Genomic DNA, 71,315 nt, shown 5'->3' with positions numbered 1-71,315 from the left:
GGATTCGTATTTTCGCCGTGATCACGATAGAGTTACGAAGTCTTTTGAAAAAAGCAAGCTCAAACAACACACCAAATAGTTAGACAATGAGTGGCTAAGGGGTATTACACATCAAGTTTCACACCGCGCTATTGATAAGATAATGTATGAAGTCCAACATTATGAATTGGGTGATTATGAAGAAGAGTGTGTTTGTCCAAACATGACAAGTTTGGGACTACCATGTCGGCATTTTATACCACATACCAAGACAAGATGTTGATCCATTTTGGAAACAATTATCCTTTCGTGAAACAATTATTGATGATCAATTTGGAGCAACGTTTGCCGATACCGAGATTGGAAGAGCTCTAGAAGAGAAATATGCTTCACTAAGCCAAGGACAAAGGCAAATATGGTTGAGTAGCTTGAGAGATTTCGTATATCCACAATTTAGGTATGATATCAAGGAACCACCAAAGGGGAAGAGTAAGGGGAGGTCTCCTACCAAAAAAAAGAGGTACGTAAGAAATAAAAAAGCAAGAGAATTGGCGGAAGAATCGAAGAAGAGAGATCCTTGTGGTTATGAATGGTTGAGAAAGGAATACGAAGCGTAGGATGAGATGGAAGAGGATAATGTTCAAGGTAAAAACAAACGAAAAAGAGGTCAAGTGGATAAAGGAGAACCAATCCGTCGAAATGTACAACAAAAATGTACCGAGCTTCCTACTCAAGAAAGTGCAACAAGCAAAAATGATTTAAAAGGAAAAGGTCTGGTATTTCGCGCTAAAAAAGAGCAAAGAAGCAAAGTTGTTGTTAAAGGAAATGGTGGCAAAGAAAGTGGGAAAATAAATGATGGAGTTAAAGGTAAAGGTTCGTATGTCGGTGCCGAGGTTTCGAAGGAAGTTGTTGGTAAAGGAAATGGTTTCAAAGAAAGTGGGAAAACAAATGATGAAGTTAAAGGTAAAGGTTCCTATATCGGTCCTGAGGTTTCCTCCCAAGATAGTTCAATAAAAAAAATTGTTGGTAAAGTTGGCGTTAAACAACTAGCAAGGAACAATGGAAAGACTCTGATGGTTGGAAAAATTCCTTCAAGTGGTGATAAGGAGAAGGAGACGTTATATATAAAAGGAGTGTCCAAACCACCACCTAGAGATGAGAATGGCCGATATAGCCGGAACTATCACATTCGCTATGAATATTACCTTCGTTTTTCCCCCAACTTTATTCGTAATTATATCAAGGCCACAGAGGATGTTCATGGTGATGGGAATTATGGTTACCACGTCTTCGTGGAGCAACTTGGACCGTTTGAAGACGCATTAGTGTGGGATTGTGACCAAGTTACTTACGTAAGGCAAAAATGCCTATTGGAACTACGTGGTTACCGTGACTTCTATAAGCCGATGATGAGAGTTGAAAGAGACGAAAGTGATGAGGTGTTAAACGAGAGCTTCGCAAAAATGGAAAAGCGGTTAATCGGCAATATATGTTTGACAAGCGAATATTGGATGTACATGCCTATATGTGGCCAAATACTCGCCAACGCATTCAATTGCGTCATTCTTTTAATCTCCAACACCATGAGCCATACATTTTCACCGACAATAAACCTTTTATCGAAGATATGTCAATAACAAAAACTGTTGTGATGGGGCATGTGGAAGGAAATCATTACACCGGCCTATGATTGCATGAAGGAAGCCCATTACCTCCATTGTGGGGGCAATTTGGTTGTGACGGTTAACTCCCAAGACTTGGTGCAATCGATTTGAGGAAAGGATTGAAACATGGAAGGCCATAATATTGTCTATGCCGAAGCAATCCGTAGTAGTTATGACCGATGATGAAGATGATGCTTAAATGTTTACAAGTCTTGGTGTAATACATTTTATATTTTGTGTTTTGGTATTTTGACTAAATGTGATATGATTAAGAGTGAAAATATCATATCTATTTTATTAGATAGTAATATATGAAGTATTTTGTTCACCTACGGTATCTATTTTCATTAGCTAATTTGAATGGGAATGTTTGTCAGTGTCAATTACAATTTGTAACTAAACAGATGTTACCAACCGTATTCAACCTACGGTTCATTATGTATATCGTGTCCAACCGTAGGTATGAGATAACCAATTTTACAGTGTAATATACGGTGTGTAACGAATTGGAATTACAAACTGTATTCAACCTAGGGTTTGTTTGTAGTAAAGGTTACCAACCGTATAAAGACATAAAAACACATTCCACTAGCCATTGTTAGATACGGTTGGTAATTATAATCTCGTTACCAACCGTATTTAGATCTGACAACAAAAAACAAGCAAATTTAAGTCATTTAAAACTATCGAACTATCTTCATTACTGAACCAACATTACAACCATTAGACCATTACAAATATAAATGACATTACAACTAATTTTCTTTCATGCGAATTAAAAGTTTGGAGCCATAATCTAGTTTAAGGTAAAAGATGATTCATGTGGAAGTGTAACTTTTAGCAAGGAGGATGAGCATATATATATAAAAATTTGGTTTTTTTTTACTATGTAACGGATCTATTCTTTGAAAAAAAAGTAGTTGAAGGTTTCAACGGCTATATTTTCAAATCAACCAATGACAAAGCCGTGGATAAGATGATGAATATCCAAGAAATAAATGGGTTACGGTTGGTAATTGTTGGTACATTACAAACCGTAACTCTGGTACTCTGGTATATGAAATACAGAGTTACGGTTGGTACTGGTTGGAATATTATCAACCGTAACTCTGTACAAATTTCATATACCAGAGTTACGGTTCATTATGTATGTTTACAGTTACCAACCATAGGTACGAGTTAACCAATTCTTGAACTTACAGTGTAAGTTACGGTTTGTAAGTAATATAGATTACCAACCGTAAGCGGCCTACAGTGCATTATTCTTTACAGTTACCAACCGTAGGTATGAAATATACATAAAGACAAACTAAAAAAAAAAACGAAATAACTTATAACAATATGTTAAGAGAAACATACCCTAGTCTCACAGACTTTTGCGGCCCAGGAATTGGAAAAACCAAATAAGATTGAGGACTTATCTGGTGTCTCGCCCCAATGTCTTTTATTCTTCTTCTTTGGCAACAACAAGTCTGTTCCTTTAGGAATATGCGCTCCTTTTTCTGCGGATTCCTTTCTCGGCTTCTTTTCTTTCCTTGGTTTAGGCCGAGCTAGATATGTAGCTGGAACAATTTATTTCCCCTTGTTTTGTACTCCTTCTTCATCATTTTCTTCCTCTTCCTCATCTTCATTATCATTTACTTCATCTTCCTCATCTTCATCATCATTTGTTTTCTCTTCCTCATCTTCATCCTTTTCTTCTTCATTATCAGCTTCTTCATTATGAGGAATTTCTTCATTATCAGCTCCCACCTCTTCAATTTCTTGATTATTAGGTTCAGCTCCTTCTAATTCAACCCCAGAGTTACCTACAGATGGTTCTCTAAGACTAATCTCAAATTGATTCTTCTTCTTCTTCTTGGCATTCTTGGGGTCACCTCTATGATCTACCCCTAAATGCTTGTCACGGAGAGGGGTGGGTATATGATCAATCGGAGTTAAGTTATTCCCTCTCTTTTTCTTCACCCTATCAGGATTCCTACACAAGTAACACATTTGAATGAATTCCTAAGGGTTGAACAAACAAAATGTAAACAAACAAACCAAAAAACTGTGAGCAAAACAATATACGGTTTGTAATGTTATGTTCAATACAAACCGTATCAAAGTTACGGTATGTAACTTGAAACCTCTAAGACACCGTAAGAGAATACGATTCGTAACTTGGCATTAGTTACAAACCGTATGTAGATGCGGTTGGTAAATTTGGTATCGTATTCAACCGTATGTTAAATTGAAAATCCACTTTTGAGACACAAAATGAGTTACGGTTGCATACGCAATAAACCATACATGCCGTAACTTTCATACGGTTCATAATTTTATGTACCGTATGATGATATACTAAATGCCGATTAACTCTAACTTACGGTTGCTAATCCAAAAACCATTACATACCGTACATAGTTACGGTTGCTAACAAACTCAAACTTACGAACCGACTGGAAAAAAAACTAACATGCAGGACAAAATACGGTTCGTAATAGAGTTTCAATTACCAACCGTACCTGAGCAATATTAGCATACCCAAGAACATACAGTTGGTATTTGAGATAAATTCAATAGTTACGAACCGTATAGGCATTAAATTCATCAGATACGGTTCGTAACAAAACCAATTCCAATCGTATCTCTATCAAATCCAGAATTTGAAATTCTATTTTTAACCTAAAACCCTAATTTTTGATGGAGAATACACTTCAATTGAACACAACAAACAAAACTAATAAATGGGTTTTCAAATAAATACCTCATATAAGTCATTACGTTTGATTTGTCCACTTGAGGGGTTTGGAATTGATGTTCTTCACCGATTGAGGGGTTTGGAATTGAACCCGTTGAATCTTCGTCAACTTTCTTCTTAGTCATCTTTATAGACTTCAATCAACGATTATTAATGTTGTGAATCGTCGATTAATCACCATGAAATTTTCGATCGATTTTAATGGAGTTTACGGTTAGAATGGAAATGGAGGAGTAGAAAAGAAGATGAATGAAAAAATAAAACTGATTTTGATTCTCATAATTAAGTTTAAATATGATGGAGGATAATTTAGTCTTTTCAACCAAAAAAGCAAGGGTAAATTAGTCCATTTGAGGTGAAAAGGGTAATGTAGTCAATTTACTACCCCTAAAGGTCACCCCCTAACCAATAATAGGGACATTACTATCACCCTTACCGTCCCTCTACCATTTCCTGCCGCCCCTTTACCAGGAATGTTTTTTTTACCAAACACCAATTTCAAAAATTATTAACATATACTACCTCCGTCCCAATTAGATGACCTACTTGGTTTTAAGTTTTGTCCAATAAATAAATGACTTATTTTTGTTACTATAAGAAATATGTATAAGTTGATAGTTATGTTTATAGTCGTTACGTAGGTGTTTTAAAATGCTTTTCAATGGTATAAAGTTTACGAAAAACCGTGGTATAGTTTAAGAAATAAATCATTTCTAGATTTTACTAACATCCTTGTCTTAAAAATTGTATAAACTACAACTAGGTCATCTAATTAGGGACGGAGGGAGTATAAGTTTTGAAAGTACTTTTCAAAAAATAAAAGCATTACCAAACTAAGCCTTAGAGAATGTTTAATTCCGCAGATTAAAACAGTGCGAAATATATACATCAGAAAAGAGGAGAAAACCCTATTTTCTTCGTCTCCACCTCAGGCCAAAGCCGTTCGTCTCGGAGTCCCAGGCGACTGTTTCCGCACGTGGATCTTCATCGCTCCGCCATCAACCCTCTCTTTTGCTTTTTGTCGCCGGGTACAGAACATTTATTTCTTCTTATTTTTTTCTTGGTTAATGGTTTAGTATTCCAGAAAAAAAACCGAAGATAGTGAATGGATTAATTAACTTTTGTTAAATTTAATTCCTTCGTACATAGGTGAATGAATCTGTATTTTGACTGGTGTATAAGGTTCTTATTTGCTATGAAATGGCATGAAGTTGGAGTATTGGCTTACTGATAATAAAAATTGTAACTGTTTGTTAAAATGCCTCTACAAATACTTATTTTTAATAAGTTTTATCTCCTTTCTGCTTATCTAAATTCAGTCAGATGTACACTGTGTTGGTGCTAATTAGTTTCGATGAGTTACAACTGATAAGTTTATGATGGCTGAAAGTTGTTGTTCATTACGATTTTCTTTGAGTCCATTTAAATGGGTTTGATTTCTCAACCTCTGTTTTGTTCTTATATTATGTTAGGGTAGATTTAATTAATATGTGAATCCGGGATTTGTTGTTTAGTTGTTCATCTAAATTCTGTCCAGAAAAATATGTAACTAATCAATCGTTTCCTTTTCCTATTTACTCACTAAAAAATTCTAGCTGGTTAACTTTTTTTTTTTAATTCTGGAATTTCTCAAACATTCTGTAACATAGGACCAGGAGGAATTGTGTGTTTAAACTGATAATAGTTTTGGGCAACATCTCTTAATGTGGTTATTTGTATAGCTCAAAAGATGAGTGTATGCGGGTCGTGAAAGATTTAGCGTGTATGTAGCTCTTTTGGGTTTTATAGTTTGTAGGGATCTTGCAGATGGCGTATAGGGGGCGTGGCCAAGGACGGGGTCGGGGCCGTGGAGGTTTTGGTTTTGGAATCCCAGAGCCATTTATTCTCTTCCCAGTGAGTAAACTGAAGTTACCCTGTATTAGTTTCTAAACGTTAAAAGGTTGAGTTGTCTTGTGAAATTTTAGGTTTCATTCTTCTACACTGTGCTTTCTGAGAAATTGGATGTGTTTAACTGTTAATTGGATAAGTAATAATCACATTAATGTTTGTTGCTGTTGATGACAAATTAAACGTTTTTGAATTCCCGTTAGTTTCTTTTTGTCCACCTTCACAAATGAAATGTAACGCGACATATATGTCTATCAACTTCTTACATGTTTGCCTCCGTTCTATTGAAAAATATTTTTGAGAAAGTCATTTTTAACATAACATATTATTCTTTAGTAGTATTAAACATGCATCCAGTGATCCCTTTTACAGAACATTATTAACATAGTACCATGTTATTCTGTTCATGAAAATATGAAACTATCAGGATTCTTGTGGCTTTATTGATCAATAATATGTTAAGGGTATAGAACACAACTAGCAAGGATCTTGTTTTTATTAATGACAAAGGGTAAAAAAAAACAATTACTTTTTTCTTCATTATCTAATTGTAATTCTTGTGATTGCCAAAGATGTAGTGTTACCTAACATCAAGGATATCAACAAGGAAATTTTCCTACTCGTCTCAAACCATAAACTGCAAAAATATTGGAAATCATCTCCTTATTATTTAGAGAAGCCAAGAAAGAGTAAGCTAGTTAGCGTTTCTTCCGCATTTTTATCACTTCGAAACTGACAACCTGAAATTTGTGATCCATTTTGAACTTAAGTTGTAGAAGCAGATTAAATTGTACTAACATCTTATGATTGATTATCAGCTACCTCTGAAAATTGGAAATACAACAGGAATAAGTTTAGGTTATGAAACATTAATTCAGTCTTGTGAAAATAACATCAATAAGATTGTATTCAGGAGTAGTTGCTGATGCACATACTCTGTAGTTCAATTTCATCACATACCTTCTGCACCGTTTTCTCCTTATGATTCTGTTATCCTTCTATCTGAAAGATTTAAGTAGCGATGCACTAAAAGTCTAAAACTGTTCTGTTGAATGAGAAAATGAACTTTGATTAAAACATGAACTTTGATTTCAGTAATCGAGATTATGATTCCTATAACTTAGTTTCTAATATTCTTTTTAGCTCATGCTTACAAAAGTATCATTTTTTTTAAACCATTTGATTGAGGATACATGAACTGAAAGCACTGAATGTAATCTGTAATCCTCTCTTTTACTTACTTCACCTTTTTCAGACGTTAATTTTTTATGTTGAAGATGTTATAGTCCTCTTATTCATTTTATGGGTTTTTCTCAGATATCAAAGCGAATGATACTGACATAAACAAGCCAAGCAGTCAAGCTAAATTTGAATCTCTTGGAACTTACCTAAATATTAGAGATAAATATTTCCCTGCAGAACTAATTGAAGGTAAATAATCTAAACAACATTAGAAATTACCAAAGTTATTCTTGATAGTTCATATTTGATAGAGTATCTCATTTCTTCTTTACTTGAGCTGTGTGTTACTTCTCGAGCCCTTGCACGCTCTCCATTGATATAGTGATTTGTTTTTGTTAGGTAAAAAAAAAGTGGAATACAACCCAAGCAAGGCGTTTTCATATCACAAAAAAGGTGATGGTGGATGAGATTTTGTTGGAAAACAATTTCGTAGCACCCATATAATACTTACTTTTCAGTTCAAGGTGAACCTTTTCGCTTATCTGATGTAGCATATCTTGTCAATTAATTGTTTATTGCGTTCGCAGATGTAGACATATCGAAATTTGATGTTTTTATGAATCTTGAACAGATGCATGAGGTAATCAAATCTTATATTTCCTTTACTAAAATCAAGCATGTGCCTCTTATCCGCTGACTTGCATTATTCCTTTGTAACCTTCTCATAATGGTGTAGTTCTGTCTCCTTTTTGTTCTTGATATGGTTTCCTTTGCTACCCATTATCTGTTCTCTAGTTTGATCTTCTACAAGATGCCTCTGCACTTTTTAATTCTCAGGATCGAGAAAGTAAAGCTACGAATGAAAAGAAAAAAGACAATGAGAGTGATAATGAAGATCAAGATGAAATAGAGGAAAGTAGCGAAGAAAGCCGGGATGACTACGATAAGGTCAGTACTTTTAACATCAACTGTGTGAAGTCTATACATATAAAAAGAAGACACGATACCCTAAAACAACTAATCTCAAAAGGCGTTATTTCCATTGATTGGGTTAAGTCCAAGGAGAATATCGCGGACCCTTTGACGAAAGGTTTGTCCAAGGAGATAGTTAGTAATGCGTCTAAGGGGATGGGGCTTAGGCTCATTAAATAAACTTGCCATGAAGGATACTCAACCTTGCTGACTGGAGATCCCAAGATCAAGGTTTCGAATGAGAAACTAATTTGTGGCGGGTCAAGGTAAACACTATCAGAGAATTCATTCTCTGCCCCTTCCCTATGGTGTAGACGTGATAGTGTGACTGCATGTGAGGATGACTTTCTATTAAGTCTCGATGAGTTCTATAGTTTCAATTTTAGATTGAAGTGGGTTGTAGCAGTAAACACTCTTGATAGAACTCACCTATCTGAATGTGGAAGTGGGTCGCTTCCTATGAGAAGAGAGCCGACTCTCTAGAGCATTCGGAGAAACGGGATTTGTCCAGGGCCAAAAAGGACACAACGGGACGAACTCGACAGCACCTAGAGAGATATCACGCGTGGTTATTATCGCAGATTACACCAAACGATGGTAGTTCAAGACATCGCGTTCACTGTCCATCAAGTAGTTCCGGCAATTTCTCACTAAGCAAAGGTTCAAGACCTCATGGACACCTCTTGCCTAAGTGGTATTTCTCGCTTTCCGTTTTCTGATTTTTTATCGGTATTTCATTCATGTGGGGGATTGTTAGAGAAAATGAGTTTATAAAATAGTTTGGTTTTTGGTCTTGGTGGTATTGGAACTTAGGATCTATTGGTCACTAAGGACACTAGCTCATTTTCACTATTTGTGAATGAACCTTTATTCCCACATAGGGAAAACTAAAGATGATACTTCTTCATAAGTATTGAAAATTTTGATATTAGAGTGGCCCTTGGGTCATTAGAACTTTTGTGCGAGGGAGAGGACTTAGGCAATGGGCTAGTTGGTGCAATCACACATTTTCACACACGCGCGGTGCTTCGCACCGAAGCACGCCGCCGTGCGTGCGGGCCGGGTTCGGGTGTGGGTGTGGGTCAAGACTTATCCTTTTTGGCAAAATTTCTGTTGAATTTTTGAATTAATACTTAAAATATTTCAAACAAAATAAATCTTTGGGCGACTTTACGTCTATGCATGAACGTTATATCAACATTAATTTGCATGAACGTTTTATATCAAACTTAAATTTGCATGAACGTTTTTATTTCAAATTTAAATTTGCATGAACTTTTTATATCAAACATAATGACGCATGAACGTTTCAAACCGTTGGAAAGAATCTGAATTAATTGAAATTGTTTTAATGCGCGTTTATGAGACCTCTCTCTATTATCCCCTATATAAAGCGATCACTTTCTCTCATTTCGTTTTGTGTCCAGAAGAGCTACTGTCCTCTTCTTTTCATCTTCTCCCCATGTGTGGTCCTTTATTTTTCATTCCGTGCGCAATTGCTGTTGAGGTCGTAAGAGTGGGCAAGTACTGTAGTGCTAACAGTGCTTGCAACGGGCAGTTTTATCCTGGATACGAACTTGACCACAGGGTATAGGCATCACTCATTCTTGAGGCGTACCGGTCAAATATCGTGTTAAGGACAGCGTGTTGAACACGTGACTCTGTCCTCTGTTTGCAGTCCAATTGAGTGTCTATTTACTTTCCAGAAATTAATCCTTTTATTTTTACATCTTTCTAACATCTTTCTTGAGTGTTTTATTGTTACAAACGCAACACTCATGAATATATTTGTCATCACAAGCATCTTTGAAAATCAACACATTACTAACAAACAAGTAAGAAGTAATATATACTTTGGAAGTATTTGATGGAAGTATTTGAATCATAAGGAGAACGCCTCTTAATATGCTTTATTTCTTTACCACAATCAAATATGAGTGGACAATATTTAGCAGTTGGTAAACTAACACATATAGAAGTAGTCGATCTTATGGGTAGAGAAATCGAATGTACAGTTAGGACATTGTCTTAGAAGCATAATGAAATAATCATCTTTGAAATTCTGACTTCTTGTGTTGCAATGCTTTCCCACATAATATGCAGCTCCTTCACTAATCAAAATTCTCTCATAGACCTCGGATGTAAGCACACTGAACACGATATAATCATCAGTCCAAACAAGCAGGTTCATTCCCATTGCAAGATACTCTGTCCAGCTAGATCTCCTTGTTGGTGAGAACCATAAATCTAACAGTTGCGTCAAGAGAATTCTCACACTTCAGAAAACTGCCGGAACCCATTCACAACTTAATGAAATCACCACTAGCAGCACATGTAGAGTATAATTCACAGTGAACCATCTTTGAGTTCCCACTACTCTGACATAGAACCGAAACTTGATATAGCCTCCCATGGTTTGGTAAAATAGACAATCAAGTCTAGCATGATATGTAGAGTGGACATCAGCTGAATATCGATATACTTGCATACCTTCACCTAAAGTAGTAACACTTCCATAGATCACGGATGTATACTATTCACCTTTCAATGGAATTTCAATAATCCTACGTACTAGTCACAATTTTGAGCTACGGCATATTAGATGATTAAAAAGTCCAAGAGATGAGGGTGATCTGGTAATTTTGTCCAGTTTTGGTTTTACCTAACACGAAGAGAGACTAGAAATAATTCTTAAAACAATGAATATTTTTAGTGTTTGAGCGTGCAAGTTTTAACGCTTTGGATTCCAACTCGAGGGTTTGCGCGTAACTATCTTTGTTTTTTCAGTGAACAATCCCATTCCTCAATAATTTAGGAGGATTATCTTTTTTTCGTCAGAGGACGATTTCTCTCTCATCCCTATGATGATTTTTTCTTTCGTCAGAGGACGATTTTCCTTTTTCCTTAACTCCTAAATACCTTTTAATCCATTTGTTCTTTTCTTGGTGTGTTCGTTTGTTTTTGCAGGTTAATCAGATCTTTTGTTTCTCTTTTTCCGTACAACTTGGTGTGTTTCTTAAAAGTTTTTCCACATAGAAGGTTTTGAATCCCACCCCCAGAACTTTCTACGTAATCATGGAGGCTTCTCCATCTCAATCTTCAAATCCAAAATATGAAGATCTAGCAAATAAGATGGATGCATTGTCACATAATGAAGAAGAAGAAGAGTTTGAAGTGCCAGAAGATCTACTCGAGAACCCATCTTCACACAAATACTCTTTAGTCATCACCGCTGTCACAAGAAGGGAGTATGAGATTAACATCCTTTATAATATGCTGATCAGATCTTGGAGACCATCTGGTAATATAGAAATATCAAACTTTGGGAAGACAATTTACCTAGTTCATTTCGAACTAGGATGTGATTACAACACAGTCATTACTAGATCAGCAGGGACTCAATGAAGATCTCCTTCTCATGGAGATTTGCGACCCTGACAAGCTGCCAGAAGAGTATGAATTCAGATTTGCAGATTTCACAGTGCAAATTCATGGATTACCGATTAGCTCTCAAACAATCAAAATGGTCGAGTTCATCGCAAGCAAGATAGGGACTCCTTACCCTATAAGCTCAACTGAACGTGCAAAATGGGGAAGTTTTGCTAGAGTCAGAGTCAAATTGGATGTCATAGAAAAACTCAGACAAGAGCTAAATTTCACTCTACCATCCAAGAAAAAAAATGCAAGGTCATGTTAAGGTATGAAAGACTATCCAAAGTGTGTTTTTTCTGCGGAAGATTTGGCCATATCATGAAGCAATGCCCTGAGCTGTCTAGGGAATGCGAGAAAATGGGTTTCTTTTCCCCAGAAACCTTCATGGAGAAGATGCAGGATATGAAAGTTGCAAGGCTCATAGAGGAGATCAATGCAAACTACAAACCAAAGCCCAACCAGAATATGTCAGCTTCAAGAACCTTCAAAGAAACTCAAAGTCACATCAATGGAGAAGACTACAGGCAGGAAAACCCTACTTTCCTTTCCAGTCAAACCACCAACATTAATTCTCCCTGTATTCTCGCCCCAGAAAAAGCCATGCAGCCAGAAAATCCCAAAAATACCAGTCCAGTTGTGAATCCTCATTCAATTACGGAAACTACCCAAAATTCTCTCAATCCTAAGAATAGGGAGAATCAGTCCCCGAATAACCCAGCTATTACTGCGATATCTCATGCAGTGGAAAACCCTATTCCTACCCGGAAAAAGTCGGAAAATTTCCAAAACAAAAAAACACCCACTCCTCCAACTAAAGAACCCACCCATCCACCCAAAAAGCCACCCACAAACCCAATTACCATCACACCTGTTCACGTTACTACTGAAGTGAGCAACCCAAACCCTCTAGAGAAAAACAACCCACCACTCCAGCACCAAACCAATCTGCCAACTTCAATGAACCCAAACCCGCAATCAATTATTCCCTCCCTGGAATCCACTCCACATGAGCAGAACAACCTCAAAAATATGAAACAATGGAAAAGATTTGCAAGAAAATCCAAAGGATCAGATTCTACTGAAGACATCATCCATTGCGGCAGCAAAAGACAAATAGAACCTATGGATTGTGATCCTCCACTCAAGCAACAGTGTTATACTACTTCAGAGGCTGTGGCGACTTGCCCCAAACAGTCGCAGGATAAATGTTAATACAATCCTGGAACTGTCGTGGTCTAGGGAACGAGACGACAGTTCTGACATTAAACTCGTTCATGCGCAGCTGCAATCCTTCCATCTTATTCATGACTCAAAAATCAAAAGGATTTGCAGCTCTCTGAACTTTAAGCACTTTGAATACGTTGCTGCTATTGGCAGAAGCAGCGGGCTTGCTTTACTTTGGAATGACACAATGGACATTTCTATAGTTTCAAAATCCATAAATTGCATCCATTGTGTTATAGAACCTCATTTATCCTCTCCAAGATGGGAGCTTTTCTGTGTTTATGGGCCTTCTGCTCAACATCATAGGAATGGTTTTTGGAGACACATGAACAACACTCTAGAAACTGTTGAAGGGGCATGGTGCATGATAGGCGACTTAAACACCCTCATGCATCAATACGAAAAGCAAGGTGGCTCATCAACTACAGATATCAACTGCGAGGAATTCATAACTATGATAAGGGAAAGAGATATTCTTGATCTTGGGTATGCTGGACCTGCCTTCACTTGGTCTAACAATTCCACCCTAAACAATCCAACATTTGAGAGACTTGACAGAGCAGTCTGTAACTCAGAATGGAGAATCCTTTTCTCAGATGCTGCAGTCTTACACCTGCCGAGAATCGAAAGTGATCACTCACCCATAATCCTCAATACTATGAGGAAACCACCCAAGAGAAAACAAAACTATAAGTTTGAGTTTTATTGGGCTGATCACCCACAGTTCAAAGAGGTAATGCAAAATAGCTGGTACAATTCTGCAGGAAGCACAATATCAAGATTAACAACGTTGGGTGAAGGTCTTTGGAAGTGGAGCATGAAAACTTTTGGAGACACAAGAAGGGAGATAGAAATGGAGAAACAAAAGCTGATTGATCTGCAATCATCTTCACACCAGAGAGGAGGAGAAAGCCATCTGTGATAATATCATTACTCTTGAGAAAAGAGATAGAATATTTGGCGACAATGAAACAAATCCAAATAGGTTCCTTACATCGATAAAAACACTCAGGTATTCCACGTTTCTACTATTCAAAGAAGAAGTAAAAACAAGATATTTGTTTTAAAAAATCTCAATGGTGACTGGATTTCTGACCCTGAGCAGATTAGAGATAATCTTATATCCCATTTTCAGGATATGTTCTCAAAAGATACATATGTATCAGCCGCTGCCATGACACTGGACAACGCTAATAAGTTGAGTCGAGATGATTGTAGGTACCTAAATTCAATACCTAGTGCTGAGGAAGTCTTCAACGTAATAAAGAAAATGGGCTCTTTGAAATCGCCAGGCCCTGACGGATATCCAGCTCTCTTCTACAAGAAATGTTGGGAAGTTGTGGGTCAAGAGGTTGTGCATCTAATTCAAGACTGCTTCAGATATTCTGCCATCCCCCCGGGCTTAAATCACACTTATCTGATGCTGCTCCCAAAAAAGAAACATGCTGAAATCGCGGCTGATTATAGAGCTATTGCTCTTTGCAATGTGCTTTACAAGGTGGTCACGAAGATTATCACAAACAGGCTCAGCCCTTTCCTTGACAACCTCATTGAAGAGAACCAATCAGCATTTGTACTGGGAAGACAGATCATTGACAATATTGTGGTGGCTAAAGAATTATTTCACTCCATGAACCATTCAAATACGTCACAAGGGTCCTTTGCGCTGAAACTCGACATGAGCAAAGCATATGACAGAGTCGACTGGCATTTCCTAAGTCAAGCACTCATGAATATGGGTATTATAAACGGAGCACATGACCTGATTATGAACTGTGTGAAATCTGCTTCATACTCCATACTCCTTAATGGTCAGCCTGGGGTTTTTTTTGTTGGAGAAAGAGGTATAAGGCAAGGTTGCCCTTTATCCCCATACTTATTCATCATCTGTGCTCACTCTTTGTCAGGTATCATCAATAGAATGGAAGATGAGGGAGTTTACAGTGGTTATAAAATCAACAGATGGGCGCCAAGCATATCATGTTTGCAGACGATGTGATGTTATTTGGTAATACTGATACTAGAACAATAAACTCAATCACTGCAGTCCTACAACAGTACTACAACCTCTCAGGCCAATTGGTGAACTACTCTAAATCTTCCATAGATTTCAGCAAAAGTGTCCCTGAAACTTATGCAGAAGAAATCATCCAACAGTTAGGAGTCAAGAAAATGCAAAAACAAATATCTTGGTGTAAAAATTCTGCAACAAGGGAATAGGGTGTCGGATTTCAACTTCCTCATAGACAAGTTTGATGTAGCTCTTGCAGGTATAAGGAAAATCGACTTGTCACATGCTGAAAGAACAGTGCCCATTCAATCCGTCCTTGCTCTCATTCCAGTTTTTTACATGGCAACTACAATCATACCAAAAACTGTTTTAAACAAGTTAACTCAGATAATCAGAAATTTCTGGTGGGGTCATGATAGAAAGAAGAGGAAAATGCATTTCCTAAACTGGGAGTGGTTTAATCTGCAAAAAGAAAAAGGAGGTCTGGGTTTACGTTCCCTAGATGAACTAAACTTTGCCCTAGTCGCCAAACTAGCATAGAGATTCCTTCAAGAACAAGATACTTTATGGGCACAAATTTTGCGTGCTAAATATCTTAGAGATAATTCTTTCTGGGAGGTAAAGAAGATCAATATTTGTCCAACAACATGGGCTGCAATGCTCGACATTAGAGAAGAACTGAAAAAAGGTTGTATCTGGCTTGTAGGAAATGGCCAGTCCATTGATATCTTCTCAGATCCTTGGATTCCTTCACTACCAGATTTTGTGCCTGAGAAATTAGATAATGGAAATATGGAGCTCAAAAAAGTTAGCGATCTAGTTGACAGCACTACAGGTCAGTAGAACGTAATTGCACTTTAGGGCACTACTGATCAGTATACCTGCAACCAAATCCAAAGCATCTATCCGAACCTTCATTCTGTTGACAAGTTGATATGAAGGTACACTTCTCATGGCGATTTTACACCACAGTCTTTCCTGAAAATGATGCAAGAACACCGTGGAGAAACCTCTGCTTCAGGTGAGAGCAACTTCCCTTGGAAGAAATTTTGGGCAGTTAATACAGTCGCTCCGAAGATCAAGACATTCATGTCGAGAGCTATTCATAAAGGCCTAGCTGTTTCACAGAGAATTGGCAAATTCGTTGAAGGAGTCTCATCTACATGCAGCCTATGCAATAACGCTGGAGAGTTTGTAGACCACGTTCTCCTTCATTGCAACTTCTCCCAAGCCGTCTGGTTTGCGCCTCCTCTTGGTTTTCGCCTACAAGGAAACAGTCAGATAACCATTATTAATCTTGTGGAATCTCTATTCAGAGCTGATGATAATCAATCCTCTCTTTCTATAGGAATGGCAATCTGCTGGGCCATTTGGAAATGCCACAATGAGAAGGTTTTCAAACACAAGAACATGAACGTTCATGATGCACTGACAATTGCTCTTTACTGGTACAACCTCTACTACAACTACAATGGGGAAGAAGAACTAAACGGATTGGAGAGTGTTACCCAGACTGATGCTGTCTCAACCAATGCAATATGGACTCCACCAGATCAACTAAATATCAAAATTAATGTAGACACTACGTGGAAAGATGGTGTTTTCGCGTGTGCAGTCGTTGCAAGAGACCATAATGGAAACTGTCATGGTGTTGGTACTACTCTGGGTAGAACAGACTCAGTAGTTTTTGCAGAAGCATCTGGTTTCCAGCTAGCTGCAGATTTAGCGTCTTGGTTGAATCTTAATAAAATTATCATAGAAGGAGATAATCAGATTGTCGTAAAGAGCTTAATAGGAGATCTAAGGAAAGCCCCATGGAGAATATGGAGACTGAAAGACCACATCATCCACAAGATGGCCATTCTCAACAGCAGCGGTACTTACAGTTTCGTCCCAAAACCTGCTAACAAGGCCGCTCATTCTTTGGCAGCCTTCGCTCTCACCCACAACAAAAGTGAACCAGCTCCAATATTCCGGCTAGCATTGTTACTCTTATTGTAAACAACAGATAGTCCTGTTTTTCTTTCTTTTTGTTTTCGTGCCTCTTACCAAAAAAAAAAAAAAACTCTAAAACAACAGAATATGAGGGTAATTTTGTCATTTACCGAGTGTCAAAATTTCAAGTATTGCTCCCACTTGAAGAAAAGGTAATATGTAGTCTCAGGGTGGTGAGGCGGTGGGAGACAAAACAGGCGATTCTCAGGCGAGAAAACCCTAGCTCCAAATTCTACCAAATTCGCAGTGCCTTTAAATGAATTGGCCTCTAATTCTTCCTCCGACTAATCTTTTGTTCTCCAATTTCAACTCAGGCTTACTAATCTCTAAGATAAGTGACTGGTTTCTTATTTCTTCGCGTTTCAATTCCCTTATTTCATTTCCTTGGTTTCGTTTCATCTGTTTCGATTCTATACTGTTTCATGCGTTCTTTGAATTTGTCCAGGACTTACAATTTCGTAGTAGCTATTTGTGACTTCATATGATTTAAGTTCTTTACTTTGTGTTGTTGTGCTTAATTTTTTCATCTTCCTGTTTGGTCTGAAATTTTGTGGGTTGGGTAAAATTGTTCATTAAGTCGTGTTTGTTTGGGTGCTCTATCTTATTCAATCCAGCATCAGTTTTTGATTCCGGTTCATCACGAAAATCCTGTCATGGAATACACAAGGTTGCGGCACTCCCAACACTTTAGTTCATTTGAAATTACTAGTGTCTAAAAACCATCCTGAAGTGATTTTTCTGTCTGAAACTAAAATGAATTTTCAAAACATGGAATCCAATTTGAGAAGAAGCTGTTTTAGGGATTGGATAATTATACCTTCAATTGGAAAATCTGGTGGCATGGCTATAGTTTGGATGGACAGTGTTTCAGTCAAATTGGTAGAGTTCAGATATAATATTATCCATGTAATTCTAGAGATGAATGGTTGTAGCTGGTAAATTTCTTGCATTTGTGGGGCATTGCATGCACCAGGAACGCACACTCAATGGGAATTTATCGAAATGTTGAGTACAAGAATCAGGTTTCCCTGGTATTTATGGGTGAAAATTGTTTCTGCTGATTTTGGTAATTTCGGTAGGTGGGTGAGAAACAAATCTAAACCCTAAACAAATGTACTGCACGGGAGTACTTTAGATTCGAGAGAACAATCTTTACAAATCTGGCCTAAACCAAGAAATGGCCGTTCCAGACTTGCTTCGGTCACAAAGTGGAGGAGAAGGGTTGGTTTAGGGAGGGAAGCGAAGAGAGTGTCGAGACCAGAACAGTTCTGGAAGAGTAGTGTTCGAGTTGTATCAGAAGCTGAAAGCTAGAGAAGCTTGCAAGAGTTGAAAGCTTTGAGAAAGCTAGCAAAGTTGCCTTTCTGAGTATTGTATTTCTCCGTGACCAAACTTGTCGTCTGGTGGAAATAGGTAAGACCTATTTATACAAGTCGAAGTGAAACGTACCCTGGCCTCATTATGGAGGAGAGTAAAGGGTGAGTAAATGGGAGGAGGTGGTAACACATGGAATTGATGTTTCGTAAGAGAAGAGTGTTTCACCATTATTTCCCAAATTACTTAACCGTTTCATCCTTATTACACTTTCTTATTGCGAGCGTAGTGTACGCTGCACACTGTAAACCGCCAAACCAAAACCCCAAAGAGCATCCCCTAGTTTGTGACATGTGTTGATGTCTCGAGTGTTTTCATGGAAAACATGTAACATGTAGCTGGTTACACAATGGGTGCAAATGGCAATGCCAGGATGCAAGTGGTACATGGATGTGCCAATGGCATGTGTGGCATGCCTTGGTTGCAGGTTGCACATCGGGTGCAAATGGCAATGCTAGACTACAAGTGGCGCATGGCATGTGCCAATGCCTTGGTTGAAGGTTGCACATCGGGTGCAAGTGGAAATGCTAGGCCGCAAGTGGCGCATGACATGTGTGGCATGCCTTGGTTGCAGGTTGCACATTGGGTGCAAGTGGAAATGCTAGGTCGCAAGTGGCGCACGGCATGTGCCAATGGCATGTGTGGCATGCCTTGGTTGCAGGTTGCACATTGGGTGCAAGTGGCAATGTTAGGCCGCAAGTGGCGCACGGCATGTGCCAATTGCATGTGTGGCAGGCCTTGGTTGCAGGTTGCACATTGGCCTAGCATTGCCACTTGCATGTGTGGCATGCCTTGGTTGCAGGTTGCACATCGGGTGCAAGTGGCAATGCTAGGCCGCAAGTGGCGCATGGCATGTGCCAATGGCATGTGTGGCATGCCTTGGTTGCAGGTTGCACATCGGGTGCAAGTGGCAATGCTAGACCGCAAGTGGCGCGTGGCATGTGCCGCAATGCTAGGCCGCAAGTGGCGCGTGGCATGTATGGCATGCCTTGGTTGCAGGTTGCACATTGGGTGCAAGTGAGGTTTGCAAGCGCCACTTTTGGCATGTGCCAATGGCATGTGGCTGCTGGTTGCGCGGTTGGCAAGCTAGGCTGCAAGCGCCACTTTTGGCATGTGCCAATGGCATGTGGCGGCTTGGGCCCTTGGTTGCACCGCTTGGCAAGCTAGGCTGCAAGCGCCACTTTTGGCATGTGCCAATAGCATGTGGCTGCTTGGGCCCTTGGTTGCGCGGTTGGCAAGCTAGGCTGCAAGCGCCACTTTTGGCATGTGCCAATGGCATGTGGCTGCTTGGGCCCTTGGTTGCGCGGTTGGCAAGTTAGGCTTGCAAGCGCCACTTTTGGCATGTGCCAATGGCATGTGGCTGCTTGGGCCCTTGGTTGCACGGTCAGCAAGTTAGGCTTGCAAGCGCCACTTTTGGCATGTGCCAATGGCATGTGGCGGTTTTGGCCTTTGTTGCACGGTTGGCAAGTAAGGTTTGCACGGTTTGCAAGTTAGGTTTGCAAGCGCCACTTTTGGCATGTGGCGGCTTGGGCCCTTGGTTGCACGGTTGGAAAGTTAGGCTTGCAAGTGCCACTTTTGGCATGTGCCAATGGCATGTGGCGGCTTGGGCCCTTGGTTGCACGCTTTGCAAGTTAGGCTCGCAAGCGCCACTTTTGGCATGTGCCAATGACATGTGGTGGCTAGGGCCCTTGGTTGCATGGTTTGCACGTTAGGCTGGCAAGCACCACTTTTGGCATGTGCCAATGGCATGTGGCGGCTTGGGCCCTTGGTTGCACAGTTGGCAGGTTAGGCTTGCAAGCGCCACTTTTGGCATGTGCCAATGGCATGTGGCAGCTTGGCCCTTGGTTGTGCGGTTTGGCAAGTTAGGCTGCAAGCGCGACTTTTTGGCAGGGTTGCCATGGTGCACAGTGTACGGCTTAGTTTTGGCATGGTTGCCATGGTGCGCAGTGTGAGGCTTGCATGGACTTAAGGTTTTGCGCGTCGAAACCCTAATTTTCAGCATTTGAAAAAAGACACCCCGGTAATTATTACTTAGGTTCCTTGAATGTTTTAATAAATGTTTTCGGTGTCACCCGTGACGTCATGCTATATATAAGGTTTTACGATTTTACCCTTTGCCTAAAAACCACCATCAACATTAAGTCCCTTGCTTAGCTTGAAACACGAGCCTTGTTGCGAGGTAAGCATAAGATGGTGACAGACGAATGACAGTAAGTCGTAAGAGAAAGTTGAGGAGGCTTGTCTGACCTTTTTCGAGATGTAAATAGAATTTGCAATCCTTGCCTCTGGTAGTTTTGCACAAATCCCAGTGTAATTAGGCGTCTTTGGATTAAGCCTTGGGACATGAAACGAAGTTGCTTGCCGGCATCAAGGAATTTGGAATAGGCGTGGACCATCCGGCTGGCACGGTGTTGGCAAGGAAAGCTTGGTGTAGCACGGAATGGGAAAAATTGGAAGCTGGCGCAAGTTGGGAAGCTGGCGCAATTGGGAAGCTAGCCGTGTATTGGGAGACTGACACGTATTGGGAAGCCGGTCGTGCATTGGGAAGATAGCACGATTGGGAAGCATGCGCAATTGGGAGACTGGTACGTGTTGGGAAGCTGGCGCAATTGGGAAGCTGGTGTGCATTGGGAAGCTGGCGCGACCCAGCCAACTCGGTGGGGCCGGTGTTAACAAGGGGAGAGTGTGCATTTTTGGGAGGTAACAAAGTTTCCTTGTGGGCCTGATTGTCTTCCTGTAGATGGTGGATTTTCGACTAAGGCTAAAATCGTAAAACCATAATTATACGAACCTCTGATCCAGCAATCAGACTGAGTATTGAGACACATATCTCTCATCGAATCCTCTGACCGAGAATACTTTCTCTCAGAGTACATGTAGATGTGTAGTCTCACGGCTAAACAACATCATATCTCATGAATACGGAACACTTCAGTAATTATTTCTATATAGTATCGCAAGATGGACGGCTCCTAGACAGCTTGCTCTGCTAGTATAGAGCGACAACGTCTTCAGGATACAAACAACGAGTTTAACCTGACTATATAAAGGATATGAAGCTCCAGCAAGCTCATATCGGGATAATTAATGCTCCTAGACAGCTTTCTCTGCTAGTATAGAGCCACAAGTTAATTATTCCTAAATTCTTGGATTCATCCATTGAATTTTCGAAAGTATTCAAATATTTTCGCAGATATTTCATTACTGCAAACCATGGTTCTTCCTAGCAGAAATCCATGGGTCAATAATAAATATTCATCGCACGGGCATCGGAGCTACCTCTGAGTAAGCCCTGTTTCAAAGGGTGCAAGTGTATTCAATGCACTAACAATCACCGCACGAACGAGTATTTCAAAATACAACGAAACGATGAACCTATGAAAAATAGGGAAGAAAATAATAAAATAATCAAAATATTGACCAAGGCGCCAAGGGATTGGGCTCACTGACTGGCCGACCGTGCCATGACCAATCCCACGCCAGTTTTATATTTTTTATTATTTTTCCTTCGTCTGATGAAAATCCTTCGTTTGAAAGGATATCCTTCATTTTGAGGAAACTTCTCAATTTCATGGTGCTCCTTCGCACGAAGGAAATAATATAAAATTAGGGAAAACATTGTGGGGCCGTGATCATTGGCCAACCGGCCATGCCTTGATCCCAGCCGGCTCCACGCCATGTGGTTCCTCATTATTTTATTATTATTTCCCTGGTTTCATGAAAACTCCTTCGTCCCATGATATTATCAAAATACATAAAAATAATAATATAAAATTAGGGAATCACGTGGGACTGGGCCCCAGCCGGACGGCCATGCCTCAGCCGGTCCTACACGCCCACGTATTTTATTATTATTATTTTTAGGATTTCCTTCATCCCATGAAACTCCTTGATTTTATGGTATTTCTCTCAAATTAGGAAAATCCCTTCAAATCATGGAAAAATACATTAAAATATATATATAAATTAGGGAAACACGTGGGATCGGGCCCAAACCGGCCGGCCATGTAAAAATATATATACATTAATAAATGTGTTCGGTGTCACCGGTGACGTCATGCTATACATAAGGTTTTACGATTTTACCCTTTGCCTAAAAACCACCATCAACACCTGGGTCATTCTAGGAGATATGAATTTCATTTTAACTGCTAGAGAGAAAGAAGGAGGTAATGACGCGATGTGCAGTGCAACTAGTTTTATACAAAGTGCTATCCAGAGATTAGGACTCATTGATTTAAATTACATAGGAACTCCTTATACATTGACGAATAACAGAGAGGGTGATAAGAATATAAGAGAACGAATTGATAGGGTTTTAGTAAATCATAAATGGTATGAATGTTACTCGGATGTTGTTGTTCTACACTTGACTAGAGTAGGATCAAATTATACTCGGATTCTCCTAGATAGTATTCCGTTTATACCAAGAATTGAGAGACCATACAGGTTCTTTAGGGGTTGGTTAGAACACAAGGAGTTTGGTACTTTTGTAGCAAATGCCTTGCATGTGATTAAGATTCGAAATAATAAAGATGTAATGGCATCTCTTCCCGAGCTTGCTAGTGACTTGAAACTCTGGAACAAACATATCTTTAAAAACATTTTTAGGAATAAGAATGAAATACTAAAAAAGATAGATGTAGAAAACAGTAAGCCAGGTAATTTGGTTTCCAGAAAAACTCTACGGAATTTAGAAAAAGAACTAGACACTTGGAATAAGATAGAGAATATTTATTGGCACGAAAATAGCCGAGACAAGTTTCTTAAATATCATGATAGGAATACTAAGTACTTTCATATGAAAGCTTCTCAAAGGAGACGGCATAACACTATTCACACACTAAGAGATCCGTCTGGGTTGTGGTTGGTTGAAAATGAGCAAATTCATACTTTACTAAGGCGTCACTTTCTTAACATGAGTACGTCTTCACCTGTAGAGATTGATGATATATTTGATAATGTTTTCTCCAGTGTAATCTCTGAAGCTTAAAACTTCGAGCTCGTCAGAGTGCCAGAACAAGATGAGATTTGGGGAGTTCTAAAATCTATGAACTCATGGGGTGCACCAGGACCGGATGGTTACCCGGCGAGATTTTTTCAAACCCATTGGCATCTTATGGGGGATGAAATAACTGAACTTATTAGAAAATTTTTTATTTCAGGAAAACTTACGGAAGGTCTGAATAGTATTTTTGTTACTCTGGTTCCTAAAGTGCCCAATCCTGTAATTCCTAGTGAGTTCCGACCTATTAGTTTGAGTAATTCTCTATATAAGATAATATCTAAGTTATTAGCAAATAGACTTGAATCTGTCCTAGAGAAATGCATTTCTCCGCAACAGTCAGCCTTCATACCTAAGAGACAGATCACGGATAATATAGTGATTGCACACGAAGTACTTCATAGCATGAAAACGGATAGAAAAAAGAAATCAGGTCACATGGCGATCAAACTTGATTTATCTAAAGTCTTTGATAGGTTAGAATGGGAAATCATTATGTTCATTTTCAAAAAAATTGGTTTCAGCGATAAATGGTGCCATCTCATTTTTGAATGTGTTTCCACGGTATCTTGTCAAGTTCTGTTGAATGGTGCTCCGGGACCGGTTTATCATCCTACTAGAGGTCTCCGGCAAGGAGACCCGCGCTCTTCATACATTTTTATTACTGCTTTAGAAGGTCTCTCCGGGATTCTTGTTTGGGCCGAACAAAATGGAAAAATCTCAGGGGTAAAATAAATAAATATTGTCCTACTATATCTCATTTGTTGTTCGCAGATGATTGTTTTATCTTCTGTAAAGCTACTATCCCTGAGGTCAGAAACATTGCTTGGCTTTTAAAAATGTTTTGTGTTGCATCCGGGCAATCAATAAACTTTGAAAAATCTGGGGTCTATTTTAGCAAAAAAATCCAGAATAAACATCGTAAGATTTTAGCTAGGATCTTGAAAGTTCAAAGAATCTCAAAGAACGGAAAATACTTAGGTACTCCTCTATTTTTCAATAGGTCCAGGGTATTAGGAAAAGCTTATAGTTCTTTGAGAGGATGGAAGTCTAAAGTGCTAGATCAAGCGGGTAGAACTGTTCTCATTAACTCTACACTTTGTCACTTTCGGCTTACCGTACACATCAAATGATGTGTTTTGCTCTACCAAATAAGGTTCTTGATAAACTAGATAAAACCCAACGAGATTTTTGGTGGAATAAAAAGGACCCAAAAAGAGCAATTTACCCAAAGGCATGGAAGGGTATATGCCTTCCAAAATCCCAAGGTGGTTTAGGAATAAAAAAATCCACATAAGTTTAATACTGCTTTGCTTTCTAGGATGGCTTGGAGATAAATTAAAAACCCGGATCAGTTGTGGATGCAATTGCTGAAAGGAAAATATTTTCCTAGAACTCATGTCTTGCACAAATTCAGATCTTATAATTGTTCTTGGGCCTGGCATAGCATAGGAAAAGGTATCGAAATCATTAAGAAATATGCTATTTGGTCTATACATTGCAATTCTGAAGTCAGAATATTTGAGGACAGATGGTTACCGGATGGGAATAGGGTCATCAGTAATCACGTCAATCCCCCAAAACTAGTGAAAGATCTTATTAAAGATGATTCCACTTGGGATTTTCAGAAATTACGTACTTACTTTGATCAGCAAACTGTTCGCAGGAGTAGTTCAGTTTATATTAAAAAGGATGGCAATGATACTCTTCACTGTTTGGGTACTAAAAAGGGTCTATTTACCACCAAGTCTGCCCATTCTCTTATATCAGGAGCAGCAAGGTTTTGGAAAAAAATCTGGAAAATTCAAGTAATACCTAGAGTATCTCATTTTGTTTGGAAAATGTTCGCAGATGTTTTATTCTTAAATCCCAAGATAGCATGTTACTCCAAAAGGGCCAATATGCAGTGTATGTTATGTGATTTAGGGGCAGCAGAATCTAGCAACCACTTATTTATAAATTGTCCTTTCACTAGAGCTGTTTGGTTTACTCTAAATATGCCATGTCCACCTTACAGTGGCAGTTTTCTTGCGTGGGGTTATGAATGGTTCAAGAATGATTTGGAAGATTGGGTCCAGGTCTTTAGTATTTTAACCTGGTGTATATGGAACTACAGAAATTCTGTCATGTTTGATAATGTAACACCAAATCCATTAGATCTTGTGAATCAGGTTAAAAGACAATTCCGCCAATGGAATATCTCAGTTCCACAAAATGATACAAACCGCAAAGTTAGTTCTACTGTTTCAAGCAATGTGAATTCAGACTTACAAACTGGAGCTGTTTACTATCAAGTTGACGCATCATTTCAAAAAGAAACAGGAGAATATGGGATTGGAGTTGGAGTTGTACAATTTCACAATGGTCTAATAAACGATATCGGCTTTGATTCGGGTTGCACTACAGGACCAGACTCGGCAGAAGCACTAGCGGTTCAGTTGGCGGTGAGTTGGGCAAAAGCAACCCAGGAAAAAAAGATGGAGATTCTTTGCGACTGTAGCAATGTGGTGTTATTCATCAATAACAAGCCTAATTCATGTTCTTGGGAAGCTGCTAATATCTTAAATGACACGAAGAAAAATTTTGTGTATTTTGAGTCAGTTAAAGTGTCAATTGTAAATGGAAATTTAAATAAGTGTGCAGATTTAGTTGCAAAATATGCTAGAAAATTTAAAGTTAGATGTACGGACAGGCTGTCCCGCTCAGGTTGTAATAAACAGCAGATTATAGCCTGCTTAAAAACAGGAGATGTAAGTTTTTTGGGTTGATGATGATATAATGTTCTGTTTATTAAAAAAAAAAAAAAGGAATAAAAAAGAAATAAAATCAGAACAATTACCTCAAATATATGTTACGCAGGAAATTGCAGTCAATTCCTTCTTCACTTAATTCAGATCACCAACAACCCACCAATCCTCATCATCATCTTTAACTCACAGAAGCCCTAGAACAGAACCCTAACTCTGCAAATCTCTTAATCGATCTTCTTTGTAACCAAAACCCCAAATTAAATCTATAACAACCTTCTTCACATCATATTCTTCAATACCCATCCTTTAATTCTTCTTAATAACCACTTAAATCGAACTCCAAAAGACTTCACAGAAACCCTAGCTCTTTGACTATTCAATTCGTCTTCAGTACATCTTCATATCATCAATACATCAACAACCCGTTCGATATTCATCCGTTATCAACTCGAAATCATCATCAGTTTCACACATACCCAAATTCAAATCCAGAACCCTAAATTGATTCTCTCTGTTTCATCAACTCGAGCAGAAACTCTATCAACCTCAAACCCTTCTCCTTTCTGATTCACCACAACATCACCTTCACCGAGTACCTACTCTCATCAACCGTGTCTCTCAAATCACTACTCACTCTCACTTCTCAGATCGACAAAGAAAGAACAGAGAAAAAGATAGAATGAAGAAGAAACGGGAAGAAGAAAGAAGGTGAACTTAGCTTCTCGGTTTGGTGAAGATATGACCAAGAGAATCTTAGTGGGACACTCGGAAATAGCTAAGGCAGACACACAAAACCCCTGGAAAAAGACGCATTTGCCCTTCATGTTAATCCAATGATATCTTCTCTTTTGGTACCCGATTGACACGTGCGAGTAGTCCAACTCGCATAACTTTTCGAGACCTAGTCAATGATACTAGTTTCGTATCTAAATCATTGTTAGATTAATTTCTATTAATTTAAGTTCGTGTTAAACCAATCGAATCATTATCGGCTAATATGTCTCTTGATCATCGTTAGACCAACTCTTGACCGGTCTAATAGCGCTGACGGGCACGAGGGTCCTTACAAAACCAATCTTAAGTAATTACCTTGGTATGATCGAGTATGAAACTTCCAAATGGAAGAGGGGAACCGATCCTTGTAAGGGGTGAAGGGAACCGATCCTTGTAAGGGGTGTAAGGGGAACCGATCCTTATAAGGGATGAAGGGAACCGATCCTAGTAAGGGGTGCAGTGCAAAGAGGGAACCGATCCTTGTATGGGGTGCAACACGTTTACAGTAGAAAGGGGAACCGATCCTGTGAAGGGGTGCAACAAATATAAGTTAGATACCATATATATGTGGGGAACCGATCCTAGTACCTAGTCAACCATATCTTTGGTAAGCTAGTGTGACTATGCGTAGTACTCAAATGGAGGTAGAACCGAAACTTGTTTTGGTAGAACCGCAAACCCATGAGTGTGATTGAATGTTTGTTTTGATCAATCACATAGTTCTTGAAAGTCATATGAACCAATTCTAAACTTGTTTGGAAGTGTGGCAAATAGGTTTCAAGATTGTAAGTGTGAAAGAGAACTTACACAGTAAAGATGTCGACAAACTTTGAACACGTGCTGAATTTGTAGTTGCTATAATTGTTCAAAGATATTCCTTAAATGCTAAATGGAAGAGAATCCCAAAACCGAAATATATAAGTTAAGAATCTTTTTATTAAGGTTATTATTTTATCTTGGATGGAAAGTATTGAGAATTGGTAATGTGCATTTACTAATTAGATTTCCCAAGAGATTTTGATTATATTTTTGGACAGAGCATTTCCGGGAATTATGAAAACCGAATCTGTGCTTTTATGAATATCTTGAGAATATTTTCGGTTTTGGAAATTCCTTGGTGTCCAAACTTCCTTGTCTATAAATTCTTGAAGTTTGTCTTTCTTGCAAACTAATCCTTCGTAACAATTTGACTTCATCTTTTGTCATTGTTACTGGTGTAGCCGCCTATCGGAGAGGAGAGTAATCTAATTAGGTGAAATCTCTTACGGCCGTTCAGTTTAAAGTCTTCTTTGGGATTGAGAAGCTCTAGCGCGACCCGTTGGTGGGAAACTAGATAATTGCGGTTTATCTTTGTTTTCGATTGATTTGATTGACTAACGGTGGTTGAAATCTGATATCACCTAGTTTTTTTATGCTTGAGAATCTTCTCTTATGATATAAGATTCACTCAAACTAGTTCAGAGTTTCGACAGGGATATTTAGACTGTTGCTAGTTCTAAAGACGATCTTGTGATAATCCATTGTTAACATACTCCGTTCTGTGCGTGATTGATCACAAGAGATTCAAGTGATTGTGTGCAGGTTTACATTGAAGATCAAAGAAGATTTGAAGATGAAGAAGATATTGAAGATATGACTTGGGTTTTAATCTTTGGTGTGCACAATACTTGTTTGGGAAAAGAGGATCCAATTAATAATCGGTTTATCCTTGTGGTAGATTGGATTGATTGATTGTAGTAGATCGGCATCGACACGGTTCCTTTGTGGATTAGAGGTGTTGTTGGTTTAATCTTAATTGATTACCTTTGGGTGATTGAAACATAAGATAGATCTAGACCTGACAAAGGATTTTATGTTGAGATAAACGGAAGAGCCTTTGCGTGACTCATATCACTTGGTTGAAGAGAGTTGATACCAAAAAGATTTATTGTTCCTTTACTGTTTGGAATACGAACCAAAGGGATTGTTCCAAGTACGTGACTTATTTATAAGTTGGAGGCGTGGGAATACAAACGGAACTAGGTATACTATAGAGTTTGGTGCTTGGTCTCAACTATACGAAGTAAGTGTATTTTGTATAATGGCTTAATCCTGAGAGTATTCAATTCTGGACAAGGTCCCGGGGTTTTTCTGCATTTGCGGTTTCCTCGTTAAAAAAATCTTGCTGTGTCATTTACTTTTATTTTCCGCATTATAATTTTTTTATTATAATTAAAGTAAATCACACAAACGTTAATCTCCTATTACTTGATAAGTGAATCCTATGTGTTGGGTTAAGTCCGAAACTTTCTATCAAGTAACACACTTTGTCGTTGTATTGTCTCGATCTCGTATCCATAGACGATCACACAGAGTGTGAACTGATTAGTTGTATTGTCTCGATCCCGTATCCATAGACAATCACTTTCGGGGAAAGGACTTATAGGTAGGAAAAGTTTTAGCTTGAGGTATATTTGGGTACCCTCGCCTTTTCACCTTTCAATACGTCTACGAGAAATTTACCAGGGTACCTTTTTTTTTATATGTATATGCTATGTTCCACGGTAGAACCCTTGGTATTGACAGGCATCGTCTCCGCACATGCCAGCCGCGCATGCTAGCCAAGCGTGCCAATCACACATATCGTATATTTTAATTAGGGTTTTGACATTCTAAACCCTAATTTCCACACCTCCGCGCCGAAGGCATGCCAACCATGCCAGCCGCACCACCGTGCCAACGACATACCATGCCGGACACATCTCCACGCCAAAGGCATGCCAAGCATGCCATCCGCAGCACCGTGCCAATGGCATGCCATGCCAGCCACATCTCCGCGCCAAATGCATGCCAACCATGCCATCCGCACCATCGTGCCAACGGCATACCATGTCGTCCACATCTCCGTGCCAAAGGCATGCCAACCATACCAGCCGCACCACCGTGCCAATGGCATCCCATGCCAGCCACATCTCCGCGCCAAAGAATGCCAACCATGTCAGCCGCGCCATCGAGCCAATGGAATGCCATGCCGGCCACATCTCCTACCAATTGAAGGCGACAAAAATTTGTGTCCCCTTCTACCCTGAAACTAATGATTTTTCTTCAAAAGGTTAGTTGAATTTATATAGACACAAATATAGACATCAATATGACTGTGTTCTTTATTATTCCAAAATATTTGAGTAACATTAGATGTAAGAACGCCACTCATGCACTACTTAACGTAGTTGATGCGAAAAAATTTTATCCACGAATTTGTTCAATTTTATGTTATCAATAAGATTAAGGAAGAAGCTTGCACATGTTTTGATTTACATTTATAAGTTTATTTTTTCAGCTCACACATATATACCTCAGCCTTCCAATAGCCATGGAGTCCTCATTTTTAGGAAATTCTCACATTGCATAAAAAGGATAATTTAGTATGGAAAATATTATGGATACTAGTGAAACCGCCCGCGCGATGCGCCTGCCATCGGAACCTGAACTTAAAAACCACTTTAGTTGTTGAGCACCTATAAGATGTTCGCAGTTCTCACGCATCTTACTATCAAGGGAGACTTTTCATACTAACATAAAACCAAAACCTACAAAACAAACTTTCATTGAATATCTCTAAAATCTACACAAATAAAATGTTCTCACATATTATATTTAGGCAGAAACATGTAAGCCTATTAAAGGCATCGTTTTTTTTTTTTTTTGTGTGTGTGTGTTATACACAGATAAGATTCTCTTATATATTTGATATTCTTTGTTAAGATGTACACAACTTATCACACGCACATTTGAGGGAGTCGCACAGTCAGCAAGGCTGAATTCAAGCAACTCTTTCTAGGAACATGAATCAGCCAGCATATACCAATGGCCACCACCAGCAGCTAAGTTTCGTACCTCTCCTGTACACCTGCATGAATAACATTAAGTATGTCAATTCAAAACCTATCAAAGTCCAAGGAATATGGACTTACTGTCGAGGAAATAAACACTTATAGAATTTATTATAATAGACCGGCCAAAGAGCAAAATAATATTTAACAAAGAATTTATCTAATAAGAAGTACAAATTTATGTCCCAGATCAACATGTCGGTCATAATTGGTGATTTTTTCCTCTATTTTTAACAATACAATAGTTCTTATCAACTTATTATTTTGCAGACCTTTAGATTCAGGTACACCGAGAAAAATGAACCTATTCAAATGAAAGTTCTCATATAAACCCGCTCGGTGGAAATTTCATCCACATCCTTCTGCAAAGGAGAAATTCAAACTGAAACTTGATGGCAGCATCTACTTCCCGCTAATGAACTCTACCAATTTCTATTGAACTTTAATTTTCATATATATGTGGGTTATATCACTGAACATCAGGTATGTACCTAACATGGCAGGTATATGGTACACAGAGAGCAATCTTTGTTAAGTGATGATGCCTGTCACATGCCCATGTTGTCTAGCCACTATGCTGAGGATGCAGCTATATCTGAAGTTACGTAGTAATATCAATGATGCAAAATACCGGTCTGGTGGCTATGAAGTCGAGGGTATTTATGATCGTTGTCGTATGCGTCAAAATTAATATTACTTTCTCACAACTTAAAATATAAAATATAGCAAGGGTAAGAAAGGATCGTTCCCATAGAAAGGACTAGGTTGTCAATATGTTTTCGATTTCTTATAAATACCAAGGGGGGATTTTATGTAACTAAACTCAAATAAAAGTAAATAAATAAATAAACAAGCAAATCAGAAATATGTGAAAGTATTGGTTAAGGATTCATCTTCATTCACAAACATGCTTTTTTAACAATAACTAGAATTGATATTTAATCTCTCTTTTATCAAAGTCCCTAGGATACCTTGATCGCAAGTATATCCCGCAAATCTCTTATTTTCATTAACAAACACATTAAAAGATGCGAATATGAATCCTACCATAGAGAACAACCTAACGTGTAAAAGCACTAATCAAGTTTAATTCCCTAGATGTATTAAGTTCTATGAATTAGGCCAATCAAAGCAATCGAACGTGTAAAAGCACTAATTCGATTTAACAAAGGTTATTAATCACTTGTGACTACTAGGATGTATCACGACAAGCAATAATCACAATTATGCTACTTGTAATCAGGAATCTATCACTTTTGCGTATAATAAATACTAATCTAGCAATAGAGATGAAAACAAACTCAATCGATTCGCGACTCGACTAAACAAACATTCAAATCATGTAATAATATAAATAGTGAATCATAATCGATAATATGGAGACAAAACTAATTTATCATATCATGAAGCATGTTATGTGAAATTCAATTATTCCATAACCAATGATAAAATTAACTACTCATGTTAACGGGTTCATCACAAGAAGAAATAGAAAAGTTTTCATGTTTTCTAAATCCTAGGCAAAAGTAAAAGTAAAGATTCCCTCCTTGTTGTGTTCTCAAACCCTTCGTATACAGCTTTCCAATTCTGCCGTCAACTCCAATTAACTCTCTCACATCCCAAAAACCAAGCCCAAATCTCAGAGCCCAAGTCCATTTGTGTGGAGCAGTGAGTTAACTCGGCTGGGCCCGATTCAGATAGAGTTATGTCTGTTCTGGCATGTTCCAGACCATGTTTCAGCTTCCCTGCACCAATCATCCAAGCATGCATCTATCATTCATCTGTAACATTCATTAAATCCTTTCAGTCCCTTGCAAGCTCCCATCTGTATTTGTAGCTGCAGTTCCTCCTTGCTTAGCCAACTCAGTTGCAGTCACGACAACAGCACAATCTACATTTCCCATTTCCTGTAGCTTCACATAGACTGCATCAACCAATTTCACTCGGATACTCAGCACATTATACTTCATTACCACCAGTTCTTTCTTGTTCGGCTATTATCACAACTGATTTTTGCCTCCACTACACCAGTTCAACTGCACAACAACAATCTTCTTGTCTGCTTCTAACCTCCAATATCGTGACCTAAGAAGACTCACTTTCCTTATTTAATACAGACCCTGCCAGCCTCCAAATCTCAACCGTACAACTCAGTAAAACTGAAGGCCAAAACAACCTTCTATGGCTATTTTCAAGTAAATAAACTCCTTCCAAAATTAGATAAATTTGCGCCCAAATCTGCATATCCTGTAGCCTTCTAGCTCAGGTCCAAGCCACTGCCAGACAACCCCTTTACAGACTGCTGCACTTCGAACCGCAGCTCCATACCAGCAACACACTCGCGCAATCTTCTTCTTCGTTCTTCTCAGCATCAAAGTCATGTCTTGTTTCAGCAGCTTTTCAGCTCAAGATAGAATACTCTTGCAGCCAACCAACACCAGCTGAACCTGATAACTCTAACTTGATCAACACCACTAGCTTCATCTGTAGCTCCATTTGTTGCCAGCCACATCATCTCATTGCAGCTGCTTCCACTACCCCAACTGAACTACCAGGTCCATCTTCTACAGCTGCATCACCTTGTTCTTGTGACTCATATAAGCTCAAGGAGCTCATTTCTACCTGCATTTCTCTTTGAATCACCACAAGCTTAAACCCATTCTCAAGCCATACTAAAATCACTGCCTATTGTCTCCACGAACTTGACCCACAACTAGATATCTGCGCCTCCAGTTCCCTGTAATAACCCATTATGAAGACTCGCAAACACCATGAATAGACCAACATGTCCATGCACCTGCAATATCACTCCCAGAAAACCTATGATTCAGAAACCATTTAAGATTCATATGTCTTCACAATTGGTCCTTACTTAACAGCCGTCAGCACCATTACATCCTCTAGCAATTGTAATCAGCTTCAAATTCATCAGAATTACCACCAATGCTTCACCTGTGCAATACCAACTACTATGTAGCTGCAACTCCAACAAATAGAGTCCACCAATTCCAGTTCCATCCAAGTGAATGCTTCACTTCCAGCTCATTTGCACATTAAACCACCAAACCATAAAGCAGTGTTTGCACACAAGTTCACTACCTCATTTGCACGCTGCCACCATTAGCAGCAACTCTGCATTCTGCAACTAAGCCAAAATTGACAGCAACAACTTGAATTCACCACTGCTGCCACACAGCCCTGCAATGCTCTTGAGCCACAGCATCACCTTCAATTTATCTTCTCAGTCATCACCATAACTTGAGCACCAGAACTGTCTCTGTAATTCAACCCATTTGCTTCACCTGAGTTCATCCATCCACCTGAGCTTCAACTGCCTGAATTATTTCAGTTTCATTCACTTAGACCCATCTTCTTACCCATCTCTTCTTCCATCACAGATCCAACATCATACCCTCTGCAGCTTCATCACTTCCAACTGAACAGTACACCTTGTTCTCAAACCTACAACAACATCAACTTCATCTTCATCTCGTTGTTTTCTCGTTTTCCAGCCATCCATTCGAACATCAAAATCATCCTGTATAGCTCAAGACCCTAATTTCACATCTCAGGTTACCAATTTCCAAATACCCATCGCTGCCTGCATCTGCAATTTCAGAACAAACCCTGTAATCATTGTCTTATTGAGCTACAGCCTCCACATAACAAAATTCATCTTCACTTTCGATTAATGGAAGCAATCAAACCCTAAATATAGATTTCTTCATCAGTAGCATCATCAGATTCATCTCCAGATCAAAACCCTTTTTATCATCTTCGAATTCAAAGCCAACCCACTCTTTAATCTTCGTCAAGTCGCAATAACAAACTCTAATTTCTGAGATCTCAAGCCCTAATTCTTCTATCCATTCCTCCCTTCCTCTCTGAGAATGATAGTGTAGTCGCCATTTCAGTTCCTCTCTTTTCTCAATCAGACAAAAACACAATAATGAGAAGAGAAAATGTTTCTCTGGGTTTTGGGGTTGTAATGAATGAAACAACTACATGCACCCATCCATTGGATAAGGGCTGTTTGAAATGGTAAGCTTGTCAGTTTCAGAGAACTGACTGCCTAACCTCCTTCTTACTCAACCGTAGCTAGCTCCACATATCGCATGTGAATTGACCTTTTTGCGCTTTACGCTTTAAATGAGTGATTTCCTCTCCTTTTGCTCTAGGGGACTCCATTGCACCTAATAACTCAAAAACGAACATAAGATACACAATTCACAAGAAAAATAGCAAAGAAAGCATAAACTAGAGATATAAATGAAGGTGTTTATGACACCTATCAAATTCACCCATACTTAGACTTTGCTAGTCCTCGAGCAAATCAAACAAAACTTATTCTAAAGGATATATATACCCACAAAACCTACTTTTCCAACTTACTAGTTCTCCGTAATGATAGCATCCAACGCGCTAAGAAGACATAGAGATTATGCACACTAGTCATAAGAATTTAGACACATAAATGAACACAATCTCATCCTTAAAGTTGAGAGTGAAATAACCATCCCTTATCGAAAGAAATTCGGGTTCGGAGTGATCGAAAGTCTCGACTCTGCCTCACAAAAAAAAGGTTTTATGATATTGCTCTCAATAATAAACAGCTTTTTATGGGTCACACATGTGTCCAGTTAGGAGTGAAAAGAGAATCCTGCGACACCTTGAATGGTAGGAAGGCAAGAACCCTCCGAATTGTTTCGAAAACCCACATCTTTTATTCATTTTGAAAACCCTTTTTTCTGACGATCTCTAAGAAAGGAAATCAACCACTTAATGAAGGTGGGAATATGCTTACTTGCCTCGTTATCCGTTCGGCGTGCAGTTAGCACCACTCTCACAGCATCCATAGAAACGTCTTCGGTCTCAATCCTTGTCTTCATCTTCGGTCTTCAACTGTTGATGATAAAATCTTGAACTTCGTAGAATCTTGACAATGTAACTCTTTTCCTCTAATTCCTTGTTGCTTGAAACTTCATTATAGATATTTCTTATTTCATTGGCTTTATTGAATGAATGCAAAACCAAAAACGAACTAACAAACCAAAATGTGATGTAATGATTTATTTTTTTTGTAAGATGCAAAATAAATAACGTAAATACAGAATTAAAACAAAACATAAAAATAAAACTAATAATGAACCTAATGAAGTTTTCTCTTGTCTTTTGTTTTCAATTTTTTTTTCAATTTTTTTTAGATTGATATCATAAACTTCTTGAATTCTCATCTTGATAATCTTCGCTTTTGTACAATGGTCTTCAACTTGTAAAATTCTGCTCTTTGTCTTGTTGCTTTACTTGAATCTGAAATCTGCTCATTTTTGTATTGTTGCTTGTAAACCTTGAACGTCTTCAACTTTCCTTACAATTTGTGATCCTCCTCTTGTTGATGATGATGGTGTTTCTATGGACCTGTTGGTGTAAAGAGAGATAAAGTGGATGGTGCTAACTGCGAACAAGATTACAAGTGGTATGTAAGTTAGCAATTCGATATGACCATTCATGATTGATAAAATAGCACTCAAGAGATCAAAATAGTGATTCTATTGGTGTGAGGTTTGGTAGCTCACCATTCTACCCGGAGTTTACGTACGATGACACACACTCTAAAAGCACAAATTTAGACAGGTACAAAGAAGTGAAGGTCGGTGCCTCTCATGATGTAACATGGGTAGTCTCCACTATAGGGGACCACTACTCTAATACTGAATTCAATTTGCACCTCATTTGCCACTGGGATGGTTAAATCCAACTTTAACTCTCATACAGGCAAGAAACCCGATCATGTTCTCTGTCATCTCTAAGTTCAGTCACTCTTATGAGAATCTCGATGTAATCTTAGCGACATGGATACTATGTGACTCTAAACAAACCACAAGTTGGAGGTTTCTTATTCACTGTTTTACAAAAAAGTTGAAATTTTTACAGTGCAAATGCTTAACCACTCCCCCACACTTAAACTTTACATTGTCCTCAACGTAAATTGAATCGTCCAAAGAAAGTCAAGGTGGGAAATCTTATAATGATATGCGACAAGAAATCAGAAGAAAAAAAAATACAAGACAAGAAAAAGCTTTAAAAAAAAACAAGACAAGAATAAAAATAAGACAAGAAATACTCATCTGATGGGTTGCCTCCCATTTAGCGCTTGGTTTAAAGTCGTCAGCCCGACTATATCCTTGCAAGATTCATTCCCCATACACCAACAATCTGAAAAGTTGGGGATCCTTCTATGTAACCTGTTTTGCAAAAAGTAACTTCACACAAACATTAGTACAATAAAGCAAAAGTGAAGCTATATCCCAGTAGAAGTTTCCCCCACACTTATTCTTTTCCACCCTTGGAAGTGTATAAAGAACATAAAATTCAGAAACTTCTATGGTTTCTTCTTTGCAAACTTGCATAGTATGAGAATCAAATGTTTCTAATGGCGGATATCGAGAAATAAAGTCATTCAACAATATTCTCGAAGAACATAGAGAAGAAACAATATGCAAAGGGTTAGACAAACCTATCACAATCTCTTGTATTACGGAATCCTCTTCATCCTTGAAAAATTCAAGTGAATTATTCACCTCTTGTATATCATGGTCCTCTATCAAACGTTGCAACCATTCTTCGTCAGTTTCTGCCTTAACCAAAGCCTCGACATTAACATCAACATTACAATCATATGCAAGCTCAATTGGGTCTTCCACAATATTGGTCATAACGGTTTCATTCTCAACACAATTCTCATTGTTGAAAGGCACATACTCTTTTGCAGCTCCAAATTTCGCCACAATGAACTTTTTTAGAAGACTCACAAATGCATCATCCTCAAGATCCACCCCTTGAATAGACTCTTTATCATTATTAAGATCAATGCTTGAGTTATCTACAAAATTGTCATCATAGTCTTCTTCGTGTTCATTAGATTCAAACCTTGTTGCAACGAAATTCTGTAAGACACTAGTTTCATCATACTCATGTACCTTTTGAATAGGTGCTTGATAATTATAAAGATCAAGAGTTGAGTCCACTAGACTAGTGTCATTAAATATCTCCAAAGGTTGGTACTTTTCAACACAATCATCTTAATTTTCAGACTCACCATAATAAGAATCTTCATCGGTTTCCCATCCTTTATTACGACGCGTTGAAGATCCATATGAATGGTCCTACTAATTTCATCGAAAATCTCTTCCGAGGTGCCATCATCTTCCAACTTGTATAATTTCTGTGCAAGTTTTCTAACGTTCACACGCTTACCACCATTGGATACAATAGGTTCTCTTTCCCATGACTCTTCCCTTTGAATGTGTGAATGATCATAACTACGATGTGGAGTCGGGTAAGAAAAAGTCTGAAATCGGTTTGTGTGACGTTCCCTTTATCACCGTCAAGTTGGTCTAGTCCAATTATATCACTCATACATCTCGGATAAAGCAAATTGGAAGTAGAATTGTCCCACCTAGGTGCTTGACTTACATACCCACTACAAGGTTGTTGTTGGTATGTATGAAAATCACCGTAAGATCTTGGATATTGATCATAGCCAATAAATTGGTTTCGATCGTATCCCATAGGTGGTGGGAAATCGTCATAGTGTTGAGGAGGTTGAAAACCGTATCTATTGTTCCAATATGCTCCTTCAATAATAAGTACATGAAACAAGAGTTCTCAAAACTATGTCAAAAACCAGAAAATAAGAAAAATAAACAAAAACTTAAAACAAAACAAAAATAAGAAACCAAAAACAAGTGACAACCGCTGCCTCCCCTGCAGCGGCGCCAAAATTTGATCGATGTCGTATGCGTCAAAAATAATATTACTTTCTCACAACTTAAAATATAAAATATAGCAAGGGTAAGAAAGGATCGTCCCCACAGAGAGGACTAGGTTATCTATATGTTTTCGATTTCTTATAAATACCAAGGGGGGATTTTATGTAACTAAACTCAAATAAAAGTAAATAAATAAATAAACAAGCAAATCAGAAATATGTGAAAGTATTGGTTAAGGATTCATCTTCATTCACAAACATGCTTTTTTAACAATAACTAGAATTGATATTTAATCTCTGTTTTATCAAAGGCCCTAGGATACCTTGATCGCAAGTATATCCCGCAAATCTCTTATTTTCATTAACAAACACATTAAAAGATGCGAATACGAATCCTACCATAGAGAACAACCTAACGTGTAAAAGCACTAATCAAGTTTAATTCCCTAGATGCATTAAGTTCTATGAAATCAGGCCAATCAAAGCAATCGATTTAATAAAGGTTATGAATCACTTTTTACTACTAGGATGTATCACTATAAGCAATAATCACAATTATGCTACTTGTAATCAGGAATCTATCACTTTTGCGTATAATAAATCCTAATCTAGCAATAGAGATGAAAAAAAATTCAATCGACTCGCGACTCGACTAAACAAACATTCAAATCATGTAACAATATAAATAGTGAATCATAATCTATAATATGGAGACAAAACTAATTTATCATATCATGAAGCATGTTATGTGAAATTCAATTATTCCATAACCAATGATAAAATTAACTACTCATGTTAACGAGGTTCATCACAAGAAGAAAGAGAAAAGTTTTCATGTTTTCTAAACCCTAGGCAAAAGTAGAAGTAAAGATTCCCTCCTTGTTGTGTATTCTCAAACCCTTCTTATACAGCTTTCCAATTCTGCCGTCAACTCCAATTAACTCTCTCACATCCCATAAACCAAGCCCAAATCTCAGAGCCCAAGTCCATTTGTGTGGATCAGCGAGTTAACTCGGCTGAGCCCGATTCAGCTAGAGTTATGTCTGTTCTGGCATGTTCCAGGCCATGTTTCAGCTTCCCTGCACCAATCATCCTAGCATGCATCCATCATTCATCTGTAGCATTCATTCAATCCTTTCAGTCCCTTGCAAGCTCCCATCTGTATTTGTAGCTGCAGTGCCTCCTTGCTTAGCCAACTCAGTTGCAGTCACGACAATAGCACTATCTACAATTCCCATTTCCTGTAGCTTCACATAGACTGCATCAACCAATTTCACTCGGATACTCAGCACATTATACTTCATTACCACCAGTTCTTTCTTGTTCGGCTATTATCACAACTGCATTTCTGCCTCCACTGCACCAGTTCAACTGCACAACAACAATCTTCTTGTCTGCTTCTAACCACCAATATCGTGACCTAAGAAGACTCACTTTCCTTGTTTAATACGGACCCTGCCAGCCTCCAAATCTCAACCGTACAACTCAGTAAACATGAAGGCCAAAACAACCTTCTCTGGCTATTTTCAAGTAAATAAACTCCTTCCATAATTAGATAAATTTGCGCCCAAATCTGCATATCATGTATCCTTCTAGCTCAGGTCCAAGCCACTGCCAGACAACCCCTGTACAGACTGCTGCACTTCGAATCGCATCTCCATACCAGCAAAACACTCGCGCAATCTTCTTCTTCGTTCTTCTCAGCATCAAAGTCATGTCTTGTTTCAGCTGCATTTCAGCTCAAGATAGAATACTCTTGCAGCCAACCAACGCCAGCTGCAACTGCATAACTCTAACTTGATCAACACCACTAGCTTTATCTGTAGCTCCATTTGTTGCCAGCCACAGCATCTCATTGCAGCTGCTTCCACCACCCCAACTGAATTACCAGGTCCATCTTCTACAGCTGCATCACCTTGTTCTTGTGACTCATATAAGCTCAAGGAGCTCATTTCTACCTGCATTTCTCTTTGAATCACCACAAGCTCAAACCCGTTCTCAAGCCATACTCAAATCACTGCCTATTGTCTCCACGAACTTAACCCACAACTGGATATATGCGCCTCCAGTTCCCTGTAATAACCCATTATGAAGACTCGCAAACACCACGAATAGACAAACATGTCCATGCACCTGCAATATCACTCCCAGAAAACCCATGATTCAGAAACCATTTAAGATTCATATGTCTTCACATTTGGTCCTCACTTAACAGCCGTCGGCACCATTACATCCTCTAGCAATTGTAATCAGCTCCAAATTCATCAGAATTACCATCAATGCTTCACTTGTGCAATACCAACTACTATGTAGCTGCAACTCCAACAAATAGAGTCCACCAATTCCAGTTCCATACAAGTGAATGCTTCAGTTCCAGCTCATTTGCACCATTCCATTTATGTAATTTCAGCTCACCACATTCAACCACCAAACCATAAAGCAGTGTTTGCACACAAGTTCACTACCTCATTTGCACGCTGCCACCATTAGCAGAAACTCTGCATTCTGCAACTAAGCCAAAATTGACAGCAACAACTTGAATTCACCACTGCTGCCACACAGCCCTGCAATGCTCTTGAACCACAGCATCACCTGCAATTTATCTTCTCAATCATCACCATAACTTGAGCACCAGAACTGTCTCTGCAATTCAACCCATTTGCTTCACCTGAGTTCATCCATCCACCTGAGCTTCAACTGCCTGAACTATTTCAGTTTCATTCACTCAGACCCATCTTCTTACCCATCTCTTCTTCCATCACAGATCCACATTCATACTCTCTGCAGCTTCATCACTTCCAACTGAACAGTATACCTTGTTCTCAAACCTATAACAACATCAACTTCATCTCCATCTCGTTGTTTTCTCGTTTTCCAGCCATCAATTCGAACATCAACATCAGCCTGTATAGCTCAGACCCTAATTTCACATCTAAGGTTACCAATTTCCAATGCCCATCTTTGCCTGCATCTGCAATTTCAGAACAAACCCTGTAATCATTGCCTTCTTGAGCTACAGCCTCCACATAACAAAATTCATCTTCATTTTCAATTAATGTAAGCAATCAAACCCTAAATATCGATTTCTTCATCAGTAGCATCATCAGATTCATCTCCAGATCAAAACCCTTTTTATCATCTTCGAATTCAAAGCCAACCCACTCTTTAATCTTCGTCAAGTCGCAATAACAGACTCTAATTTCTCAGATCTCAAGCCCTAATTCTTCTATCAATTCCTCTCTTCCTCTCTGAGAATGATAGTATAACCGCTATTTCAGTTCCTCTCTTTTCTTAATCAGACAAAAGCACAATAATGAGAAGAGAAAATGTTTCTCTGGGTATTGGGGTTGTAATGAATGAAACAACTACATGCACCCAGCCATTGGATAAGGGCTGTCTGAAATGTTAGGCTTGTCAGTTTCAGAGAACTGACTGCCTAACCTCCTTCTTACTCAACCGTAGCTAGCTCCAAATATCGCATGTGAATTGACCTTTTTGCGCTTTACGCTTTAAATGAGTGATTTCCTCTCCTTTTGCTCTCGGGGACTCCATTGTACCTAATAAATCAAAAACGAAGATAAGATACACAATTCACAAGAAAAATAGCAAAGAAAGCATAAACTATAGATATAAATGAAGGTGTTTATGACACTTATCAATTTACCAAACACCATAGCTTCAATTGTTATTGTTACCAAAAATATTAAGTACTCAGAGAAAGCAAATTGAACCTACAAAAGATATCAATCCCTTCATTAGACGTGGCAATTTAAATTGGATATCTTACTATTGCCTTGCATTGCTGCAAATTTTTCAATTTTGGTGCAATTCTAGATTTTTTCAATTTTGTTGCATTTCTAGTTCTTTTCAATTTTATAAGTCACTATTGCAGCATATGGACTCCTGGTGTTCCAAAATAGAAAATCGATAGATTTCATTGAACATCAAATCATGTTCATCTTATTTCAATTTCTCTAGTCTCTATAAATTAAAATTACGATAAATCTATGTGAAATACCAATTTGGTTTACTAATTTAGCTTCAACAGCTCTGAAATCTGAACGCAACTGTCTAGAATTGCTAAATCCAAAATTCAGAAAACATTAGTACTCTGAAACGAACACAGGAAATCTTTATAGACTAAATTAAAATTCTTAAAATTGTTTTCATCTTGAGCAAATGAATATCCGGTGACAATCGTTTTATTTCCGACGGAATTAGTACCAGATGCAAAGCCATTCATTCAACTTAATTGATTATAATGATTATTGCAAACAACAATAGTAATTCAACATTCAACAGAGTATTACATAAACTGATTCAATAAACTTGGTGAAATTGAAATTGGTACCCGATGAAGAGATTGGTTTATCAGATTGGAAAATATATGAAACCCTAAACCCCTAATTTCACATGCAACAAATACAAAAAGATTGAGGGATTCATAATTAAAATCATACCTTTAGAAAATTAGAAGCAGTTTCGAGTTTTGAATCAATATTCATGCGTCTTTACTTGGGCAACCATAAATCTTTCACTTCATCTTGTTCTTCCATAAACCCAAAGTTTGAAACCTAGCACCAGGAGAACATTTGTTCAAGTAGCAGAGAACAAAGAGGCTAGGGAGAAAAATTATTGGAGACTCTTTGAAAAGAAGTTTGATCAAATCACAGTTTTTGTATCGCCTCTTTCACAAATGAATGTTTGATTTTCGATTTCTTTCGACGGAGAGAAACATGAACGAAGAGGAGGAGAAGATGGAAACTAAAATCGAAGGAGATAAAAGAAAAAAGAAACGTAAATTCAGTTCAGTGGGTTTCGATCACGTATCCCTTGGTTGTCTATTTTACAGGTATATGCTTCCTAGTGTAGGATTATTACGTCTCATACCTCTTTAGGAGTAATAAGATGAGGGATAATTTAGACATTCCGCCATGCTACACCAAAACCACCCAAAAGGGGACATTTTCTTTATTATAATAAGATTTGCTTCACTTCATAGAGGTTTAGTTGTCAGTAGCTTTGGAATCCAATATGTATTCATAAATGTTATGGAGTTGAGTTGTTAGTTTTTGTATATTTAATGTTAGATTAAATATTATTTTTAAAATTTAAAATTAATTAGTAGATATGGACAATATCTATTTGTTTATTTTTTAATTTTCAGATTGGGACAACATTATTACTCCGATCAAATATTATATTGAAATAATATGCTTAGGTAAAACGAAAAGGTACTAACTCATCATTTTTCTATCCAAAACTTATTTTAATATCAAAATTATTAATCACGGAAAAATAAAACAAACTGAAAATTTAACCAATATCGAGTTAGAGACAAAAGTATCCCGTGCCGATAAATTAGGAAAGAGTAAATTAGTAAACTTAATTTATTAGGACGTCCCTTATAATTATAGGTGGCTCTATAAAACAATGACCCCAAAATAAAAGGCTGGTCAAAAAAAAAATCATTCCAAAATTAGTCGGGTAAAAAAATCTTGATTGATTGGGGGCCATGGAATTTTGTTTCCCCCCCCCCCCAAATTTTTCAGGGGTGTAAAAATCGGAAGATGAATGTACTATTTTACCCTTGATTAATATTTTTTTTTCAAGTAACGACCCTTCACCGACATTAACGACAGTTTAGTGTCGTCATATACATCATGATCAAAACAATAACGACTCTAAACTGTCATACACTTACGACTCTTTTTAGAGATTAACGACAGTCTATAACGACACTTCTAAAACATTAACGACTGTTTATGTCGTCACATGCATAACCAAAACAGTAACGACCCTTCCAAAGGGTCGTCAGGGATTTGATCATTTTTGTGACGACCCAAAACTGTCGTGCATTTCCGCCATTAATGAATCTTCGACAGTTTAGAGTCGTCACTTAAACAGTCGAAAAATTAACGACCGTTTAGGGTCGTCAGTGAAATTTTTCAATACCATGACGACTTTTCATACAGAACTGGGCCAAAAAAAAAAATCAGACACAAAATTGCAGACAATAAATCTGGAAAAAAAAAAGAAAAAAAATAAACTCTAATTAAATCAGATTATCACTAATTATTTAGGAGCATTTTAGCCATTTTAAAAATATTTTTTTAAGGGATGACCCAAATGAAGATTGGGTGATCTTTTTTTTGTCCTCTAGTGTAAGGCTCCCAATTAAAATGTTTGGCCCCCCGATTAAGCTAGGATAAGTTAGTATGACTAGACTAGTATCCTTAAAAGGCATAAGCGTAACCAACTGTCCCTAGTGAACGGGGGTCATCTTCTTAATTGGTGTCTGATTTCTATTGTGGCCGGAGGAAGGGAAAGAATGAAAAGTGCCTTTTAGGAACCCTCCTTGACATAAACACCTACTGGAATTGATGTTACAGTTTGAAATCAAATTCATGAATCAGTAGTGACTTTTGCACAATTCTTTGTCAAGTGGTATATGCATTGCTTTCCCTTACAGAGTATTCTGCAGATGAAAACAACTAGGCATGCTTGACGGTAATGAACACTTAGTTTATTTTTACGATGCGTTTTTTGGTTGTTTCAAGGGTTAGAATGAGTATATGATATTTTCATCCTATGTGTACTGGTTGATTACTGTTAACAATTTCTAGAATAGTGATTTGACTAGTTTTAAGGTAGGATGATCAAGTATCGTTGAGCAAAATACATGTCGACTTCTCTGTATCTTATGATGGTTGGGTATTACCGGCAGTTTGAATGGTATCGTTGAGCACGGTGGAAGGCCAACTTCTGTAGCCGTCATTATGGTGCTCAAAGAGGCCCAAATCCATAAGGATGGTACCCGTACTAGTGCATTGAATTTCCTTTCTATTCAGAAATGTTGTGCGCCGTGTTCGGCAGAAATTGACTCGTACGGTACTTGATACAGATAAAAGAAGTGATGGAAATGACACAGTATTGGTCGCGTGACAATACAGTAGTATCGCCATGAATGCTCTATGATTAGAGAACCAATATTCAGGCAACAATTTTTTGGTATGGATACAATTCTTGCTATAGGAATTGTAAATTTTTAAGTCTGAAATCGTCATAATTGTTAAGACAACAATCGCATGACATGGGCATAATTCTTGTGATAAGAATTATAGGTTTCAAAATTTGGAAATTGGCATGGCTTAAATGACAGCGAAAGGAAAATTCCGATTAATATGTAAGGTATTGGAAGATTGGGCGGCCGACCAAATATCCAAACAACGAGGTGTTACGATATTACCGATGCATGAATTATAAACATTTACATTACATAATGTAAAATGTTGAATAGACATTGTCTATGTTTTTCGAGTAAAAATTTGTAGATGATTCTGCATGAGTAGAGAAGTTACTCATCATGGTATTATACTTGTTGAGATTGCAAGTATATACGTTTCTTACAAATTTCTTATGCCTCTAGTGAATGCAAGTCTATAATGACTTCTTGTGAATTAACCGTGAATGTTAATTAGGATCACTAGAGAAGTTACAATTATTTTGTAAAATCAAATAAGAACATTTTTAATAATGTTGGAAAAATTGATTGTATAAATAGATGCAATTAATGAGGAGGAATGCTTAGAACCTAACTTGTAGAGATCCCAATATTGGAAGAAGCCATCTCGAGCAGTCTTGATTAATTGTGAATCAGGCTATGATCTGTAACGTCTCTAACAAAGACTTATAATGAAAAGTCAAGACATATAAGTCTTGGACATTGAACGGTAAGTCAATTTCTCAAGAAAGGGGTAATTGCAGTTAGTCATTGAAACGGAGAAAAGCTTGGTAGACCTATTTATGAAGAGTCTCCCAAAGGAATTGTTTTCAATGAAGTATACAAAAATGGGACTAAGGTATGTGAATGAAAGATTCGATCACCTATAGCAGAAACCCAACCTATGTTTTGAAAAAGATAAACAAGGTTCAATGTGGTACCAACAAGTTATGGAAGTGATTATGGTGCACTAAGTATAAAACTTCTCATTTCTGTTTAGTGCAGGTTCTGCAAGAAACAAAGGATGGATGAAAATCCTTAATAAGTCTAACTTTAATCAAAAGGTGTCTCGCAGAAACACCTTCGAGACTTACCTATATGAGTATGGAAATCAGGTTGTTTCCTAAGAGAAAAGATCGCTTTCTAAGTGACTAATCAATTCAGGATAAGCGCAGGGCCATTAATGCGCGGGCTACAGAACACACTACTCTCTGAAATCAGTATGTGTGGAGATTCCGGTTTTATCACATAGGGTACTTGTTTCAAGACTGGTTTCACCACTGAACCCCGATAAGACTTTGAATTTCTTACACTAAGTGAAGTTTCAAATCCAAAAGATGCCTATCATTTATGTATTGATTTCAACGATGATGCTTGTTTCCCAATTGAGTTTGAACTACGTTGGCTTGATCCCACTCGGGTACGTAGGTAGTCACTTGAGTGATGCAGCCACTCTGTTTTCTAAGTTTTTATTTATTTTATTTTTGTGTTTTATGGTTATTGAAAATAGGGGAAGATTGTTGGATATTTTCAATACCTTGGAAAATAAAATATTTTCGGTTATTGTTTGCCGCTATGATGGGGGGAGCTTCCTGTGTTGGATAGACACAATGGATGTTAGTTAGAGATGAAGAGACACCTCTAATGGGTGTGATGGTTGTAAAAGACACAACCATTCCCGATAGACACCTTATGTGTCTTTTGGATGTGAAGATCCATCTCCAATAGGCATGAGTCCCCTATAAGTAGTGATGATTTGTTTTCATTCAAACAATGGAAAAACATCTGATTTCTTTTCTCTCTAAGCATCATCAGAATTTAAATACTGCGTGTTCTTGGTTGGGCCAAGGGAAGTACAACTCTTGAACCCAACAACGTTGTTAGGGATTCATTGTATCCTGAAAGTAATATTTCGCTGACCGGTTGTACTCGCAAATTATTTGGGAATGGTCGAAATAATTGCTGAAAAGTGTCGCAAGGCCTTGAAACTCAAGCGATACAACATTCCTTTCTGTTCTCTGTTTTATTCATCCTCTGTTTTTGGATCAAAATTTCCAACATTAACATGGAAGAAAAGTATATAATATAGGAAAATATATGAATTAAAAGATGGATGCTGAAGAGCTGTTTTAGGAATTCCTTCTCTACTTGGTTCGATTCTGGTCATCATATATAGTGCCAAGCGAGCTCGATTTGTTTTCGGGACAGACTTTGGGCGGCAGTTAAATTTGAGAAAGTAGATTTCGAGAGCCTCCAAGTAATTTCCAAGTTTCTAGGGGAAAAAAACACACACACAAACTCTCAAGTCTCTAGTATTCTACCCAATTGTCCATGAATCTTCAATGATTTCTCTATTCAGTTCCTCTCATAATTGATTCCTTCTTCCTGTTTCTGCTTTTCTTTTTATTTTCTTATGCATTATATAATTCTAGTCAACTTTATCTTCGTACATGCTTGTAGAAGGTGTTGAAGGTTCTGTTGGTTTAAGATTTTACATCTCTATATTTTTACAAATCATTCGTTTTTCTAACTTAATGTTGCTTTAACCTGTTTTTGCAGGTTTCCATTGTCTTTCCGTGTCGCTCCCAGTGGTGGTAATCAGTCGTGATTATACAAGTTCAGATATGTTGTTTGTCACAGTGGTGTTTGCCTATAATATCAGTGGTATTATTGTGTTATCTTCGTTTCTAAAGTGGAATCAACAAGTCGTTTTGATTCTGGTTTCCCTATCCTCATCATATCATCAACAAGGATTTTCTTCATTTGTCTCCAATCCTCATCATGATTGCACGCCATCTAACCATATCAAAAATCCTTTCCCATCCAGTTAACTCAGTTGAATCGGCTACTTACTTTGGCCGTGATTTTAGCGTCTTCAAAGGGAAAGTTTCTCCCCTTTTCAAATTCAAATTTTTGGTCAATGAGAATCATCCGGATATATTGCTCCAACCCCAACAAATATGAAAACAGAAAGATACTCATCAATACAGATATTTCCATAAACCAATAAGAGACCCACCTTATAAGTATAACCCCAAAACCCTAACCTACTCCTCTGCCTTCCATCACAAGAGTGAAATAGCCTGTGAAACAATGTCTGCCAGAAACAACAACCAAATCATGGATTCAAAAAATATGCAATCATCTGGTGCTGGTCCTTCCACTATTAGACCAATCAGAAGAATAATTGCATCTGCTGTGGCTCCTGCTGAAAATACAGATGATTTTACCTTCAATCTGCTTGGAAAAGTTATCTTCAACAAGCCTCTGGATCATGAAGAGATTAAGAAAGAAATCAATGACCGCTGGAGAAGCTATCGGAAATATGAAATCATCACCAAAGGATTAATATGTTCCTTTTCAGATTTCAAAGAGAAGATGCTTTCAAGGGAGTTAAATCAAAAACTTGGGATATCATGGGTTATTTTCTCTCCCTGATACAGTATGATCCTAATATTAATATCAAAGAACACAAGTTTGAGCATCATACTTGGACCGTTAAACTAAGAAATCTTGGTAATATCATCCTTAATGATAGGTTTGTTTCTGAGATCTGCAAGGACATTGGTAAAAGAGTCATACCAGAAGGAAGAAGAAGACAGCCGAGAGGCAGTGTTACTAGCACTGTCTATGTAGAAGTCAAACTGACTGAACCTCTCAGAAGAGGATGTTGGTATATAACTCCAACCGGTCAAAAAAAATGGGTTATTTACCACTTTCAAATGCAGCCTTATGAGATTTGAAAAGAGTGTTGGGTTGTAGATCACATTGATTCGCAATGTAAGAAGCTTGCTATGGAATAAAAGGTGGAAGCTACGACAGAAAGTGAATATGCAATCTGGAGCCAAACTGATGAAGGGAAAATATTTTTGGCTGCCTATATCACTAGAGAGGATGAAAATATAATAGATACTGGGGTGGAATCATCCATGGGTGCAAATATTGCATCTACTTCGATTTCTCCGTTAGTCATCGCTCGTAGCGAAGGAAATATAGATTTGGAAATTGAAGACGCAGAGCAAAGGAAGAACAAGTGAACCAGAGAAGATGGATCTCAAATCAATCCTCATCTCAATAATGAGCTTACCCACAACATTATTTCTCTTTCAATTCATAACAATCCCATTTATCAAGGTTCAATCAATGGAGCTGAAGAAATGACTGATTATAATGATTTCACTGCTGGAAATATGATGGAATACCAACCTAGTTTAATGAACGATAACCACCCAATGGCATCTGATAGCGTAGAATATGAACTCACTGTGGCTGCGGCATGGAATCACAATGGAAACACTGCGTCGCATAATCAGGTTATAAAATAAAACCCTAGCTTTTTTCTTTTATCCTCAAATATTAGTTTTTTCTTCTGTGATTTGCGTATCAGTGATAGTAGTCCTTCTATAAGTAGCAATTTCTGTGTTATTAGCTTATCTTCTGTCACTTACAAGCATATCCCCTTTTGTTCTGCACTGTCCCTTAAGTACTACTTTAATTGCCTTAGAGTTCTTAATGTTTGTTTGATTGTCTTTCCTATTTTTTTCACTTGTAATTTAGAGCCCTTAACTTGTTGTTGTATCAGTCCTTGTTTCTCTGATTGTGTCACTTTTCTTAATTCCTGTTACTACATTGATTTGTGCATTTTATTCAAAATTATGAGAATCTTGTCGTGGAACTGTCAAGGATTTGGCAATCCTGATACTAGGACCAGTTTATGAAATCAAATTAGAAGTCAAAATCCTGATGTCATTTTTCTTAGTGAAACCAAAAATGACTCTGTTAAAATGGGTCAATACCTCAAGAGATTCAATTATCCAAACTGTTGGATTAGTCCTTCTAGGGGACTCTCTGGAGGTATTTCTCTTTTATGGAAGAGTGGTTTCACTCTCAACATTCTCCACTCTACGGATAAGATGATCCATACCATGATCTCCTCTGATCCTAGTAGACCCCAATTCCTCTCTACTTTTCTTTATGGTTCCACATACCATGATGAGAAAATAGAACAATGGAAACACATTAATGACATTGGTAATTCTATTGACCTTCCTTGGATCCTAGTTGGAGACCTTAACATAACCATGTTTGCTCATGAAATGTCCTCTAATACTAGACCTACCACCTCTAAATACCATGTCATTCAACAAGTAATTGATAATACTGACTTGATTGATTTAGGCTACATTGGTTCTCAGTTTACTTGGTCTAATAGACAAGAAGGTACTGATAATGTTCAAGCTAGACTTGATAGGGCCTTGGTAAATGGTCATTGGCTGCATCATTACAATAACTCCAAGTTGTTCCACATTGATGCCATAGGCTCTGGTCATTTACCAATTCTATTGGTTACTAATTGTAATGAACACCAAGGAAAAAAGCCATATAGGTATTTTAAATGCTGGTTTAAAGATCCCACTTGTCAACAAGTGATTAGAGATGCTTATAAAACTAGTGTTAGGGGGTCTAATGCTTTTAGAATGGTAACTTGTCTTAGAAATGTCAAACTTGAGCTTAAGAAATGAAATATTTCTCATTATGGTAATATTGATCAAAAAGTTCATTCCTTAACTGATCAACTCAGACATATGAATAGTAACCCATACTCAATTCAGGATAATGAGGCCATACAGGAAATAAAGAAAAATCTTAAGCTTGCTCAAAAAGATCAAGAATCTTTTTATGCCCAAAAGGCAAGAGTAGATTTCATTAAAAATCAGGATAGAAATACCTCTTACTACCACACTCATGTGAATAGGAGGAGACATTTCAACCATATCATCTCTCTTAAATTAGCTAATGGTCAGTGGTCTGAGGATAAAGGTAATCTTGAGGACCTTCTTATTTCCCATTTCAAAAACATCTCTACCACAACCAACCATGTCTTGAATAATGACTTTCTGAATTGTATTGACAAATGCATTACTGATGAGGACAATGATCATTTGATGAGTCCTGTCACTCTTGAAGAGTTTAGGAATACCATTAAGCAAATGCAACCATGGACTGCTCCTGGTCCAGATGGGTTTCCCCTAGGTTTCTACAAACAAAACCTGAATTTGCTTGAAAATGATGTTTTAGAGACTGTCAAAAGTTTCTTTCACTCTAAACATCTTTTGAAAGAAATGAATCACACATTCATTTCTCTAATTCCTAAGGTAAATAAGCCTACAATCCCTACTGACTTTAGGCCCATTTCTCTTTGCAATTCAAATTATAAAATTATTTCTGAAATTCTAGTGAATAGAATGAAACCACTCTTAAGTAAGCTTATATCACCATATCAGGCTGCTTGTGTACCTGGTAGGAACATTCAAAATAATGTGGTGATAGCTCATGAGTTGGTTCACTCTATGAAGAAAAAGAAAGACAGATGTGGTATCATGGGCCTTAAACTTGATATGTCTAAGGCCTTTGATAGGGTAGAATGGCCCTTTTTAATTGTTGTTCTTAAGAAATTTGGGTTTTCGGATCATTGGTGTCAACTGATTTTACAGTGCATTAGTACCACTAATATCTCTATCTTGCTGAATGGTTCACCCTGTCATTTGTTCAATCCTTCTAGAGGTTTGCGACAAGGTGACCCCTTGTCACCATACCTGTTCATTTTGTGTATGGAGGCTTTTTCTAGGTACCTCATCCATGCTGAGCATACCAATCTCATCCATGGGTTTAAGGTCACTACTGATGCGCCTAGTATATTCCACCTGCTTCTTGCAGACGATTGTCTGCTTTTCACTAAAGCTACACACACAGAAACTGCTAATCTTATGGCTTTAATTAATGATTTCAGTAGTATTTCTGGTCAGATGATTAACTTTGAAAAGTCAGCTTGTTTCTTTAGCAAGAATGTCCTCCCAGACCACTATGTGTCTCTTATCAGATCTATGAATGTTAGGAAAATAGAACTTAATGAAAAATATCTAGGGATCCCACTTTTTGTCACTAGAAATAGGACTGAGTGTATGTCTCATTTGAACAATCATCATGATTCTAAGGTTGCTAATTGGAAGGGTAAACATTTAACCCAATCTGGTAGATCTGTCCTTATTCAACATAACTTAAAGTCTACTTCTAATTATCACATGAACTCTTTTCTTCTTCCTGACACCATAGTGGATAAAATGGAGAGGTCTCAAAGGGATTTTTGGTGGGGTAAAAATGGTCATAGAGGCTACTACTTTAAAAAATGGGAAAAGGTCTGCACTCATAAATTACATGGTGGATTAGGTTTTAGGAATCTTAAGAAAATGAACCTTGCTCTTATAGCTAAAACTGCATGGCTGTTAATTCATTCCCTTAATGAGCTTTGGGTTAAGATTTTAAAATGTAAGTATTTTAAAATCTGTCATCCCATTCATTATAAAAAACCATGGAGTCAATCCTGGGTTTGGTCAAGTAGTTGTCATGGTCTGGATATTCTGAAACAACATGCCTTCTGGGATTTTAGGGATGGATCTATTATACATGCTTTCACTGCTAATTAGATTGTTGATGTGTCTTTGCCTCTGTGTTCTAGTTTTCCTAATCCTAATTATAAATTTTCTGACCTCATTAACCATGAGGATAAGACTTGGAATGTCGACTTAGTTGAAGCTTTCTTCACTAGTGAAAATATCCAGAAGATTTGTAGGATGAGAATACCAGTTTCTGGCCGTGATACTCTCATTTGGCCTTTCAACAAGAATGGCATTCTAACAGTTAAATCTGTGTGTAAGCTTTTGGCAAATGAGTTACCTCATAATTCTACACCCAATCCAGACCTAGAATTACATAAGACCCTATGGAAGACTCCTTTATTGCCTAAAACTCAACTCTTCTTATGGAAATGTGTAGAAAACATTCTTCCCACTGGTAGTAAGCTCTTTAGTTACAACAACAACCATGATAACAGGTGCAAATCCTGTAATTATGGATCTATTGAAACCCCAGAACATATGATTCTCCATTGCACTTTTGCTAGGAATGTTTGGTCCAACCTCCTTGTAGTTAAGAATGTTATTGCTCAAGATTTGAATAGTGACATTAACATTAAGGATTGGATTTCTAAATGGCTATCTGACAAGAATCTGTTAAATAAATCCGCTATTGTGTTTAATGTTGCTTGGTGTATTTGGAAAGACAGGTGCTCTAAAGTCTTTGACAACAAGTCCCTTAATCCTCAATTCACTGCCAATACTTCTTTTAGTTTGGCAGATGAGACTGCCAACTCTTTGGTCAATCTTGTTGTTCCTAATCCTCAATCTGTTGCGGCCAATGAGGATAACTTTCTTAATACTATACCTGAGAATAGTTTACTTGTCTTTTGTGATGCTTTTTTTGACAAACATACTAATAACTCTGGTGTTGGTATTGTGGCAGTGAATCATGCTGGACATTTCAAGGGATGCAAACAGTGACGGAGCCAGAGAAATACATCAAGGGGGGCTAAAAAAATTCTTAGAAATATATGGAGTTTGGTGGACTAAATACTAAGCATTTGGTGGGCCAAATCCAAAAATCAAGAGAAAATGGAGGATTTTTATACAAACATTAAGATTTTAGGGGGGGCTAGAGCCAGGGTTAGTCAACCCTTGGCTCCACCCCTGGCTGCAAATTAGTTTCTGGTGCTGCTGCTAGTTCTGAGGGTGCTGAAAGCTTAGCCATTCTGGAGGCAGCTAGATGGATCCTCTCCAAAAACTACCAGGATATTTTCTTAATTAGTGATGTCAAAAATGTTATGGCGTATCTGAATAATATCAAAGGACAGATTAACTGGTCCTCTTGCTCTGTTTTAGAAGACTGTCTATTTCTTTTAAGATGTTCATTCTATTAGGTTCAAACACCTTAAAAGGAACCTTAATAGTATTGAAGACTTAGCTGCTACGCATAGTCGTATAGAGAAAATTACAAGTGAATGGGATGAATCCCACGTTTCCTATTTTCTCCACAATGCTGTAATCCGATTTTAATCGATGAAGTTTTTCTTTCCTAGCAAAAAAAAAAGAAAAGATTAAAAAATATATATAGCGTGTGAGTTACACGTGTGTGTAGTAGCTCAAACTTTAAAAACCTAGGGTGTAGGGATTTCTATCTATTCTTCCGGAATTTCATTTCTGTTCAGAGTTTGTTCTTCTTCTGCAATTGAGCTTAAATTCGACACCTTGAATCTCCTATCGTATGATCGTGAGCTTAAATTTGTTTAGTTTTTTCAGTCAGTTATGATAATTTTGGGAAACGGGAAACGTTTAACCGTGGATGAAGACCACAAGAGTAAGAAGAAGAAAAGATCAGTAGTTAAGATCGATGATGCTTGTTCACCATATTTCCCTGAGGAACTAATCGAAAATATTGTGATCCGATTAGAAGCAAAGGGTCTATCCAGATTTAGCTGCGTCAGTAAGAAATGGTACAATTTTATTCTTAAAGATTCTAAATTTGCTTTTTCTCATTTTATTCAAAACTCTAAAAAATTAAACCTAATCTTTAATCTCCTCAACGTACCGGTATTAAGAGATACGAATGGCTCCAAGGAGGCTTATTTATTCAGTTTAGAAGAAGAAGAAAAGGATAATGATCTTCTTAAGTATAAATTATTACCGGGCACAGGCTACCATGAGGTATGTGAACTAGTAGGTTATTGTAATGGTTTAGCTTGTGTTAAGTTAGTGACTCAACCTACGGATTGTTACGGTGCAATACATGTCATTAACCCCACCAGAAACGAAGCACTTGCCCTCGCCTATATAACTCCTACCACTCAGGGGGGTATAACTGCACCTATCTCTGTCATGGTTTTGGTTTTGATTCAACATCGCAGGAGTATAAGGCGGTACTAATTTTTACTAATTCAACGACTGCTGGTGATCAAGAGTTTGTTTGCATGGTTGTTGCACTGGGAGGAACTAATTCCTGGAGAAAGATAATTATTAGTGCTGATCAGATGTCACCATCTTCTCCTTTTTCTGATGGAACGGTAACAACAACTTCCAAGGCTAATAGTAGGTCAGCCACCCTTTGCGGAGGTGGCCATCTTTTTTGGAGAGTAACTAATAGCACTGCATATAATGATGATGTTAGTACGATCGATATGTTGCTCTCGTTTGACATCCACACCGAGAAGATTCAGTTCATTCCACTCCCTACCGAATGTCGTCTGACCCCAATGACGACGACAACAAGGGATGAGCACCAATGTTTAGAAGTCGATCATCATCTTCTGGAGTTTAAAGGATACCTTTGTGTTGCACGTTCAGAGAAGATTATGATAAGCAGCAATGGTGATCATCATCATCATCTGGGTTATTCTTGTAATGGTCTGAGGAGTACTCTTTGTTGTTGTAGTTTTAAGGTTCAACTTTATATTCTAAAAGACAAGGTCAAGCAAGTATGGACCAAGGGGGAGATTTACGATCTACAGATTAAGGAGGAAGGCCTACAGCTACCAGCTCCCTTCTGTTGTTACCGTGAATCAACTACCACTTCCCCACCTACACGTATATCGAGTTTCTCTGATCAACTGTTATTGTATTGGTTTGATGGGAAATGTCTTATGTTCTACAATTTACAAAGAAAGCAGTTCAAGGTGCTAGATCGCCCCAGCTCCCGTGCTATTTTTGAAACTAAGAAGAAAAATGGAGCCACCTCAGGCTGTAGTAATATTGGTGATGATGATAATTTTCATTTCCCCTACATGGATTATCAGCTACACGCTCAACCGGAGAACATGCTTTCTCTGAAAACCTTCATCGCTGGAGGAGAAACTAGAGAATTCTATAGTATCAGTGATTTTCAACAGTCTCTGGTAAATGATGAAAAAGAACCTGCAGGTTGGGTGAATACAAGAAGAGAATTAGTTGATTATCATGTTTTTTATTAGTTTAGTCCTACCATTCAACTTCCTTAATATGGGTTAGTTTTCGCATTCTGCGTACTTGTTGTTAAGTTTATTAATTAATTTATTTATGTATGTTTTCAGGCTTACGGAATGGCTTTGGATTTTGGTCTTTTGGTCTAATAAATTATTTTACTATTTATTTAGCAATGTCTTTATTACAACACCCGTCAAGTTTTTTTCCTCTTGTTGCTAACCTTTGGTTCTTGATCTTTAATAGGATGTTACGGATACATTGATATTTTCCTCTCATATACGAAACCGGACCAGTGGGATACTTATCTGGAGTATGTATGGATGTCCTCCAAATACATCCAAACTTGGGCGCGAATGATTTGAATTCTTGCTCTAGGTTTTCAGATGCATGGGTCAATATTTTGGGAAGGATGTGTGCATTGTATGACATATGAAAGCTCTTCCCTGAGTATCTAGTTTGCTATTGAAGCGTTCAGATGTGTGCGTGTTCCACCTTGCCTTGAATAGGTTGGTTCAGTTAACCCACATCTGTTTGTATCTAGAAGAATCTGGTTACCCGGTGACGCTGGTCTTGAAGTTCCTGGAACAGTCCCATAGTGTGGATGTGGCCACCTTGGCGTGAAAAGTAGTACCTGTTTCACCTTTCATCACTTCAAAGCTGCATGTGTTTGAGCTTGGTGTGCGGCATCCCTGCCAGGTCTGCTTTTCCATGTCACTGTTTCCCTATCTTTCCTTTTCTCTTATATTTTAGTATCTTTCCTTCACTTACAGTGACAAGCCATCTTCTTATGTTCTGGTTCTCTCATGCTTAGAAGTTCTGCAGGGTGAGTGGTGGTTAATGAATTCCGATGACATGAATTAGATTTGCTTAACATTCTGAGTAACATCATGTCGAAGAATTTACTCTCCCCATGTCTTTACTTTATCCATCAAGAGCAAGTTTTTGGGTATGGAAGAAAATAGCTTGTCTAACATTCTGAGTAACATCATGTTACATGCTATCTCTTCCACCCGGCCTGTTTAGGATAAATATGTAGATGATGTGGACTAGCTTCCTTGGTCACTTTTATTTTCAATAAACCATTTCAAATGAATTTTAACGTTTGATATAATTAATGTGTCTTTTAGATGCTTTACATTGGTTCTGGCACATTAACTAGTGGCATCACTGGAACTGGATTTTCCATGGAGGGTTATGCTCATATTGTTACATCTTTGCCCATACTCAAGACTGAAGGCTATAATAACTCTGAAGACACCAAATTCATTATCACGTGAGCTAACAAAGACATGTTTTGGTAACAGAACTGCTGTCCAATATGCCCTCACTCTTGTTTTGCTGGAGTCCAATATACTAAGAGTTATTTATATGTGTGGGATGGAGTTGAATTAATGGCTTTATTTGGAACTACTTTAAGTTCATAAATAAGCATGCAACTTTTGCCAAGATTTATCCAAAAGAAAAACCCGAAAGTAACATTTCTTGTCTGTACTCTCTTTTTGCTTTTGTTCTTGTTGTTATTTTGAAATAAGGTAGACACTGTATACACAATTAAGAACGAAAGTGCAGTACAGAGAGCTTGGTTTGTTGGTCATTTAGGAATCTAGATTCATTAACATGGTGCTTGCACTCTAATGCACAAATGCAAATATTAGAATCATGAGCTGATGATATATATCTGAGAAAAACTCCATCACTGTAATTGGCACTTTCTTGAGTAATGGACTCTTTTCTGAATGTCCCTCAGTAAACCAAGTCCAATCTAACTTTGCTATCATTCTGTTGTGGTCTTGCAGGTTGTTCCAGTACATCCAAGGTGCCAATTCAAACAACTCTAGGATCTTCAGGAGTTCCAGCAAACTTTGATGAAGATGGAAATGAATACGAGCTGAATGATGGAGAATCAGGATGTGCACTTGAGGATGGCTACAAAATGAGGACAAGCTATGGGAGAGGATGGGAGGCCTGTATCCACTACACCCAACGGCAACTCCCCCAGAACTAAGTTTTGAATCCCAGGCCGCTGAATATACCCGACCAATTTTTCTACAAACCAGAATTCAGAGGGAATCTGTTTGTGATAAGGAATCAATGGGAAGAAGTAGATGGAAGAAATCAGAAGAGGCAAGCTACTAGCAATATGTGATTTTATTTATTTATTTGGTTAACGAGAAAATTGTAAGTTACATGGTAAAATATTGATCGAGAATGTAAATGTTTGATGTTTAATTTTTAAGGAGATGTTGGATTATGGCGGTAACTTTTGAGCTCAGATGTAGATTTTAGATGGTAAAATAATTTTGGGTCATTGTAAAATGTTGGATTATCCTGGGGAATTTAGATCTTTTGGCACTATAGATCGTAATTTAGCTGATTTTCGGCAACCAAGGGGTAGACTTCTACCATATACTTATATAGTTATATACGTTTTGGTTGATTGGATTACGGTCGTTGAGTTAATGGGAGCATCCGACGGTTGATGTTTAAGGCTTACAGTCTCAAAGTAACCACCCGAGCGAACGCTATAACATTTCCATCTTTTAACTTTATTTTTCTTTTCATTTTCAAAATTTAAAATCGACTTTTCTCAGAATTTTCTTTTCATTTTCAAATTATATTCATCTGAAACGAGAGAACCAGACATTAACAGCTGAATACAAAAAAAAAAAAAAAAACTGAAAATCGAAGATAAAATTTTCCTGGAAAAATGAAGAACGATACTCCTATGGTAATAATCATCCTGCAGTTTCTTTTATCATGTTTAGGTTTAATGATTTAGGGTTTTCTGATAGTGTAGATCTACTTATATAAACTTGATTATTGTATCGGTTTTTAGATGATTTTGTTGCGTTTATCCTGTTGGATCGATTTGGTTGGATGAGTTTCTGCGACGATTTTGTGATATAAGACAAAAACCCTAACTGTTTAGGGTAGTGAAAGTACATGATTTGTCTGCTTATTTAAGGGATTTTAAGAATGCTTAGGTTTTTATCGAACTAAATCCTAATTGGCTATCATAATTTTCCTTAGAATTGGAGAAGTAGAATTGTTCTTGTTGACACAGAAAAGAAAAAGAAAAGACATAGAAGGGTTTGAAGGTTTGGAACTAGCCATGAAATTAGGGTTTTGTCTTGTAGGGCCTTTTGCAAACAGAAATATTAGTTGTACTCCAGAGAGGCAAGAGAACCTAAGTGTGGAGTAGAACGACAGTTGCATTCACACACCTGTGTGTTTTGAGATATCAGTCACCAGTTTGGTTTGCTGCTATGATTGTGGTTCAATTCTTGTATCCATGATGATTATGCTGTAAGATTTTAATGTAGATTCCAGTTGTTGTTTTTTTGCAACTAAGATTCAGTGTTATTCTTAACTGAAATTTGAAATGGAAGTGTGGAACATGCTATAAAACTAGGCTTGTTGTCTACGCTATATTAGCTTGTCATTAACCAACCCTTTTGTAGATTCTTTCAGTCGTATTGATACAGATAGCATAGCAAATTGTAAGAGACTCTTTTTCTTAAGGGATAGGGGCAGTAGTTCTCTCACACACCGGGGTGTTTGCCATTCCAGCTATGGATTTAAGCTTGATGTTCTACTTATGGTCCAGTTCTTGTATTCATGATGATCCTCTTTAGGATTCTAATACTTTGGTTTATGTTTGTGTAAATGCAGATTCCATCTTCTTTTCGTAACTTGAATTTGTGTTATTCTTATTTCTTAAGTTGTTTGATTTTTAGGGTCAGCCTGGCTTTACTACACCTGGTGGAGTCGAGCATGAACCAGCTTCGGAAGGAACTCAAAGTCCCGCAGATATGACTGTATTTGTAAGTTCTTAACTGGTTTTCTTGTACAGGAATTCTTTGCTTGACAAAAATGAATGAGCATAATCACGATGTTCACTCTCAAGGGCGGTTTGCTGTTAACATAGTGGATGTGATTCTTCATATATGTGATAAGAAACCTAGCTTTAGAATGAGAAAGTATTAGTTATCAGATTAAGTTATAAGCATGATCTTTTGCCCTCTGACTCTCTGAGAGAGTTATTCAATGTATTGAGATTTACAAGTCATGTTTTAGTATCAATTTTGTGGGTACATTTGCTTTACACTGTATCTTGAAACTTTCCTACAAGTTTATGACCCTCTACAATGTAGAACATATATGGTCAGGTAGTTACATTGGAAATTGCTGAGACTAGATTGTGGCTTATTTCTGTTACGTGTTATTTGGTTATTTAGTTCTATAATTGTCAAAGACAGATAAGCTTGAGTCTGACTTAATCTCTCTTTTACTGTCTCAGGTTCAAAGCCTTCTTCAGCAGATGGTAAGTTGTCTTGCACACAGCACATTTCGAGATCTCTTCCATTACAAACCCTGGAATGGCAATTTTTCATTGTGTATTCCTTTCTGATAAATTGTTGTCTTTTGCAGCAATCTAGGTTTCAACAGATGTCTAACACCATTGTCTCAAAGAATATCCTTTTCCCACTATTTAGTTGTTGAACTTCTATTGCTGGTAGTTCTAACATGAGATTGTTATAGTTGTATTTTACATTTTATATCTCACATTTATTATAGTTGTCTACCTATAAAATAGCAAATTTGAATCACTGCGTTTGATATCTATGTGATTAAGAACAGTTCTTGATTTCCTTAACTTCTCTGCACTTGATGAGATGGGTAATCGAATAGATGAACTGGAGCAGAGCATCAATGAGCTAAGAACAGAGATGGGAGCTGAGGGTTCTCCTTCACCATTACCTGGGAATTCAAAGTCTGAAGCAGTCACGCCTGGTGATGAACCTAAATAGGTTCAGGTACATGGAACAGAGAATTGGGAGTCTGAGAGGAGTGGGGGTTGTAGTCTACTGGGTACTTTCCTTATCATGATTGGCCCGAGATTATTCATACTGGTTTTTAGTATATTGACTTCATATGTGTCGTTAAGGATGTTTCTCTCATATTGGTGTTTGATAGGCTAGATATTGCCGTTTGTATATGATAAGGATAATCATATTGGCTACTGAACCATCTGATTTTAACTCCCGAGTTGGGTCATTTTGAATGTAATTTGGGTTTTCCTTTAATAACCCAGAAGTGTTCTTCTTGATAAACTGACTAGCCAGTTTGCATCCCTATTTTTGAAATATGTTTGTGATTGATTCCCAAGTCTTTTTTTCTGTACAATGTCACATTGTGAATCTGAAAAAAAGAGCTCGGCCTATTGTTTGCTGTCTGTTTTGATTAGCCCAATATTTTTCGGCTAGATATTGTCTTCCTGTGGTAGGAAAATTGGAAATCATCATTGTTTGTTTGTTATTGAACCTGGCACATGTAGAGGTGAAGTGGTCAGTGGCACTAGTATGGTGAAGGTTTGTTCCAAGAAACAAACGCATGAAAATAACGAGCGTGACCATGAATCTACCACGCTAACCCAAAACACAATAGCCATGTGAACCAAAATGTACCTTGTGATCCACAAATTACATGCGACTGAAAATTGCACAGTGGTCTAAAATTGTCTCATAACACCTATCCCGAAAACTTCCTCATGAGCCAAAGCTAATCATTGTGATCCTATGTTCTATGCACCCATGACAAAAATCAAAAATCTGCATCCGTAATTCCGTATCATCTGTTTCCCTAAGAAGGTTATTATTGGGGCGTCACACTCCATTAGAGGGGCTTCATTTGGGTATCTGGTGACCAAAAATCTGGTGAAGGGATACTTTTAATTCAATAGCAATTTGTCCAAATTACCCTTCAATTAAAATTAAAACAAAAACAGAATAAAAACCTAATATCTTCACACTTTCTTCTTCTTCACAGTAAATTTTCACATCATTTCATTTCATCATTTTCGATTAATTGGGCGATCCGAAAAATTGAATCTCGTAGGATTGAAATCTGTATGAAAAATGAGGAAGAAACAAACTGATTGCAGTGATGGTAATCAAAATCTCAATCAACCCCCTGACCAACAACTTTATCCTCAACAACCACCGATTGAAGCAATTGATTTTTCGGAATTTCGAACTCCTCAACAACAATCCATGGTGTATATAAGGTACTAATCGACAAACCCATCTTTTCTTACTCGTATTGAATCAAATCGAAGCCAAATTAGGGTTTCAATTTTGTTTTTGAAGGTGTTATGCCTAGGTTAGCCAAGCGTAGGTCTAATATTTGAAGAACTTACGCCTAGGTTTAGAGGAATTTAGGCGTAAATTGATTTTGCATGTAGGTTTACGACTAGGTTTAGGGGAATTCAGGCGTATTTCTTTTATTTACGCTTGGTTTTTAAGTAGACAAAACCCAGACGTAAAAGTTTCTGGATGTTTTGAAGGAATTGCAATTTAGGTTTACGCCTAGGTACGTGCACCAAAGTTTCCATGCGTATTTTTTTTACGCGTAGGTTGGGTGACTGAAGTTCCCAGGCGTAGTTTTTTTACGCCTAGGTTGGGTGACTGACGTTTCCAGGCGTATTTCTTTTACGCATAAGTTGGGTGATGAACTTTCCAAGCGCATTGTTTTACGTCTGGGTTCGATTATAATTTTCTCCAGGATAACTTAGACGTAATTAAGCCTGAATATTTTTTATGAGATCAAGTATGGCGTAGAAGTTCTGAGTTGTTGCAGGTTAACCTATATTAGCCAAGTTAGCAAGGTATGTAGCAAGTATGGTGTAGAAGTTCATCCAAAATCGTACAACATCATTTTCACTTTTCTTTTTCTTCTTCATGTACTACTACTAAAACTGCTCCAGTTCCTCCCAAAGAAAGAAAAGAAGAGATAATAGAGAAACAGGAAATTTCAAAAGCCATAACTAATTAAGGTATACATAGATAGATAGATTCAACTACTGCTGCTGTTACTGCTCACTATATATCCTGCTAACTATTATTTTCTGAGCTTGTGATGATTTTTTCTTAATGGCTAGTATAGTATTAATTCAGTGAACCACACTTTGGTGAGATGATCAATAAACTAAAGTTATGAGACTAATAAAGTTAGGTAACTTCTTGTGAAAATTTGCAGGTCGACTTACAGTAATTTAGTCATGGATAGCCTAATGGATATAATCCACTATTATTGAAACTTAATCTTCTACAAACGTAATTACAAACGTCTAGGTGGAGAAGAAGCTTTTAATTCAGAGATGTTGGAAGAAGAACTGGGGGTGTCTGTGCAATTGGCTAATGGAAATGAAGATGAAGTATTGAGTAAAGATGTGCAGAATGCAATTGAACAGGTTATGAATGGCAATAATGGAGAAGAAATGAGGAAGAGGGCAACGGTGATTGCGGAGAAAATTAATGCTGCAATGAAGATGGTCATCACGAAGGGTCTACTATTAGATCAATTGATGATTTCCTTGCATCTGTAACTTCTAAATGATTTTGTATTGGTTGAATAGAGTCGACATGCCAAGAACATAAAAAGAGGATAATAGTTTTGTTTTTAATGTAAACAGACCCTTTGTCTTATGAGTAACGCCACATGAGATGCTTGGTCGACAGACGGAAATCCTCCGATCAGTTAAACAAGTGCTTATGGACATTAAAGTCAGTCCCACCAGCGCTTAATTTGTCTTGTATGTTATGTTCCTCACACCAACCTTGAGCAAATTTATGATGCGGATCAAAAAATGACAGCTACATAACTGCATCAGTAACAGGAGTTTGGTTTGCAATTCTGAAAAATATTCTAGTTACAAGCCAAAAAGAAAAAGAAAAAAAAAAGAATCATCCATCGCATAGGCCTGTATACAGTTTATCACTCTAATTACGGTTGGAATTTGCAACATCTAACCTAGACGTAAAATAAGTAATAATTAACCATGCGAAAACTATTTATGTTTGGGTTTGGATGGCGAATCTAACCTAAACGTAATTTTGGTTTTGTCCTATTGGAAACCAGTTACGCTTGGATTTATTCCAAACCTAGGCGTAAACCAAATTTACGGTTGGCAATGAAGCTCAACCCTCTTCCAAACCCAGACGTAAAATTTAGTTACGGTTGGAAACGAAGCCCAACTCAACCGTAATTCGCCATGAAAGTCTAAAAATATCAAATCTAGGTTTTGAAAAAAAATCTCCAAAATTTTTTCTTTTTCTAGTTTTTCTTCCCACAAAAATTTTGTCCCAGAATTCCAAGTATATAACAAAATTCATCTTCTTAATTTAATTAGATTAGATTAATAATTAAACTAAATTAAAATTAGCTAAGTAAGGGTTGTTTGTTCATTACAAAATTATTTGAGATAAGGATTTTTTTATATTACTTATGGGTGATCCGTTTTTGTCTTGACGCCCCTCTAATAGAGTGTGACGCCCCAATAAGAGCCTTCTTCCCTAATATTGGCACTGGTTGATACTAATCACTGTTGGCTGCTATTCGAAAATAAAGGAAAGACATCAATATTTGGGCCTCAAATTTGTTTGGAGGCCCAAAAATGAGCATCGTAACCCCAAACTCTCGTTGCAAGTCTCATTTGGTCGTAGCTGGCATTGGCAACTCCTCGTGAGTTGACGACGACCCGTTAACAGCAAGATTGTCGAGAAGTTCTTTTCCAAAATGTCATCATCATCTTCAACATCTACTACTTACATCGACATCCTCATGGACCTCATTAGTTTTTGAAGTTACTACTGCTGTGTTTGGAGACAAGGCTCTGCTCAGTAATATGTTGTTTCAAATGGTAATTACGGACTATGAAATGCCAGGAATGACAGGTTACGGCTTACTCAAAACAATTAAAGAAACTTTGTCCCTGAGAAACATTCCTGTCGTGGTAATGTCTTATGAGAAGAAATTTTCAGATGAATGCAACATAATGGGAGTGGTGATTGTGTGTTTTTGCATCTGTTTGTTTCTTGAATTCCTGGTTTGAACCCAAATGGGGATGAAGCAATGCTTAAAAATTCCTCCAAACAGAACTCTGAGTCGAACTCTATTTTGACTAAAAGTTAGTTACAGAGTAATACTGAACAAATGCAATCCCAAGTGGGGCTAAAATAATGCTTCACACAAATTAAGTGCAGAGATCTACAATTACTACATCTTCGTAGAGCTTCAGAGTATTCAACTAATTTTGTCACAGTAAAGAATCCCCTTCGCCGCTAGGTGCTAAATCCGACAGGACTAATCAAAAGTGAGATGCACTCACCACATGTGATGAATTATGTTACGTCCTCCATACAACATCCCCGTTCGCGCCTATATCAGTCCTGTGAATTCACACTCGGCACAACTATGGCTTGAAGGGATACGGTGCATATGGATGTTCAGATTCCCCACACCCACTTGAAATTGGATGTATCATTATACCAGCTTTTGGCAGTTTTTTTATGAGATCTATAAAGATTTGCAGTTTAGTAAATGATCGGTACGAAAAATGTGGTTGCATATAAAGTATTCTCTAGAAGGTGTGAGAATATAATAAAAAACTTACATGTATCAGATGAGGTAGTACTCAGACAAAATTGCGGCGCCAATAACACCACCGAGGAACAATAAGGAAACAAAATCGGCGAACCGAAACGATGAATTCCGTAGGAAGTAAATCTTATGAGTGTTTGCATCACCACGAAATCCTCTAACAATCATAGCCTGCAGTGCCAAATTTGGTTGATAAATAGGGAATCCAGAGGCTGAAACAATTTCAAATAATTGGGCCAATCTAGCCAACGCTAATCCTCAAATTTGAATATTTGAAGAGCATATCAGTTAAAACTGCCTATTTGTGCAGGTATCATCTTGCAGGAAAATGCAATGAGACTAAACATTAACCAGTGGGAATATAATTCCACTTTCGCATGGCACTTACATAGTCGACATACTGCGTAACTAGAAAGAAACTATGAGGGGAATAACAAGGCCTAAAATTTATAAAAGCAAAAATGTCAAAAGATATAACCTGCGTGATCTGCTCCGCATGGCTAAAAATATTTTTGAAGATTCGACGTACGTATATGAAGAAAACTGCAAAATTCAAGTAAATAAGTAAGGAACAAAATTATTTATGTGCAAAATTCATTGCTCCAGCTACAACTGCATCAACCATAAAGAACTTACTTTCAACTGTTTCCATTATTGTCAAATGCTTCCAATTAATCCTTCGAGCTACAATCCCGAGTGCAGCATTACGAACCTGCACAAAAAATATATGAAATCCATATTTTCGTTGAGTTGATGGTTTTTAACTAACTGCAATGACATCAACCTTACCTCGTCAAAAACTAGACTGATGAACCTCAAGGAAAGCAGTAGGGTGAGGATTACTTCAGACACAGGAACACCAACACGTGCTAATGGAAGCATAAACCATCTTAAAGCGGCAGCAAGTTCCTCCGGTGTGGTTGTAGATAGACACAAACTTGCACTTTGGAAGATCTTTCATGAAAAGAGACCTAATTCAATGTTATTGTAATTTCAATGACTAAATACAAAATGTAACTCAAGTCAGCTAAACAACTTGTCATATCTGCCACGAAATACGTGATAAGATTTTGACTGATACTTCTAAGGTAATGCTAGCAACTGATGGTAAACATGAAGAGATATATATGGAGTTGATAAGTGAAGCAAGGAAAAGGAGCTCACGGTGAAAGTTAAACATGCGGATGTGCTTGCTACTGCCAATCCTTTCCTTGTAAGCTGCAATGGACCAAGCTTCATAACCAAATATGAATAACCTCCCAATGAAGCTGGAATATTAGACAATCCCATCATCGCAGGTGGTGGAGTTCTTGACTGAACAAGTGGAGGTACACCATCCGAACCCAAACCCAACATTATAAATAGAATCCCAGACAACAATCCAACTCTTCCCAATTGATCCTACAAGAGAGGTAACATCCAATCACAAAAAAACACAATTCTTAACCAGTGGACAAACAATGCCAACACTCACATGTTAAGTAACTAAATGAGCTTAAAAAAGTGACAGCATAGTAGCATACCATCCAAACTTGGCGTGGGAGAATCCATATCGACAAAAGAGCTAAGTATCCAACTAATCCGAATCGCATTACAATATGTGATCTTGCTGGTAATACAACAAGTGCCAATAACCATACCTACAAACATTCATATCCATTTAACATAAAATTTTTTTTCACAAGAATCAAATTTCCATTGAATGGACAAGAAAAGATGTTGAACAGTGAGAATATTACCAATTTGATTCTAGGATCCACAGAATGCAAAAATGTGGTAGGAGATGAAACATACTGACAAATTGGACTAGAAGTAGCACTTGATATTAATCTGAAAACCTTTTCAGCTATGTCTCCTTTGGGCATCCATTTCATCCATATATTACTTGTTTTATCACCATTACTGTCATTCACTGAACAATAAACTTCAAATTTCCTTCTTTTAGTATCAAGGGTTTTGTTTATCTTCCATGAATACTGAGTTTTAAGGTTTGAGTTTGAGTCAATCGACACAAACCCATGTTTAGATTTTATGAAGATTAGGTTTTTATTAACTGAATTTGGGGATAGAATAGGAGAGGTCTGAACTTTGATGAAATTCATGACTGAAATGGGTTCTTCATAAAATTGAGGAACAAGAGATTTGTAGAAAAGCTTTTGTCATGTGTACTTCACACGCGTATGTAAATAGATTCATAAGGTTCCGGATAGGGACCGCATAAACGCACTCCTAACCCGTCCTTTTCTCCGAATGTGATTGTTCTTTTTCTGGTTTAATTGAGTCCCACATCCCCCTCATCAAAATATGAACCCTTGGAAGTTCTAGGTCCAAAAGGTTATCAATCTGGTTTCTTCAAGGCCAACTAAAACATTTTTGACCCTGATTTTATGGTGTCTATTCGGGAGTATAGATGGTGACTTTTGAACCAAGGACAAAAAGATCATTTTACGATCAAGGTAAAATAGTCATTTGCAATGAAGGGGAAATAGTGTGGTTTTACAAACGTCTGGCCTAGTCCAAGCACACAAGCCCATGAACAAGATTAGCTCATGCCATATTAAGAAGCTTATGAATTTAAACACGATCTTGATCAAGACATAGCCTAAGACTCCAGCCAGACGAGGTTCGAGCAAGAGAAGCCAGCTCAAAGCCAAATAATCCCAAGCGGAGAGACTTTGTGCAACAAGTTTCTATCATTCCGAGATGAAAAGCCTTTATCATTTCAGACAGAGGTGAAAGCCTTTGTCGCTTCGTCCCAAACCCAAGAACCTCCGATCCGAGTCGAAGAACCTCCCTCGCCCCAAAGTCTCTATCATTTTTATGCAAAGAGATCCGTCGCCTTACATCATGGTAAAAGGTCTTCATCTATCCATTATAGGGAGAAGATCATTGTGTCACTCCACTCTAAAGCGAAGAGCTTTGACAAAGAGAATTTGTCGCTCTGTTTCAATGCAAAGAGCCTCGTCTCTCAAAGCCTCAATCTCTCCGCTAACCGACCGTCATCATCTCCCAAGGCTAAAGAATTATCAGCGTTATCCAGGGTCTTTAGCAGACAATAATCAGAGATTCCCCAGGATCGTCCAGATCTCTGGTAGAACAACAAGACTCCTTAGTGTTACCACGGGTCTTGGGTCGAGCATGAGACTCCTTAGTGTTACCACGAGTCTCTCGAAAAACCCACGAAATCCTTAGGATTATCCCAGGTTAGCGAGTGGTTTAATACTATGATAAACAATCACGGTGCTAAGCTAGTCAGAGCGTCTTCACGCCCTTGAGTGATCTACTACTTGATGTTTGATACAATTCCATCCTTTTTGAAAGGCTTCCTGGGAAGTCTCTTATTAGTCTGTTCAAGATGTCTGGATGTTAGAATTGAACATCTTTGAGAATCTCCCGTTTTAGGATCTTCTATAGCTTAAAAGTGCGTGACTTATATAACTTATATAGCTTTACTGTTTGGAATACGAACCAAAGGAATTGTTTCAAGTGTGTGACTTATTAAAAATTGGAGGCGCAAGGATACTGAGGGAACTAAGTGAATTATAGGTTTAGTTGCTTGGTCTCAACTATACGAAGTTGGTATAGATTTTGTATAGCGGCTTAATTCTGAGAGTATTCAATTCTGGACAAGGTCCCGGGGTTTTTCTGCATTTGCGGTTTCCTCGTTAAGAAAATCTTGTTGTGTTTTTTACTTTTCTATTTCTGCAATTCTAATTGATTTATTATAATTAGAAGTAAAATACACAGACGTTAATTCCTAATTACTTGATATTAATCCAATTTCGGGAAAATCCAATTTCGGGAATACCTGGAAGTTTGATACTACCCTCTTTTCTAATAAGACAGCTGCTTCCATCTCCGAAGGTTACCGATCCTCCCTTGTAGTCTTCTGTCTTTGTGACCAAGAAAGATCACATGTCATATGTCTACTACACCCACTATCTAGAAACCATTGGAATAGTGAAGTTGTTTTAAGTGCAAATGCTCCAAAATATTATTCACCAGATTTGGGATGATTCGTTAAGTTCTTTAAGTTTCTTAACACGATTAATCAGACGTTTTGTAAAAAAAATCTTCTGAGTGATCTACTACTTGAGAATCTCCAGTTCATTTCAAGACCTTGAGTGATCTACTACTTGATGTTTGATACGAAGCTAGAAAGACTCCATATTCCTAGAAGAACAGTTCAATTCACTAAAGATCGTAATTTGATGTTCTATACCAATTTAAAAGCAATAAAAAGTTGTATTTAGACGCACGTCCATATCAAAATACTCGACGCTTTAGTAGATAACGTAATTCGTTGATCCATACATATTCATAAGCAATTAGGTTGGAATACGAACCAAAGGAACAATTCCTTTGGTTCGTATTCTAAGGTTTATGATAAAATCACAAACAACTTGTTCATCTCAAAAGGCTTATGTTTATCGGAAATAAACAACTTTTAATCCCGAAAAATCAAGTCACAGAAAGTCACACCAACATCAAAACACAAAAATAAAGTCTTAAAATCTTCAAAGTTTTCAATCTTTGATTTAATCTTCAAAGTAACAACCTGCAAAAAGAAACTTGATTCCTTATTGATTTGTCCCATAGAATGGAGTCTGTTAACAATGGCAAATCAATGAATCTATCTTATAGATCTAGAAAAACTTAGATCCGTAGAAACGTTAAATTTTTTATCTAGTTTGAGTGAGCCTTATTGTTAGAGCATTGCTTAGTCGAACTCGCAAGCGTTGCTATCTCAAGCTTGTTTGTCAAGTTTAGTTAATCCAAACTATAGTCTTGATTTCTAGTCTTCCTATATGAGTTTCGAACTAGGATAGATTGTATAGTTGAGCTTTAGAATTCACGGCGCTTACAACTGAAGACGAAGATCTATTGAAGAAATCGGAGGAACTTCATCAACAAAAGGTATGTGGAGATTAAAACTTATCTATCCTCAGAAGTCTATTATATTCTTACTAATCTCCTATTGAGACAAAAGCCGTATACGATGTAGTCTTTCGTATCATACACATTTGATATTTCGAGCTGAGTATAACTCGCTTATATATTTCTTGAAATACGTGTTGGTACTTTTCTGTCTTACCTACATTCATCATTATTCTTGAATTTATATCAAAAGATGATCATGTGGAAATTGCCTTGAAAAATCTTACATGATTTATATGAGACAGTCATTTGATGTCGACTTGGAAAGTTTCTTATTGACCATTCGATCACTTGAAAATTGCTTATCAGCTAATGGTCTGTGTGAGACATCCATTGTCGTCTTCTAAGAATGTTTCAATGATTGAAATGAGAGTTAAGAGCTAAAACCCATGTCTGGATACATTACGGTTTGTGTACTAAGTGTGCGAACTGTTTTGATATTATTCAGAACCGG

At 37.7% G+C, this 71,315-nt stretch overlaps 6 protein-coding genes and 3 long non-coding RNA genes across 14 annotated transcripts; 6 read left to right on the top strand and 3 right to left on the bottom strand.

Annotated features, from left to right (window-relative positions):
• The first annotated feature begins 13,270 nt into the window (after window positions 1–13,270).
• On the top strand, window positions 13,271–14,005 carry LOC113359035. The gene has a single exon (XM_026602733.1). It carries the CDS (start codon window positions 13,271–13,273, stop codon window positions 14,003–14,005), a length of 735 nt encoding a protein of 244 aa, XP_026458518.1.
• A 2,073-nt stretch (window positions 14,006–16,078) lies between these two features.
• Window positions 16,079–17,095, top strand: LOC113359034. Its single transcript, XM_026602732.1, has one exon. It carries the CDS (start codon window positions 16,079–16,081, stop codon window positions 17,093–17,095), a length of 1,017 nt encoding a protein of 338 aa, XP_026458517.1.
• Window positions 17,096–26,124: 9,029 nt separating this feature from the next.
• Window positions 26,125–26,945, bottom strand: LOC113355379. The gene is made up of 2 exons (XR_003362385.1): window positions 26,305–26,945; window positions 26,125–26,196 (listed from the first exon to the last, which is right to left on the bottom strand). It is a non-coding gene; the product is annotated as an uncharacterized LOC113355379 (long non-coding RNA).
• A 12,449-nt stretch (window positions 26,946–39,394) lies between these two features.
• On the bottom strand, window positions 39,395–43,327 carry LOC113355378. The gene is made up of 2 exons (XR_003362384.1): window positions 43,093–43,327; window positions 39,395–42,189 (listed from the first exon to the last, which is right to left on the bottom strand). It is a non-coding gene; the product is annotated as an uncharacterized LOC113355378 (long non-coding RNA).
• An 11,396-nt stretch (window positions 43,328–54,723) lies between these two features.
• On the top strand, window positions 54,724–58,730 carry LOC113355376. 5 transcript variants are annotated; one of them, XM_026598220.1, is made up of 4 exons: window positions 54,724–55,020; window positions 55,126–56,440; window positions 56,590–57,178; window positions 58,279–58,730. In XM_026598220.1, the coding sequence occupies exons 2-3, from the start codon at window positions 55,495–55,497 to the stop codon at window positions 56,742–56,744; spliced, it is 1,101 nt and encodes a 366-aa protein (XP_026454005.1). In that variant the 5' UTR covers window positions 54,724–55,020; window positions 55,126–55,494; the 3' UTR covers window positions 56,745–57,178; window positions 58,279–58,730. The 5 variants fall into 5 exon arrangements, with proteins under 5 accessions (XP_026454005.1, XP_026454004.1, XP_026454006.1 ...); XM_026598219.1 differs by adding an exon at window positions 57,610–57,954 and having other exon boundaries at window positions 54,724–56,440; XM_026598221.1 differs by having other exon boundaries at window positions 54,724–56,440; window positions 56,726–57,178.
• On the top strand, window positions 54,833–55,450 carry LOC113359033 (putative F-box protein At2g02030). The gene has a single exon (XM_026602730.1). The coding sequence runs from the start codon at window positions 54,833–54,835 to the stop codon at window positions 55,448–55,450; it is 618 nt and encodes a 205-aa protein (XP_026458515.1).
• A 323-nt stretch (window positions 58,731–59,053) lies between the features above and the next one.
• LOC113355375 (heat shock factor-binding protein-like) lies at window positions 59,054–61,651 on the top strand. Its single transcript, XM_026598217.1, has 5 exons — window positions 59,054–59,210; window positions 60,220–60,306; window positions 60,783–60,806; window positions 60,914–60,956; window positions 61,151–61,651. Exons 1-5 carry the CDS (start codon window positions 59,190–59,192, stop codon window positions 61,291–61,293), a joined length of 318 nt encoding a protein of 105 aa, XP_026454002.1. The 5' UTR covers window positions 59,054–59,189; the 3' UTR covers window positions 61,294–61,651.
• Window positions 61,652–62,145: 494 nt separating this feature from the next.
• LOC113360948 lies at window positions 62,146–63,968 on the top strand. The gene is made up of 2 exons (XR_003364881.1): window positions 62,146–62,549; window positions 63,521–63,968. It is a non-coding gene; the product is annotated as an uncharacterized LOC113360948 (long non-coding RNA).
• A 1,438-nt stretch (window positions 63,969–65,406) lies between these two features.
• LOC113355374 (protein ABCI12, chloroplastic-like) lies at window positions 65,407–68,062 on the bottom strand. 2 transcript variants are annotated; one of them, XM_026598215.1, is made up of 8 exons: window positions 67,663–68,062; window positions 67,447–67,563; window positions 67,088–67,324; window positions 66,713–66,877; window positions 66,560–66,635; window positions 66,402–66,466; window positions 65,937–66,094; window positions 65,407–65,839 (listed from the first exon to the last, which is right to left on the bottom strand). In XM_026598215.1, the coding sequence occupies exons 1-7, from the start codon at window positions 68,023–68,025 to the stop codon at window positions 65,942–65,944; spliced, it is 1,176 nt and encodes a 391-aa protein (XP_026454000.1). In that variant the 5' UTR covers window positions 68,026–68,062; the 3' UTR covers window positions 65,407–65,839; window positions 65,937–65,941. The 2 variants fall into 2 exon arrangements, with proteins under 2 accessions (XP_026454000.1, XP_026454001.1); XM_026598216.1 differs by having other exon boundaries at window positions 65,407–65,815.
• Between the last annotated feature and the right edge of the window lie 3,253 nt (window positions 68,063–71,315).

The sequence above is a fragment of the Papaver somniferum genome, chromosome 3, assembly GCF_003573695.1.
Source record: "Papaver somniferum cultivar HN1 chromosome 3, ASM357369v1, whole genome shotgun sequence".
Classification (NCBI taxonomy): domain Eukaryota; kingdom Viridiplantae; phylum Streptophyta; class Magnoliopsida; order Ranunculales; family Papaveraceae; genus Papaver; species Papaver somniferum.
Note: the sequence above shows the minus strand (reverse complement) of the source record. Positions and strands in the feature narration are given on the sequence as shown.

What these genes read in the sequence shown, in the direction of transcription:
- LOC113359034 (XM_026602732.1), top strand. Translation starts at nt 16,079, where the DNA reads ATGATGCAAGAACACCGTGGAGAAACCTCTGCTTCAGGTGAGAGCAAC.
- LOC113359033 (XM_026602730.1), top strand. Translation starts at nt 54,833, where the DNA reads ATGATAATTTTGGGAAACGGGAAACGTTTAACCGTGGATGAAGACCAC.
- LOC113355374 (XM_026598215.1), bottom strand. Translation starts at nt 68,025, where the DNA reads ATGAATTTCATCAAAGTTCAGACCTCTCCTATTCTATCCCCAAATTCA. An exon ending in TCCCACGCCAAGTTTGGATG is followed by an intron (nt 67,325 to 67,446) that starts GTATGCTACTAT and finishes CCTCTCTTGTAG; the next exon opens with GATCAATTGGGAAGAGTTGG. An exon ending in AATAATGGAAACAGTTGAAA is followed by an intron (nt 66,467 to 66,559) that starts GTAAGTTCTTTA and finishes TGAATTTTGCAG; the next exon opens with TTTTCTTCATATACGTACGT.
- LOC113359035 (XM_026602733.1), top strand. Translation starts at nt 13,271, where the DNA reads ATGGACATTTCTATAGTTTCAAAATCCATAAATTGCATCCATTGTGTT.
- LOC113355375 (XM_026598217.1), top strand. Translation starts at nt 59,190, where the DNA reads ATGAAGAACGATACTCCTATG. An exon ending in TGAAGAACGATACTCCTATG is followed by an intron (nt 59,211 to 60,219) that starts GTAATAATCATC and finishes TTTGATTTTTAG; the next exon opens with GGTCAGCCTGGCTTTACTAC. An exon ending in CCGCAGATATGACTGTATTT is followed by an intron (nt 60,307 to 60,782) that starts GTAAGTTCTTAA and finishes TTACTGTCTCAG; the next exon opens with GTTCAAAGCCTTCTTCAGCA.
- LOC113355376 (XM_026598220.1), top strand. Translation starts at nt 55,495, where the DNA reads ATGGTTGTTGCACTGGGAGGAACTAATTCCTGGAGAAAGATAATTATT. An exon ending in TGATGAAAAAGAACCTGCAG is followed by an intron (nt 56,441 to 56,589) that starts GTTGGGTGAATA and finishes GTATGTTTTCAG; the next exon opens with GCTTACGGAATGGCTTTGGA.